General features: G+C 34.2%; 6 protein-coding genes across 8 annotated transcripts; 3 read left to right on the top strand and 3 right to left on the bottom strand.

Moving 5' to 3' along the window:
* The first annotated feature begins 4,653 nt into the window (after nucleotides 1-4,653).
* On the top strand, nucleotides 4,654-7,439 carry LOC112802913 (beta-carotene 3-hydroxylase 1, chloroplastic). The gene is made up of 7 exons (XM_025846336.3): nucleotides 4,654-5,221; nucleotides 5,480-5,539; nucleotides 5,644-5,715; nucleotides 6,149-6,283; nucleotides 6,591-6,716; nucleotides 7,088-7,144; nucleotides 7,250-7,439. Exons 1-7 carry the CDS (start codon nucleotides 4,829-4,831, stop codon nucleotides 7,343-7,345), a joined length of 939 nt encoding a protein of 312 aa, XP_025702121.1. The 5' UTR covers nucleotides 4,654-4,828; the 3' UTR covers nucleotides 7,346-7,439.
* A 6,237-nt stretch (nucleotides 7,440-13,676) lies between these two features.
* Nucleotides 13,677-15,373, bottom strand: LOC112802912 (septum site-determining protein minD homolog, chloroplastic). The gene is made up of 2 exons (XM_025846335.3): nucleotides 14,065-15,373; nucleotides 13,677-13,892 (listed from the first exon to the last, which is right to left on the bottom strand). The coding sequence occupies exon 1, from the start codon at nucleotides 15,269-15,271 to the stop codon at nucleotides 14,264-14,266; it is 1,008 nt and encodes a 335-aa protein (XP_025702120.1). The 5' UTR covers nucleotides 15,272-15,373; the 3' UTR covers nucleotides 13,677-13,892; nucleotides 14,065-14,263.
* Nucleotides 15,374-27,685: 12,312 nt separating this feature from the next.
* Nucleotides 27,686-30,235, top strand: LOC112802910 (uncharacterized). Its single transcript, XM_025846334.3, has 2 exons — nucleotides 27,686-28,011; nucleotides 29,005-30,235. The coding sequence occupies exon 2, from the start codon at nucleotides 29,434-29,436 to the stop codon at nucleotides 30,052-30,054; it is 621 nt and encodes a 206-aa protein (XP_025702119.1). The 5' UTR covers nucleotides 27,686-28,011; nucleotides 29,005-29,433; the 3' UTR covers nucleotides 30,055-30,235.
* Nucleotides 30,236-45,102: 14,867 nt separating this feature from the next.
* Nucleotides 45,103-47,461, top strand: LOC112802908 (pentatricopeptide repeat-containing protein At5g42450, mitochondrial). The gene has a single exon (XM_025846332.3). The coding sequence runs from the start codon at nucleotides 45,504-45,506 to the stop codon at nucleotides 47,112-47,114; it is 1,611 nt and encodes a 536-aa protein (XP_025702117.1). The 5' UTR covers nucleotides 45,103-45,503; the 3' UTR covers nucleotides 47,115-47,461.
* A 531-nt stretch (nucleotides 47,462-47,992) lies between these two features.
* Nucleotides 47,993-50,616, bottom strand: LOC112802909 (deSI-like protein At4g17486). Its single transcript, XM_025846333.3, has 4 exons — nucleotides 50,100-50,616; nucleotides 49,181-49,442; nucleotides 48,634-48,701; nucleotides 47,993-48,491 (listed from the first exon to the last, which is right to left on the bottom strand). Exons 1-4 carry the CDS (start codon nucleotides 50,232-50,234, stop codon nucleotides 48,195-48,197), a joined length of 762 nt encoding a protein of 253 aa, XP_025702118.1. The 5' UTR covers nucleotides 50,235-50,616; the 3' UTR covers nucleotides 47,993-48,194.
* Nucleotides 50,617-66,952: 16,336 nt separating this feature from the next.
* On the bottom strand, nucleotides 66,953-70,058 carry LOC112802907 (probable receptor-like protein kinase At5g24010). Of its 3 annotated transcripts, none has more exons than XM_025846331.3 (2): nucleotides 69,408-70,041; nucleotides 66,953-68,981 (listed from the first exon to the last, which is right to left on the bottom strand). In XM_025846331.3, the coding sequence occupies exons 1-2, from the start codon at nucleotides 69,726-69,728 to the stop codon at nucleotides 67,239-67,241; spliced, it is 2,064 nt and encodes a 687-aa protein (XP_025702116.1). In that variant the 5' UTR covers nucleotides 69,729-70,041; the 3' UTR covers nucleotides 66,953-67,238. The 3 variants fall into 3 exon arrangements, with proteins under 3 accessions (XP_025702116.1, XP_025702115.1, XP_025702113.1); XM_025846330.3 differs by having other exon boundaries at nucleotides 66,953-69,637; nucleotides 69,776-70,040; XM_025846328.3 differs by having other exon boundaries at nucleotides 66,953-70,058.
* Nucleotides 70,059-72,089: the final 2,031 nt, after the last annotated feature.

Below are 72,089 nucleotides of genomic sequence, written 5' to 3'. Positions count from 1 at the left end.
AATTTTCAACACTTATTTAGACAGATTAATAAATTCATTATTACTAAACTAATTCAAACTAATCAAAACATTAAATACAAAACTAAATGGAAGTTACTCAGATTAAGACGTTCAAAACGTCTTTTTTAAAGATATTTTCTGTAATTTTTTATATGGAAGAATTGCTACGCCGCAGAAAATCCTTTTTCTTTATACAAGTTCTCGGACGAGGTTTTTGAACACAACTTCGATAGGTGAGAGGTGTAAGCACCGCAAAGCGTGAAGTGATCTTGTACTAATTAAACTTTGTCTATTTCTTTCTGTCACTGGCCGAGCTCTAAATGAAATAGAAATTTTGTTCGTTCACCCTCAGACTTGAGACTAAGCTTTCTGCTTGCGACTAGCCTCTTTCACTTAAAGATAACATCGGGCGATCTCTTTTTGTCTCCTTCTCAATTAGGTCTAATAAGTTCCTTCTCTTTTTCCGATCAATAAACTTTCATCTTTTTTTTTTTTGTCTTTCGTCATCTCTAAACATATAGAAAAAAAGGGTTAAAATTTGGAATTCTCAAAATATATATATATATTATATATATATATATATATAATATGAATAATGTAATTATTTTTTATAATAAAGTATTGTAATTATTTTTTATAAAAAAAAATATTAATTTAGATCGATTTAATATTTAATTTATTAATTTTTTAAATAAATTAATTTGTTCGATCTAATTATAACAGAAAGTAATATAATTTAATTAATTATATATATAAAATTTTAATTATTAAAAAATATTTTTTAAAAAAATATTTTAGACATTTTATCTAAGTGAAATAATTTACTTGCTCCGGTCTATTAACAAAAATGAATTCGATTCTTAGTTATATATATTGGGTGGGGTTGGATTAGGTATAAGTAAGAATAAGAACAACTCAACAGTGGTGTGTCCCCCACAACTATATATCAAGCTGAATGATACTATTATATAATAAGACGAATGTTAATTAGAACACCACGCAGCATGTTTTTTGATAAAAATTCTTAAACTAAATCTTGAAATAATATCTCTTGGTAGAAATACATTGATGAAGTAACACTACTATACATACAGTATACTACGTACTTGACTTCTTTATCTTTATGAAAAATATAATTGTTGTGAAGCACCGGTTTATATTATTATTATTATGTTTATGTATATCTCAAAATGTTGGTTGGTTATTAATTAATTATTACACTTCAACCTATACAGTAGTATAACGTACACTTCCCTTAAATAGTTAAATTAAAATTGTATTTGGGTACATACGTTGTATGTATACTTGTATCGCAATCGGTATCGGAGTAAAGTGATCATGTGATGCTGATGTGGTTTGTTTATATAGAACCCAAAATCTCTGTCGTCATTGATGTCACAACTCACAATGTGAACCTCAAATAATTCCTCTCCTTAATTAATGTAACCGTCTCCAAAGCCTTACATTATTATTCCTCAGTCAAATCAAATTTCTGATAGCTAAATTATTCTCGGGCTACTCCAATAGAGATATCTTTGAATGAAATCAAATTCAAATAGTAAAACATGGTTTAATCTGGAGATACATTAATTTTTAAATTTAATTATGATCTACCGAAAAATAATAGAATTAAAAAAAAAAAGAAAAGCAGAGGAATATAATATATAACAACTATGTTAAATATATATATTAAAATCAATTATAGATATAAAATACACACTAAAATATAAAGGTGAAAACTCAAGTACAGTCGACTTCATGTGAAGTTGATAACTAAGAGCCATTAGATAATTTAACTGATTTGACTAAATTTTCATCTAACAACTCTTAGTTATTAACTTTACGTGAAGTCGACTGCATCTGAATTTTCACCAAATATAAAATATATATTAAAAATAAATTAAATTATATATATATTTATATACAAATATATAATAATTAATTTTAATAATTAATTTTGATGTACAAATAATATTTTTAAATATATAATAACTAGGTTTTTTCAATAAAAAGAACATAAACGTTGTTAACGAAATTGTATGGAAGTAATTAAATGCAGACTTTGTTGTATATATGTAGGCTTTGTAGCTTAGCTTGATGTTAAAAAGTGTCCTATGAAATCAATTACACGGCCGATTGAAGAGAGAAAAACTCATTAGTTATAAACCACTTAAATTATTAAAAAATAACGAATAATCAATAAACTAAAAAAATTACCGTTTGTACTAAAAAATGTACAAATAAACAGTACAAATTTTATTTATCGAAATGATATGGATTGGCTTAAAACACCGAAAGTAGTATTTGTTTGGAAAATATAGTATAATATAATAATAGAATTATTGGTTATAGAAAGGCCGCATCACCGTTTTCGGTCCTTGAATTGAATGTCATGACTTTAAAGCTTAAACACATTTCACACTTTCCATGGCCGGAGACAAATTGGTAGGAAAGCCTAATATACACATGATTCTATCGTTATCTCTAGTGATCTTTTACAATTTGCACTTTGGAACTACATGTCTATTGAGTTGTAGTAGATGTTGACATTTTTAATTAATTAGGTTATTTTCTATCCTACTCATAGGGATTATGATTTATGAACGTCAAATAAATAACGCGTTTCTTTTACCAAGTTTAATTTTGACACACCGATTAAAGTATTTTACATAATCATAAAATTGTATTCGTTTTTCAATATAAAATGTTATTATTTTATTAATGTGATATTATATAATTAGATATACATGTAAAATTATTTTATACAGATAGTATATTAAAATTAATAAATATAATTAGATCTAAATTTATTTTTATTAATTCTAACAATAATTAATAAATATTAAATAAAATAAATTTTAATTATTTTTTATTAATTTTTTTTGTTATAAGATATTTTTGAGATTTTAATACTTCTAAAAATATTTGTGAAACATTTTTCTTTTAAGGTTTTAATATAAAATAATCATGATATGTTTATGTTATAGTATATATGAACTTCAATCAAGATATTTTATTTTATCTTTTTTGTGTTAGGTAACTTTTGGATTGTCTTTAGTATAGCACGTGTGAATATATGTTAAAACACATTCCGACATTTAAATATGTATTTGTTCGAATAGGACTTGTTAAGAGTTCTATAAAAAAAAATTACATTTTTTAATGTTATCTTATAATATATACTTAGACAATGTATCTGTTTTATTATGTAATTATTACAACATAACTCAATCTTAAACAATATATATAATATAATAATACTTTGTCAAGTAACTATAATTTGAAGGATTAATTAATATGCTTACTATAGATTTTTTTCGAAGACATTTTGTATTGAATATTTGAATCTATCTAAAATTTCTCACACATTTCACTCTCGTATTTTGTTGAATAATCCTAAACTTTTACACTTAATTTAGAATTCTTTCAAGAACACTCTTACATATCGTTTATCCTGGATGACAATATTAAAGAAAATAAATTACAAATCAAAAGATACTTTTTCCCTTGGTTTTTTTTTTTTTTTTTAGTTGAACTTATACAATCAATCTAAAAACAGCTTGCCACCAAATTTCCAAAATGATTCTGAAGATTGGATCACAATCAAGGTATCAAGTTTTCTAACTAGATAATTATATAATTAAATTATATACAATAAAATAACACAAACAAAAATAATAAGAAGACATGTTACATGTATATACAAAATTAATTATTAAATTGGCTATTTGTTTATATAAAATAAATATTAAAAATAAATTAAATAATTAATTTAATGACTTAATTTTTTTTGTATAGATAGTATATATTTTCGAATAATAATAATAATAAGTACCGGAGCTAAGTACATGTACTTGAGTAAAAGTGCCTTTCATTTCCAATTTTAATGCACATGGATGGTTGGATACCCTTAAAGATTCTATTCAATACCTGTATATATATAAAAAATAATGTTAATTTTTTAACTAATAATTAAATTATAATTTTTCTAGAGAGTTATTAAATTTTATTATTTAAGACCGCACTTAATCAAGTAATAATATCTTTATATATATAAAGAAAACTTAAATACATTAGAATACACGTGTATAAGCTTTTCTTTTTCTATGAGGACTAAATATTGGCTAAAATAAATAAAAATATTGATTTTTAAATTTTTCTGTTTTTATATTTATCAAGTTATTAAAAATAGTTAACAAAAATATAACTTGAGGACATTTAAAAAGATTACCTATAAATAAAATAAAAATTTAACCATCATATATTTTTTAAAATATGTGTTAAAATTATTATTATTAAATTTTAAAATTGATTTAATAAATATATTAAAGTTTTAATTTTATATGTTTTCTATAAAAGCTTACTCCAAAAAGACACGGTAGGTAGACTAAAATAAAATAAAGGCAGTTTGGAAAAGAAGTAAGTTTGAATAATGTATAGCCAAGAATGAAGGGTTTTACTTATTCTTTTACTATAGAATGAAGGCCAGGGTTTAACTAGTATAAACAGAAAAATACTAGGAACTATATATCAAAATTTATTATTTTTTATATTTTTAAATATTAATAATTAAAATAATAGAAAAAATAAATTTTGATAGTAATCGAACAATTTTTCATAAATAAATACACAAAATACATAAACATATAGCATAGGGTCCACATTAGAAAGAGGTGGAAATTAAAGTTCAAAACAGAAATCAAAGTAGTGGTCTCTGTTGTTTCTCTCCCTTTAAAAACCCCCTCTCCTTCCTTCATTCTCTTCCCCTCTCACCATCACCACTCACTTCCTTCTTTCTCTTTTCAGAGCCTCACAACTTAAACCCACCATGGCGGCAGGACTCTCCGCCGCAATTGCCTGGAAGCCCCTCCTCCGTCCCCACCACCACCACCACAACAAACACCAATCCTTCAATCCTCACACTCCAACGCCTGCTTCCTTCTTCAGAACACACCAGAAGCTCGCAACTATAAAGTTCACTGCCTGTGTTCTCATGGAGGACCCCAAGAAAACCGCCAGTAGCCACGTGGCGGAAAGCGAAAAGGACGAAGAAGAAACCGTTGTGGTTTATCCTCAGCTGGTTCCGCCACGTGTCGCGGAGAGATTGGCCAGGAAGAAATCGGAGAGATTAACGTACCTTATTACCGCCATGATGTCTAGCTTTGGCATCACTTCCATGGCGGTCTTCGCTGTTTATTATAGATTCGCATGGCAATTTCAGGTAATTATGTAATTATGTGATTAACTGCTTTCACAATTTTCACACTATTTTATAATATTCCAGACTTACGTGCAGTTATCTTAAAAATGGTTATGTAATTTGACTAAATTGTTATCTAACAGTAATAATACGTGCATTCCGCGAATGGATTCTTACAGTGTCAGCATCAAAATTATTGAATTCCGTTTGATTAATTAAGAATAATTCAAGCATGTATGTGTTAGTCAATCTGAAATTGAGAGTTGGTGTTTGGTGTAGGGTGGAGAAATTCCATTGTCTGAAATGTTTGGCACATTTGCTCTCTCCGTTGGTGCTGCTGTAAGCCCCTTACATTACAAAATTTTACAAATTCAGAATTTGATTGCTTCCAATTCTATGTGAAATTTGGGTATAGCATATGATATGTGATGATATTGTTTCAGGTGGGTATGGAATTTTGGGCTAGGTGGGCACACAGAGCTCTCTGGCATGCTTCCTTGTGGCACATGCATGAGGTAATTTAATTTAATTTAATTTAATTTAATTTTTATTTATTTAATTATAACTTCCAAATGAAGCTTTCCGAAACACAGTAGAGAATCAAGATTCATAATCTCAATTTAGACTTTGTCGGTGCTTAGTCTTACTTTTAGACCTTTTGGTTAAACATGTATTATATTAATCCTGATTTCAAAGTCTTAAACTGTTATTTTCACTTGCGAAGACAATATCGTGTGAGTTTTCGTCATAATTTTTTTTATAGTTTTACAAATGCAAGGCCCAAACTCAAAGTAAAAGTATTGAAATTAGAATGATTGTGATTTTGGTTTATCCTTCGGAATCCGTGATCAACAAATCAGTGTAAAGTATGTGATATGATATCTATCTTAAAAAAGAATAAAGCAAAGGACAAAAAGAAGTGAAAATTTGGTTTGAATAAAATTGCAGTCCCACCATAGACCAAGAGATGGACCCTTCGAATTGAACGATGTGTTTGCAATAATAAACGCTGTTCCTGCCATTGCTCTTCTCTCCTTCGGTTTCTTCCACAAAGGACTAGTCCCTGGCCTCTGCTTTGGTGCTGTAAGTATATATATAATAATCTTTTACTTTTTTTTTTGTTTTATTAAGTGCTGTGACCATTCACGTGTTGCATTCTTGCGAAGTTGACAGTTGAGAATTCTTAGATGATAATTTACTTAAACATTCAAATCATTTAACAATATTTAGCTATTAACTTTACGTAAAGACAACTAACTGTATCTAAATTTTCACGATATAAATAACTGTTTTTTTTTTGTATCTATAGTGTGAATGATAATCTAAAAGAACTAACGCAGTCAGAATTGAATTTCTTGATTAATTAATTGATTTGAGTATAATGGTGCAGGGTCTTGGAATCACAGTGTTTGGAATGGCTTACATGTTTGTGCACGATGGCTTGGTTCATAGGAGATTCCCTGTAGGTCCCATTGCCAATGTTCCCTACTTCAGAAGAGTTGCTGCTGCTCACAAAGTAAACTAATTAATTCATCTATTACATCTTCAATTTCTTAATTCAATTCATGTTAATTTATGGAGAAATGATAATTATTCCTCTCCTATTTTTGATAATGTCACTCATTACATTTTTTTTATATCCATTGTATGTTTCTATGAATTTATAGAAAAAAATAGCAGCATTGAAGTAACATTATAATTTCCCTAATTTATGGATGCTATACTCTATATTAGGCTATGATTGGTTTCACTTAATTAATAGGAACATAGGGAGGAAACACATGTTGATGTTTGTTTATTTGTGAAAATGATCTGATACAGTACCGAGATCAAGATTTTGTTGTTTAATTTGTCTCTGTTATTTATTTATTTATTTATTTATTTCAGCTTCACCATTCGGACAAATTCAATGGGGTGCCATATGGCCTCTTTTTGGGACCAAAGGTTAGAGAGTTACATATATTCTTGTTTATTTCTCCCTTTATTATTATTTTTTTCATTTTAAATTATTATATTTTTGGATGCTTACATATGTTTCTTGTGGTGCAGGAAATTGAAGAAGTGGGAGGGTTAGAAGAGCTTGAGAAAGAGATTAGTAGGAGAACAAAATCTTATAATAATAATAATAATAAAAATAGTTCATGACAAATTCAAACGTTGACCAGAAAAGCTGTTTTAAAGAATTATATATATCATTGTAGAGAAAAATGAAATGAAATGAAATGAAAATTTGCTATCATTTGTACAGTTCTTTTTATTTATTTATTTATTTATTATTATTATAATTGTTATTATTATTATTATGTAGCAGCATATATAGTGTAAGGAAAAAAACGTATGAAAGAGGTCAAGAAAAGTAATAAAAAAAGGGTTATGCAAAAAATAATTGGTGCCTTCAATTTTGGCTCTTTAGTCTTTGCTAAGACAATGGAGGCATGAGAAATATACATGCAATAAACATGTTTTTCACTTTTTTGTGTGAAGCAATAATAACATTTGAACTCAATTTAAATGTAGATGACACTAATAATATAATAGAAAAGAGTGAATAAAACTACTAATAGCCTTCATTTTGTGTATATGATGAGAATTAGTAATAAATAATGATTAAAATAATTTCAAATAACATTATTTTGTATCCAAATAAATTAATAATAGAGGGTTTATTATTTATTTATTTATTTTGACGTTGGATTCAGGTAGCCCCAAGTGGGATGGGATGAGTGAGGAAACAGTTCATGGCATGTGTCCTTTTGTGGGGCACTCACTACTCACAAGGCACTAAAGCACAGCCAATTCTGCTATTGAGTCTTACTCTTAATTGAGGAAATATATTTTTTAAAATAAAAAAAAATGTAGAATGATTGAGAGGGAGATTCTGAGTAGGTTTTATTGTACTTTCATTGTTCACAATAAGAAATTTTGAAATTTTTCTTTACAAAAATCGTTTCTTTTGTGGTTGTTGATTGTTCTTTTACTTTATTTGAAGAGAATTGGTTTCAAATTTATTTTTGATGGTTTCTTTTCTCTGTGTAATGTAGGTATTCTTTCTTATATTTTCAATTTTTATTTTTTAAAATATCTTTTTAGATTTTTAAAAATTTGTTGCAATGGGTAGATTTTTTGGTTTTTGTATCCAACTTTTTTGTTGATAGTGTTTTCATAGAAGAATTTTATAAGCATCATAGAATCTGTAATTCTATTGAGGATGAAGTTAAATATGAAATAATTGCATATGGTCCTAAGAATCGGGTTTTTTGTGAGAGAGTGACCGAGTCGGAATTCCACTTTATTTTTATGTATGACTGTTTGTTTTATTTGTGCTTCTCGGACCTCTGGGAGTAGCTCAAACTCTTCTTTTTGGGCTTGAATGTTGTCGACTTCATCATAAAATCTTACCCTTAGACTTTGTGCACTGATTTCTACTGGGATCGTGACTTCTATTCCATATAGACAAGTCTGAATGGCGTTTCTCCAATCGTGGAGTGAGGTGTTGTTTTATAAGCCCATAGTACTTGAGGGAACTCTTCAGCCCAAACTCCCTTTGCATCCTACAGCCTCTTTTTTAATCCTGCCAATATAACTTTATTGGTGGCTTCAGCCTATCCGTTGGCTTGAGGATGCTCCACCGAGGCGAACTGATGTTTAATTTTCATACTAGATACCAGACTTCTGAATGTGAAATTTGTGAATTGGGTGCCATTATCTATGGTGATAGAATGGAAAATCCCGAACTGGGTGATTATGTTTCTGTAGAGAAATTTTCGACGTCTTTGTGCCGTGATAGTGGCCAGTGATTCTGCTTCTATCCATTTGGTGAAGTAATCTACTCCCACGATCAAGTATTTAACCTGTCTCCTGGAGCTTGGAAAAAAGGTCTGAGCAGGTCCAATCCCCATTTTTCAAAAGGTCAAGGAGAAGTCACGCTGATAAGCTCTTCGAGGGGAGCGACATGAAAGTTTGCGTGCATCTGACAAGGTTGGCACTTTTTAACGAAGTCGGTTGCATTCTTTTGTAAAGTCGGCCAGAAGAACCCGACTTGTATCACCTTTTTGGCTAGTGACCTTACTCCGAGATGATTCCCACAAATCCCGTTGTGTACTTCTTCCAAGACTTCTTCTGTCTTAGAGGTCATAACGCACTTCAACAATGGTGTAGATATCCCCTTTCTATAGAGGACACTTCGCACCAAAGTATAGTTCTGAGCTTCCCTTTTGAGTTTTTGGGCTTCCTTTTGTTCCTCGAAAATAATGTCGAATTTCAAATATTTGACTAGATGGGTCATCCATCCCAGGTTTAAGCCTGAGATAGGTAGGACGTCCAATTTGTTGTCTGTCTTCGTAACTGTGTGCTCCTGGAGAGTTCCTGTATCAAGCTTCTATTATTTCCTCCCGATTTGATACTTGTTAGCTTGGAGAAAGCATCAGTTCGGCTGTTGAGCTCTCGAGTTATGTGTTGAAGAGATGGGGGTGGTACCTGTAAGACACTACGATGCCTAAGTTAGCATAGGTTTAAAGCAGATTTGTAGTATATTGGAATTTAAATTTACCTGAGTGTGTCAGTGTATTTATAGGGGTTGAACCAATAACCACCGTTGAAGTAGTTCCACTTCTGATGGTGGATAATCATCCCTTTATCTTAGGTTTGTTGAGATCTCTCTTCTAGAAGTGAGTGAGAGGTTTGGGGGAGACAGTTACTCACTTGGATAAGTGTGAGCTGCCTGACTTCGTCAATCTAATCTCTTTGGGAAGGTCGGACAAGTAGTGGAAGCCAATCTTTTAGATTGAGCCTTTGAACTTAGTTGGGCCTGAATTAGACTTTGGTCAGGATATGAACAATAATAAAATTATTATCTTAATTTAAAAATAACTAATTTTTTATTTTATTATTTTCTCAACTTAAAATGTCCTTCCTATAAGGAGAGCGTTTATCTTTTCGTAACTTCAATATATTGAGCAAAAAAATAACGTTGATGACTTAGCTTGCGTACAATGAGTCAATGCTAATTTGTAAGTTGTAACCGGTTAATAGTATATACATGCTTAAATTAAATGAAAAACAAATTATCAATAAACATTAAATAATAATAAGAAATAGAATTTTAAATTGAATTTGAGTATTCAAATGCATATCTCACTAATCTAGATCAAATACTAAGCCAAAGGTTGGTAAATCTCAACTAGCTTCCCTTTGCATAAACTATTTTTTTTATATATAGAAAAACGTTTCGTTTCTCTAAGGACATGTACTTTGACTTCGAAAATAGTGAATATTTGACTTGCAATGAATTTGTTCAATGTAAGTGGGATATTAGATACACAGCTAGATTTGAGGAAGGAGGTAAGTAAAATAAAAAATCTATATATGAATGGAAGAACATCAAATTATAATAACGATGCTCCATGAACTAAGCACTTTGTTAAAATTGATCTCCATATAGTTGACGAACCCCAAGTTATTGAATGTTTCATGACATGAAAAATAATCACATTTTGTATGATTTCTAATTCAAATATTTTTCTTCTTGTTTCAGGTTACATATTCCCCTCCTAAATCCTAATACCAATACCAATAGTAAACTTTATTAGTATTAAATAAAAGTGTATTATAATCAACTTGGATTAGTTAAATTGTCAACTTATTCGTTCGTTCAATAAAGTATCGGATATTAAAATTTTATCTTGTGTATACGATTATTTATTGACCAATAACAAACTTTTAAATAGAATGTGTAAATTAAAATAAAGCGTACTACATTGATTCATTGAATAATGTACTTGTTTTAATAATTAATAAATGTATTAATCATCATCTTATATGGTTTATGACGATTGGTTCTTCTCATCATAGCTTTACCCTATAAAATATGTTAATTATTAACCCTATGAAATCAATCCACATGCAACCCATATTGCATATTTGCATGTCTAATCATGGGTGGGTAATTGTTGCTTGGACTAATCTTCACTTTCGTTAATATAATTTTATTTTTTTAATTTACTTTATCCTTTCACATGAACCTAACTCGTTTCCTTTTTGTGTGAGATACGTGTAAGCTAAATATAGCGCAAACATTTTCTCCAATTATTTCCCTTTTCTCTTTTGATTGGAGAAAAGCAACCCTAGTGATTCATGCATTTCACTTTTCTGAATAGTTCCAAATAATCCATTGGTGGGTGATTCCATTTTTAATGTATACCTGTCATATTTAGAGGAACATCCACCCATGGCCCTATCCATTATTGATTGCATTGCTTTATTTAGGGGAAAAAAAACTAAACATTATTAAGGTCAAAAGGGTTACATGTAACTTAAAGTCTTCTTACTCATGAGTTCATACAGAAATTTATTCTCAATCCATTAATCACCGTGGGTTTTTTTTATATATATATAAGTATGCATTTGTATATAGGTTTAATTATTATGTTAATTTTTATAGATTTATTAAATTTATAATTAAATTTTTATATTTTTTACTTAAATTTTTATATTATTTTTAATTTTATAATTAGGTATTTTTAAAATGTAAAAAAAATTAAAATTAATTGAATATTTTTTTGCAAATTAAATGTATCTAAAATTAAGAATCTAATTAAATCTTTAACCATATATTTTTAAAAAAATATTCTATTAATTTTAATTTTTTATATAAAAAAACGTAATTATAAAATAAAAAACAGTTTAAAGATTTAATTAAAAAAATAAAAATATAAAAACTTAATTAAAATTTTGATAAAATTATAAAAATCAACATAATAATTAAACCTTGTATATATGATAAATGTTTTTTACCATATAATAAACCTAATATAGTAGTCACGTTGTTGAATCCAAATTAGAGAATTAAATGAAAGGTTAGTTTATAAATATTGTTTATGTAAGAAATTATCGTAGGATTTTGATTAGACATAAATCATAATCAATTAATCATACATAAAGTATCACGTGTCAATTGACCAAGTGTAGGTTAGCTATTGAGCCTCGTCATATAATATGCTACAACTTTCACTAGAAACAGAAACCAACCGGCCAACAAACATAGGGTTGAATTTGGTAGTTAATTCTAGGTATCCAAAAAGATATATTATTGGAAATGACCTTACCTATATGAAATTGCTTTTGCTTTGTCAAAAATAGGAATTGATATTCTTTTTTCCCACCGGATTAGATATTTAGAATTAGACTTACAGACAAAAGGGTATCTAAAAATATTATTGGAAATGACCTTAGCTATATGAAGTTCTTTTGCTTTGTCAAAAATAGAAATTGATTTTCTTCTTCCCAATGGATTAGATATTTAGAATTAGACTTATAGACAAAATGGCATGTATACCGTATACGTATGTAAATGAAGTATAAAAGCTAGAAAATAGTTATTTCTATACATGTTGCTATGATGCAAAGATAATGATGTGACACAACACAAATCACAGGAATTTGATGCTGCTTTTTCTATCTAAAAGAGCACATCCATCATTCACTACTTGGTAATTAACATAGGTTCATTAATTGATCAAAATTGCGGTGGTAAATGGGAAAGAGAAAATGTTAGAAGTCACAAGTCATTAAAAAAAATTATACACCATGATTTTCTTCTTCTTATCAACCTTAATGTACACGCAAAAATATCCAATAGTTACCACAACGGTGCATGTATGTATGAAATAATGATATAGTTTTTTTTTATGATAAAAATAATGATATAGTTAAAACTTAAAAGAATAATCCTGAGTGGCCAATAGTTTTTGTTACAAACATGTAAAAAGTAATATCGCAACACATTTACTTTCGGAATGGACTTGCCTAACTCAAACCAAGTTAGTTTAGACCAAATAGTTTGTCATTAGTATTACCAAATACTTTTTAACATAAAAGAGGTGTCGCTTTATAACATTTAATTTCTTGCAATTCCAAATAAAGTTTTGTTTTATAAATGCTTACTAGATTAGGTTCAATAACACCAAGCTGAGCCCAACAGAAACCATCGAATCTTGACCAGTTAACTGGGCCAATGGACTTTTTGGCACAAATGCAAGACTCCGGAGTCAAAACAATAATACTACTACATATCATATAGGCATCTAGTCATGTACCATTAATTAACTAAACTTCGGCCCAAAATTATCCATTTACGTATGACGAATCAACTTGACCCCAAAAAACAATAAAACCTGCTAAAAACTGCTATGTTTACAATACAAGTTCCTTGGCAATGTGGCTGAGGATTATCCTAATGGCAAATACATTTGCCTCCTAAAAGTGCCACATAAGTTCGAATCTTTGTTGGTGAAAAATAGTGTGTTTAATACTTTAATGTGTGTGTGTGTGAGTAGAGTGTGTGTGTTGTATGCACCCAAAAAACAAAAAAGAGTTCCTTGGCAATAAACAGAATTTGATTCTAATTTAATATGTTATAGAAGAAAAAGGTGCCTCATGATTCATAATTCATATATGCAGTATTCTAGGATCGCAGAGATTGATAAATTGCTGAGAAGGACAAACCTTCCATAACATTATAAAATCATAGCAGGGATCAAGTTTCGCATCATATTAAGCAGATTTTTATCAGTGACACACTACTACATGCTGCATTAGAATTTAGAAACAAAAATGAACTTATCATGCATGGTGAAGTGTAAACTTACTCATCAAGGAGAGATTTTGTTCCATGTTCCAAGGCATAAACAACACCCTAGTATGTAGATAAAAAAGAGTAGAACAAAACAATATTATTGAATCACCATTAGGCAACCGATTAACAATGCAGAAATGAACTCAAAAAGTGACCCTAAACTAAATCATCCTGAATACTAACACAATTGAAATAAACCAAATGAAGAAAGAAAGATATAAGCTTTGCTAACCCCCAAAACTGTACTGTACACAGCTTCCTCCTTGCTCCTCTCCCACTACCACCTACACATGATAACAAATTTGCAATACTCCATCCTAAAATAAGAAGCAAACAAAATCACACTAACTTGAAAACAGAACCAAAAAACCAATCACAAGCAAAGTTGAAATTTGAAAAAACATTCCAAACTTGGATTCATTGTGTTCTAGTTAGCCACCAAAGAAGGAGAAAAAGCCACGCTTTGGCTCCTCCTCAACCATGACAGCTTGCATTGTATCTTGCTCCACAAGCCTCCAAGCTGCTTGCTCAAATGCCAACCCTGCCAATGTTGGAGGCTTATTCAGAACCAAAGGGTACCCTCTATTGGTACTCCTTATAACCTCCGAATCCTCCGGAATCGCTCCGAGCAGTGGCAACCCTAGCATTTCTTGTACATCAAGAACAGACATCATGTCCTCACCCTTAATCATATCTGTCCTAACTCTATTCACAATCATCTTTATGTCCCTAATTCCATCACATTCAAGCAAACCAGTAACCCTATCAGCATCTCTAAGGGCAGTTATATCTGGTGTGGTTATCAGAATTGCCTCGTTCGCCGGCGTTATGGCGGTGATGAATCCAGCGTCGATGCCGGCGGGGCAATCAATGAGGATGAAGTCAGGGCAACCTTCTGTGCGCGATTTGAGAGCATCGACGAGCCAAATTAGGGCTTTTCCTCCAAACCCTAGGGGCAATTTTGACCTAGGTTTTGAAATGCAGAGCAATTCAAAGTTGGACCAACGCTTGTCCCTGACAAGAGCCTGGTCGAGCCTGCAATCGCCGTTGAGAACCTCGAGGGCGGTGTAGTTCACGCGATTCTCGAGGCCTAAGAGGAGGTCGAGGTTGCGGAGGCCGACATCGGCGTCGATGGCGACGACGGAGAAGTCGAGTCTGGCGAGGGAGAGGCCGATGTTGGCGGTGGTTGTGGTCTTGCCGACGCCGCCTTTTCCGGAGGTGACGACGACTACGCGGGGGGTTTCGCCGGAGAGCTGGGGTTTGCGGTTCCACTGGAGGAGGGCGGTGGGGGATTTGTGGAATTTTGGGGGTTTTGGTAGGGTTTTGGATTGGGGGAAGAGGCATGTAGGTCGTCGTGGTGGGTGGGTGAAGGTTGAGGTGGACGGAAAAAGTGGTTGTTTGGCGGTGGGGACGCCGGGGAGACGGTGGAGAGAGAGCATCGCCGAGCTGAGAGGGTAGCTCAGTGACAGTGAGTAACCACTGACACAGTGATACGAAAGCAACAAATAAAAAATGCTTTCTTTTTAGATCACAATTTACATTGCTTGCTTCGAAATTGACACATAATTTGTTTTATTTTTTATTTTTTTGAGCTTTGAAGTTTTCTTAATTAATATAAATAAATCATTTTTCAATTGAAATAATTGTGCGTTTATATTTAATGATTTAATTAAATATATTAAATTATCTAATAAAATTTTAATGATTATTTTTATGTGAATAATTGTTTAATTAATTTAATATTTTTTTATACTAGTTGATAGGAAAGAGTTAATATAGTAAAATGGAAAAGAAAAATCTCATTTCTTGATAATAAAAAGAAAAATTTGTGTTGTAAAAATGCTTTTTTAGAGAAAAAAATAAATAAATATGGACAATTTTTTGGAGTTGTTTTTTAATATGGGTATGTAAAGTGTTAAATTTTATGGTGCTAGACTGCTGCTGGTACTTATTTTATTGTCATTAAAGAGATGACATAAAGAAAAAGCGAAAATTGCTCGTTAATTATGAGTAATATTTTTTTATTTTTTTTAATCTATCTTGTGGGGTTTGAGATTGGTTTATTTACTTAAAAAAATTGTATTTACAAAAAGTATTTGAAAAAAATAATATTTAAACTCAATAAATTTTGTATGATGGGACATTTTTACTAATTTGGAGATTGCGAAAAGCATAATAATTTAATATTATTTTAGATAAAATTAACTATTTTTTGAGAAAAAAAAATTGTTAAAAAATTAGTTTTCTTTTTCTATATAAGAGAGTTAGTGTTCCAGAAGCAACATTCATTTTGATTGAAAAGTTAAAGCTGTGAGTTTGTACAAGTCCTCGCCATGTGAGAGTTTTCTTGAGAAGTTTTTATTTTTTTAAGTCATGAAAACTAATGTGTGTTTATTAGTATATTTTGAAAGTGAGATTATGCCATATATAAATAAAGGTGTAAAATTTATTTGTGTAAGTTTAGAATTTTTGTTATTCTTTACATGATGTTATTTGTAAAGTTATAAAATAGATTATGCCAATATATATACGGTAATTTGTCAAAGAGAGTTAACAGTATTTTATATAAGCAGTTTGTGTTAGTTTTCAGTGATGTAATATAGTTTTAAGTAATGAATGTGACTGATGTCATCATGTTAGAAATGTTAATGATTTATCGACAGAATCAAGCTCATGTGTTGATTATCGAACTGTATGTTGAATTTAAGAAGTTGGCTATTAGTCACGAGGTTGATGAATCCTTCTTAAATAAAAGGGGCAACACAGATTGGGAAGGAAATGATAGTGACAGCAAAGAGGAGTTTTTATCTAACAATGGCATGTTGGGAGGAAATGAGACTACCGACATGAAAATTCAAGCTGCAACAAGCACGGTAAAAAGCCAACATTCATTTGGTATTCCATCTTCTATGTGTGCTTTGGATCTTGAAGCTATGATCGCACCTGAATTTCTTGAGTTGGCAAACTCAGGTATGTCAGCCTATCATTTTATTTTGTCAAGACAATTTTATTTTTATTTATCAAATTTCGGTTATACATTCTAATTTTATTTGTTGAATTATTTAAAATATATTTATTTTTAAGTTACCAATTAAAATATTTCAAAAATTGCTCACTATCTAAAAATGATAAATGTTGCTCAACTGGAGAGTACTTTTTCATAAGATTATTTTGTATGAGATAAAGAAAAAATCTAACTTACGTTATTTTGCTAGATATTGTGGCTACTTTGATGAAATATTGTACAAATCATTGAAAATTGAAAACCCTTAGATATACTTTTTTTTAGAATTTAGAAATTGTTAATCCACATACACAGGTATTTTTTTTGTGCAAGATGGTGAGTTTGCTGTTGGAATGGAGTTCAGTTCTAGAGAAGTTATAGTCATGGCAATTAGGAATTATATTACTTCCATGGGTATCGATTACAGGGTGTTTGAGTCTGAGTCTTTGACATTTTATACGAAATGCATACAGTATGGCAAAAGTTGTAATTGACTGATTTGCGTTAGTTTGATTCAGAAAAAATGTTGTTGGAAAATTAAACGATACAATGGAAGTCATACTTGCACTGTGGACATAATTTCTCAAGACCATTCGAAACTAAATTCCGACACAATTGTGGACGCTATAAGACCTCTAGTTGAAGCCGACCCATATCTGAAGATCCACGTTATGACCATAGATGTTCTGTCGAAATTCAACTATACGATAAGCTATCGTAAAACATAGTTGGCAAAGTAAAAGTCGATTACAAAAAACTTTGGTGATTGAGAAGTTTTTTATGAGTGTTTGCTCGCATGGTATGTGGCAATGTGTGCTTAGAACCCAGGATCTATGGTGCAAGTTGATACTATACTAGCATATTGTGGATCTAAGGTGGAGGAATGTGTAAAGATAATGCGTCGAGTTTTTTAAAGCTTCCATCTATGCATTAGAGCGTTCCGATACTGCAAACCACTCGTGTATGTTGATGGCATACATCTGTATGGGCGATATAAAGGAGCTCTTTTGGTTGGTGTGTCTCAAGATGGAAACCAAAATATTGTACGACTTGCTTTTGTCATCGTTGAATGAGAGACCGCTGACGCATGACATTTTTTTTGAATAATCTACGAAAAAATGTTGCCAGGAGGGACGGTGTCGGTATTATTTTTTATAGGCACGACTCTATCAATGCAGCAATGGCTAGATGTAATGATGCGTGGAGTCCTCCTAGAGCATTTCATATATTGTGTTAGGCATATTGCGTCAAACTTTCTATGAAAATTCAAGGTCCCTTACTTGTAAAAAATCATCATAAACATGGAAACATGTTCTTTATATTGAGTTGATCTTTGTTAAACTTAAAATTGCTATATACTATTTGAATTGCTGACGAGTGATATTATATTAAAACAAATTTTTCTCTAGGATATTGTAAGGCAGAACAATAATACAACGAGCAGTACCAACAGTTGCAGGATCGAGGAGAGGCATATATACTCAATGGTGTGATACTATTGATTGTCGGTAGTGGGCTATGGCTTTTGATAAAGGGCATCGTTAGGTCACATGACAACCAATCTGATAGAGTGCATAAATTCTATGTTGCTCGTAACCTCTCGGTCACATCATTGGTCAGGATAACCTTTTATCGCTTAAATGAGCTATTTACCCGAAAGAGCGTCAATGCTCAAGAGCGCATCAATGCTGGACATGTCTTCTCAAAATTTGCGACTGTGAAGTTGCAGGCAAATTTACAAGAATTAGGGAATATACAAGTGCATTGATTTGATAGATATACTGAAGTTTTTGAGATTCGTGAGATGTCTAGTAGGAGTGAATACACTGTCGATCTCAGACACATAGTATGCTATTTGTCTATTAATGCAGTTATTAGAGATAATTTACCGTTTACTCTTCCTATTTGAAAAACATGATAGAATTTGATCTTTCATAATGCTTTCGTCATTAATTGACTATACTATTTTGGGAGGACTAATTTTCTCCATCTTAAAACGAAGTATAAATAAAAATAAAAAAATAGACTAACGTATAAAAAAAAAATAAAAATTATACTCATAATTAAATTAATTAACAAATAAAATTTAGTTAACGTATCTATTTTCCATAAACATAACATATAATATATTTATGTATGTTGCGTACAGCAATATATTTAGAATAAATATTTTAATATAAATATATTTAGTAGCATTAATATATACCATACTAGTATGTAAATAAATATTCGTAATGAAATTCGGCATAAAAATTAATAAATAAAATCTAAATAACGTATATATTTATTTATAACATGATGTCATATATATTAACATACATATATTTTAACTCTAATGATATATATTATTATGTACTATATTTATTACTAATATATTTATATATTTTGCTTAATTTATTTATTTCTAATATATTTAAAATAAATATAACATAAATATATTTGACCAACATGAATATAAAAAATACTTTAACGATTACTATATTTATTACTAATATATTTATGTGTGTTGCGTAACTTATTTACAATAATATAATTAAAATAAATATATCAACATAAGTATATTTTACTAACATGAAGATAAAAAAATACATTAATGTTAATAATATACTATAATTTGAAATATGACTACTAATATATAACTTTAATTTAAAATCAACAATAACATATTATTTTCAGAGTATTACACATTATTAATATTTTAAAATTAATAATAAATAATTTTCATATTAATAGACATAATAATATTAATATATAACAATTACAAATACAAAAAAATCCTACGCAAAAAAAAATACATTTTTTATTAAGTATTTTATCTTCTAATACTAACATTCAAATATTTATTTAAATAAACATAATATTAACCTACGTAATTAATTTTATGAAATATTTAAAATGACAATAATATTAATATATTAAAAGAAAAACAACACTAATAATATAACATGTATATATTGATATAAACAATTTTGAAAAAATAATAACTTACATATCAAAGATTGTTTAGATGTGAAATAATATATTTTTTGGTAGAATTACATTTCGTATTATTTTAACTTAAATCACACATTTTTTCATTAATAATCACATTTTTATCATTATAAAGACAGACACATAAATTTTATTTTTTTATCTCTCCCTCGTACTTTTTTTTACAGTTTCACTTTAAGAATACTGTAACTTAAACTTTTCTTTTCAGATACAACGAAAAAAAAGACCCGAATTTATAGAAGCGGAAGAGGTGGGACTCGGGCCAGAGACAGCTACTTCCATGCATGTTTGACGGATGTTTTCTACTACCTTTTTCGCTGGTTACGAAAAACGTATCATGCAGATCAGAACCTGCAACTTCTGTGCATACGTGTCGCGCCTCCTGTTTCTTGCCAACCACGAGATGAAATTGGCGTCTTCTCGTCAACTGCGAACTGACAGTGTCAACTTCTCGCCACCTGCTAGATACACTCGTCACTATCCGTGTCCAATTTCTATTAACTATATTTATCTGCATAACATTGAGAAAGTTCTAGTATAAAAAAAATTTTTGATTTTTATATTGTATAGATAAATTACCATTTACTTTAATTCTCAAACTCTTTCTATCTAAAGTGATTAGTGGCTATCCCACCACAAACTAAACACCACCACCATCTTCGAACACCGCCATTATTCTAGAGAACATATTCGGCTCATGGTGTGTAAATTCGATTAGTCAAATGCACCACAACATATATAATTAACTTTTTTTATTTATTATTTGTATGTAAATAACTATTTAATTAATTTAATATTTTTTATACTCGTGATAGGAGAGAGTTAATACAGTGAAAAAAAAGAAAAATCTCATTTCTTGATAATAAAAAGAAAAATATATACTTTTGTGAAAAATAAATTGCGTCGTAAAGATGTTTTTTTATTGTATGGACAAACTATCATTTATTTTGACTTTCAAACTCTTTTAATCTAAAACGGCCACCCCACCACAAACTAAGTACCACCATCGCTATTTTCGATCACCACCATTATTCTAGAGAACATATTCAGCTCATGGTACAAACACGATTGGTCAAATGCACCACAACATTCGTTCCTAATATATTATAAATAAAACTTACCATAAAATCTTTATTTCCTAACACATCTGACATATTAGCTAACTAATTCATCAAACTTGGTACTACCCATTTCTTATGGTTTTTTTATATAAATAAATAATAGAAATGCTTTATTTTCCAAAATACGCATGAAGAGAAATGCTTCCGAAAATGCGCAAGGCCACTTCAAGCGGGGCATGCGAATTGGATTTACATTCCAATTCAGGTTTGGCGGCCACGAATTGGAACTGGCAGGGGCAGGAATTATTTCTGGGTCGGTGCCCACGAAATGGGTGGGGAGGCCATGTTGTGGCTGGTGCCAGCAAAATGGCCAATTCTAGTGGGGCATCCACGAATTGGATTCCAAGTCAATGGTACTACACGCGAAATGGTGCCCTTCAGGTGTATCACCTGCGAAGTTCGTTCCTAATTTGCCTATATAAACGCTTGTGCACCATTTACAGAAGGAGGCATTCTTTTGCACTTTCTTCCAACTTTAAAATTTCTCTCAACCTAGTTACTTTCTTTCTCTCTAAAATATTGTGGGTGTTGGTTCAGTTTTGCTGTGTGTATGGCTTCCGAAAATGTATATTTGATCATATACCCAAATGGAGAAATTTCTCATACGGCAGAAGGTATTACGTTTGTTTGTGACGATCCCCTTTGGATAATGATTCTGCCCCCGACATCGTTACAAGAGCTGAAGAATTTGATTCTCATGAATACCAAAATGGTGGGAAAAAAGGAAATCACGAAGCTTACACAGGATGCCAGTTGTAGTTGCTAACTCGTTTGCATATCAGAAAATGCAGATTAAATCTGATCAGCATATTTTGATGATGTTTTCTTATCATCGCAGCATTGGAAGCATCTATTCGTTGGAACTTTGTTTGAATCTTCATGATATAGGTGGAAGCTCATATAGTTCTAATAATGTGAAGGGTGTTAGGAATTTCGGATCGGTGGATTTCGTTCCGGGTCGGGATACTGGTAGGACCCATAGTCCAAGCTTTAACGCGTTTGTGACGCCGAAACAGAATACAGATATTCGTGAAGCACCCCCCTTCCAACCTTGTTGGATTCGATACATATCATCATGATGGCATGGTAGAAACTTCTGATGAAGATGAGATAGAAGCTGTTCCCGAAACCTAGTCGCTTCATCACGAGACAGTTCCTCCGATTCATGTTGAATTGGGGGGTGGGGTGGGGGTGGTGGTGTATCCAGCAGCACGCTAGCACACTACTTGTATTTAAATCTTGGAGCAATGCAGTTGACCATTGCAGAAGACAGACCGAGTAGCTATGCTTTGTCAGGTGAGAAGGAGCTCGAGATTGGGTTGAAGTTTCTCAATAGGGAGACAGTGATGCTTGCTGTTAAAAATTATAACATCCGCAGGAGTGCAGAATACAAGGTGGTAGAGTCAGACCAACATAGGTATGTATGTCGATGCATGCAGTTTGGGGATTAATGTCGTTGGATGGTACGGGTCGTAGAGTTCTTCCAGATTTTAGAAAATTCGAAAATACCAAGGGCCTCATAGTTGCTTGGCAAGTTCAATGTCTCAAGATCAAGCTCAACTTGATAGCAATGTCATCTGCCAGCATATATTCCCCATGATGCATGCTGACGCAACCATTTGAATAAAGGTGTTGCAAGGATCAGTCGAGTTTGCATACGGGTACATGGTTTCATACAAGAAGGTTTGGCATGCAAAGCAGAAGGCAATTGCCAAAATCTATGGTGATTGGGACAATTCGTATGACCAGCTGTGGAGATACTTCAACGCCCTGCAAGCTTTCGTCCCAGGTATAACTGGCATTGAACACTTATTGGGCTTGGTTATTCATTGTGGTTTTAGTGGTTTATATGTTTTACTAAGTAAGCATTTTCACAACAGGAACAATTGTTGACCTACAAACGAGGCTTACTATGTCGGGAACACTCTAGACCGTGAGAGTGTCATGTTTCATCAGGTTTTCTGGTCGTTCCCCTCATGTGCTGAGGCTTTCAAGCACTATAAGCCAGTGGTCCCAGTAGACAGAACACACCTGTATGGTAAGTATGTGGGCACCCTACTTATGGGCATAGCACAGGACGAAAATAACAACATTCTGCCAATCGCTTTCGCAATTGTGGAGAGAAAGAATACAGATTCATGGTACTTTTTCCTTACCAATCTAAAGAGGCATGTAGGGAGGCAACCAGGAATTCTGCTTATCTCTGATAGGCATGCAGCAATAAAGGCTGCTTTAGAGCGGGATGGGTGTGGATGGGAGCACAATGTTTACTGTGTACGACATATCGCCTCTAACTTCGCAACAAATTTCAACAATAAGGATTCCAAAAGACACTTGGTTAACGCCGCGTATTTAAAGACGCAAGAGCAAGTGCAGTACTACCTATAGTTAATCAGCGGCGAGGATCCTGTAACATCTCCGCATATTATGGCATGGATCTAGGGGTTAGAGCCACATAAATGGCTACAGCTCCACGATGACGGTCATCAATATGGTCACATGACGACCAATCTTTCTAAGTGTATCAACTCTGTCCTCAAGAGCACTAGAAATTTACCAGTCTGTGCAATTGTCAAGTCTACCTATCATTGTCTTAGTGAATTATTTGTGAACAAGGGTTGGCAGACACAAGCACATATCGCATGCGGCCAGGTGTTCTCGCAATTATAGCAAAAAGCGATCTTAACAAACCGTGAGGGAATTTCCTAGATGCTTGTGACGTCGTATGACAGAGCTACTTCAATCTTCACAGTTGATGAGATAGTAGCTGTAGGGGTGTAGTCTTGGTTTCGCATTTACCTTGAGCATCAGAGGTGTGCTGTGGTTACTTCCAAGTGTTGCACTACCCCTGTGCTCATGCTTTGGTCGCATGCACATTTGCAAGACTCGAATGGCAACAATATGTCGAGGCAGTTTTCGGGTTGAGAACGTGTTCTAGGTCTAAGAGATGGAATTCAAACCAATGTCAGACGAGGAGATGTGGCCCCCATACGAAGTACAACGTGTACGTCCCAACCCCCATCTACGATGTATAATGGAAGGACGTCCGATGTCTATAAGAATTCGTAATGAGATGGACGAGGTTGAGTCGGGCCCAGGTAAGCGTTACGGACTTTGCAGGACACCAGGGCATACTAGGCGTCACTGTCCGCATATTTTTGCCACTTAGTATACCACCATTTCTGTTTAATGTATCAGTTTAGTGCAATATTTGAGCATGTTTCTATTGAATTATGTAAAATCGTCATTGTTGCTTTATTTCATGTTATGTCGCACTGTTGTTTAATTTACCACATTGTTGTATTTATTGCATAGTTGGTAGTACATGGGGAACCATCGTTACTAAAACTATGTACATACATCACATGAAGATAGGAACATAACATAAAATTCAACAACAAACGGTGGAACCGACATATGGATAAAATGGAAAGAAATAGCATAACATCGAATGACTAACACAATAGGATGAAGTCGATACTCAAGCGAAGGAAAAGTAAATGAACTAAGTGTTACAACAGAATACTAAATATATAAGCCACACAACTAATGGTGGTCGTGTCCCAATCTGCCACTTGTCTCACAAGCAGGAGCTCGAATGTCCACGTTAGCATCAGCCCCGGCGTAAGAAAGACGTCGGCCTTGCATCTGCGTAGCATCGTACGGTCGGAGCACAGATTCGGCGGTGTCACCAATTGAGACGAACCTCCTCCCTGCCACAGTAGGCTGCGTGATGGTATCAGAGCGGTTGAGGGCAAGATCAAGATCTATTGGGGTATGTGGGAATGATTGCTGAGGGATGAAATGGTCCAACCCGTCGAATAACGAACAAAGAACGACGCTAAGCACATAGCTCGATATAACCAACAAAGAACGGTACTACCCCAACTGTAGGTACTGATGGCATCATAATCTACCAATAATGGAAGATATCAAACATGGACCATATTATTGGCCTTGTCCAGTAGTAGCACGCCTCCCAACAAGTAATTATGTAACAATGTGCATACTGCATGAGGGCATTGTCTCGTAAATCAAGCGGCATCTGCTGAAGACGATTCTTGAGCCACTTCAACTTTATGTTGAATTTTGTTGTCCTTACGTGGCCAGCTGGAACTTCATCAAGAAGTTTTTGACACTATTCCTAAAGATCTTTTTGGTGGAACTTGTTCTATGACCTCAAAGTACCACTGACAGGCTCGCCATCAACAGGTAGACCTAATTGCATTACAAAATTCTACAGGGTTATGGTACACTCACCCCAAAGGGGGTGAAATGTGTGAGTTTCGGGATGCCTTCGTTCGACAAAAGCACTTATAAGTGGATTGTTATACTTGAAGCGCTTTATTAAGAAAGCATGGTAAAATCATGTTCATCTTAAATAAGACTCAAACCTCTGCTGCCTAATTTCCATGCTTAGATCTGTAGAATCTGACATGAAAACGTCAACAAGTATGCCATGAGGAGTGAGAAAACGTGTGGGCTGCAAAAGAAGAAAAAAAAAGAATATAATAAAAAATACTTTAACCAATTTTATTTGTCTACAAAAACAAGAATATAATTAAAAAATTTTACTTAAACACTTAAACTAACCTTATGAAGCAAATGTGCCGCAATATGAAATTCGTCTAACCGATTAAGGTTCTCTTCCGCATTAACCCCACCCCCACTCATGTTAATTTTTTTCTTTTCAAACACAACACAAAAGATTAAAACCACAACACAATTTTTTTTACCACCACGACTTTTTTTTAAAATCCCTTTTCCCTTTAAACCGAATGCATAAGGTCCCCTCCCCTTCACCCTTTTATATGTGTCCCAGCTTCCTTCCCAAGTATCCTTTGTCACCCAACATAACCAATGCCTGTCTCGTACGGATGCTGGTGTTTGCTGAAAATTGGTAGCTTTGACCATCCACTTCGTGGCCTCCAAGAACGAAATACTCATTTCGTGGACGCCGTCAGTGCATTGGTTCCACTTTGTTGCCGCTGTCCCTGAGGTCGCCCAATTCGTGTGCGCTAGTGGTGATGTGAGCCATTTCGTGCATGCCAGCAACGTATTAGAGCAGCAGCTTTTCAACCTGACATGCCAATTCCAATTCGTGGTCGTCACACCTGAATTGGAGTGTAAATCCAATTCGCATGCGTTCCCCTAAAGTGATTCTACGCATTTTTGGAAGCATTTCTCTTCATGTATATTTTGAAAAATAAAATATTTCTGTTATTTATTTATATAAAAAAACCCATTTCTTATATTACATCGAAAAAATAATTGAACAATTGTTATAAGTGATGGAAAAAAATTAGTAGATATTGGAATACATTTTATCTATAGATGAATAAATTGTTGAAGTAGATAAACTTGCATATTTTTTTCCATTTAAGAAAAAAGGGATGTTACAAATTTACAATTATAGAATGTTCATATATAAAGAAGATATGAAAAATTAGATATATAGTCTTCTGAAAATATTTTTCATTATATATAATTAATAAAAAAATTAGATTTCTTTTCTTTAAAATTTAAATTGAAAACTCAATTAAGTTATAAAAAATTACAATTCTAGTAAACTTTAAATTTATTATTAATATCATAAAGAATTAATAAACAAATTAGTATTTATTAATGGATATTATTAATATGTATTTTAAAAATACATTTTAAGAATATTATAAGAAATATCTTATTAAAAATTAAAATTTACATAATATAATTAAATCCTCTATTATATTTTTTTTTGTTTTATATAACTCTACGATATCGATAAATTAATAATTAATTTATCGTGGATTTAAGCTCTATTTAAATATTTGTCAATGGTCAATAAATTTGCTGCATATAGGACTGAAAGTGAGCCGAGCACCAAAATTGAGCTTGGCTCACGGCTCGACTTATTAACAATCGAGCCTATTTTTTAAGTTCAGACTCGGCTCACCGAAAGCTCACGAGTTGGCTCAAATAATAGAAACATAAATACAAAATCTATAATTTTATATCAATAAATTGTAACTTATATATTTTAAAAAATATTTAAAAAAATAATTTTATATATTATTTATCTATCAATAAATATAATTTTTTTATTTATGTCTTACATCAAAATTATATGTAATAAATAAATATAAAATTTTAAATAATTAAGATCATTAATATATAATTATATATTACTATTTCATATGTATATATATAATATTAAAAGTATAGACTAAATGCATATAGGAATATATATATATATATATATATATATATATATATATATATATATATATATATATATATATATATATATTAAGCCAGCTTACGAGCTAATGAGCTGAGCTTATCCAAGCTCAAGCTCAACTCATTTAATTTATGAGTTCAATTTCAGGCTCAAATTTAGCTCACCAACTCACAAACTTAGTTTATCGAGCTATTAACAAATCGAGCTCGAACTGGTTCATGAGCTGACTTGACTCACTTCCAGCCCTAGCTGCGTATATAAGACGGGATCTAAATCCTAACGCTTGTCTAAGCATATGAATAAACTGTTCGACCAACTTAAATTAGTTAAATCTTCTATTAACTAATAGACTAATTTGCCAATAATGGTAGATGATTACGCCACGTGGTCCAAGTTGTCAGTGAGAGAGCATGGGCCCAGTAGGGTGGGGGTGTCCATTCCAAAGCCCAACAAACACGACGTGTCGTTCCAACAAAAGTCACATACTATAATACACTTGCCTCTCCTTTTTAACCCCGCCACGTGTCTACTTCCTATTGGCCCTTCACACGATTACCCTCTCCTTCTCCCGTCTCACCTCACGTTATCGCTAATTCATTCATATATCTCTCTCCTCAGACACCCACGCTTTCTCTCTCTTTCTTCGCTCTTTCTCTCTCTTTTCTCTTTCAAGCACATAACTTCTCACTTTCTTTTCCTACCCGTCTACGTTTTCTTCAGATCCAACCACAATTTAGATCACCATCACCACCACCACCACCACCAACAACATTTCTTCTTACTTCCGTCTTCAACCACTCTGATAGGTTCACCCCCCTTTTGCTCTCTATGCCATTCCCTCAGGTTTGATTTCTCTTTTTCTCATTCAAATTTGCCGTTTTTTGTTCTTTTTCTTCTGATTTTGATCTCATCGGTTGGTTTTTTTCCCCTTTCGGGCTGTGATACTTGAACATTTTTGGGTAATTTTGGATCTAGGTCTGTACTATTTGCTTGTGCTATTGATTTTGATGAAACAGGTGCCTTGAATTATGGGTTGTTTAGATCTTGTATTTTTTTAATATATGAGCTGTGTTTAAATTTTAGTAGAAAGTGAATTTCTTCATGTTTTGCTTCTTAATTGGGTGGATCTGATCTCCTTAGAGGTGTAAATGATTTATTCTGTTTTGGATTTGTGCTAAATCAGATTGGGGGAATTGTGGTGTTGGAGTTTTTTTTTGGGAAAATCATCAAATCAATCACAGAGAACATGAATAATTGGCCTGAGGTTTGGTCAGATTTTTGTTTTGGCCAATAATTCGTCATGCTTTTACATTATATATAAGTCATTAAAGGACACACTCACAATAAATAATGTTATTTTAAGTGATTCTTATTTTGTTCTTTGGGGACATAGGTTGTTAGGCCGACATGTTATTGGTGGCTTGTGACTTTAGAATGAATCGATAGAGGATTTAGGTAGTTGAAGCACTATGGACACCAGTTGTCTGTTTGACTTGTATTCATCTTTGCCTTTTGTTGTTTCATGTGAAAGGGAAAGATTGCTACCAGATTTGAATTATTTATTTATTTATTTAGGACTGATATAGAATGAAATTTGTGGTAGATATAGATCTAAACATTTAGATTACATTTTATGCCGCCTTTCTCCCAGTCCTCAACAAAGATTTGGCTTACGAATAAGAGCTTGATGTACTATTTGATGTTAGCCTTTTAAGTCTTTATCGATCTACTTGTCGTACTTGATCTGTGAATGAATGATGTTTCTCTATTTCTTAAAGCACTTCTATCATCATCTGATTTTGATGGATTGCATTATGTGTGTTTACTTAACTGCAGTCGGGAAGGGTGTACCTGAACCGGAGTGTCACAGCAGCGTGCAGATATTTCATTAGTCTTGTAGAGCTGTTGGCCTTTTCAGGATGGGCAAGTGCAAGGGCTGTGGGAAGTTAGGAAGAATGAGACCAAGGGATGGATCTATGAGTGCTTATGAATTTTCTCTTCTGTTGTCTCCTGTTGTTTCTGTTTGGGATTGCATTGTTCGCAAGATGAGGTACTCATATAGGCCTGAGTGGGTGTAGCTGTTTCGTTTGCATCAATTGTGTAGCATTAGTCTAAATACTTCAACTAATTAGAATATATTTAGCATTACAATTTAGGGAAAGAGGGAAAAAAGTTATAGAAATATGTATACAGCACTAAAGAATTTATCTTGAAGGAAAAGGAGTTCAGAAAAGTTAATTTAGTATTTAGACGCAGTTATATTCTATGGATACCATGGCATGTAATAAAGGGCAACATGTGAGGAAGGCCAAGAAGAAGCAGGTGAAAGACGAGTTGGATCGTCTCAAGCAGGCTGAGAAGAAAAAAAGGCGCTTGGAGAAAGCTCTCGCGACGTCTGCCGCCATCATTTCCGAATTGGAGAAGAAGAAACAGAAGAAGAAAGAGGAACAACAAAGACTAGATGAGGAGGGCGCTGCAATTGCCGAGGCCGTTGCTCTGCATGTTCTGCTCGGTGAAGACTCGGAGGATTCGTGCAAGGTTGTTATCAACGATGAAACATGCAAGACCTGGAACTGCGATCGTAATCTTGACATCTTCGTGGGTGGAGAGAGAGCTTGCTTCCCTCATCTATACGGCGGCACATGGTCTGTGGAAACAAGGGGTTGGGTCACTGATGCATACAGATATGGTTGCAAGTGGGGAGCTGCTGAAAATGGAGGGTGGACATTCTCATCAGAGCCTCTCGGGAGGAATGCACATGAAAAACCACTATATGAAGATGCAACAGGATGGGGGCGCGCCGGTTTCTCCGCTGATCTTATAGCCGCACAAGCAGTTTCGTCACTGCAGATTGCTGAGGCTGATGAGGAAAGGATTATCTTCTGAGGAAAGAAGGGAATGCTAAGACTGAGATGGTGATAATATTAACCGTGTTGTTGTGTTTTTGTGCTTTTTTTTATTTTGCTGGAGATGTGTGTATATATTATGACTATACTATGAGAGTCTTGTCAGAACATTTCTTGCTTCAGTTGTGTTTGAACGCTTAACATGTTGCTTTGCTTTGTCACCTTGTTTTTTGTTATTGATTGTTTATCTTTTAACTGTAATTCGATGCCTCCTAATTTACCGTGTGGAGTTACTTCTAAAATAGTGAAGCTATAGACACAAATGGACCCTCCAATTTATATTTGACAACTACTCCAATAAAGATGTTTTTATTTCAATGAAGATATCAAAAATATTTTTTTATCATGATTTTAGTTTAAAAAGTATGATTTATTTATTTTGTCATACTTTAAACAAAAATGACATTTTTATATAGTATACAAAAATCAAATTCTAAATCCTTATCTATCATTTAATAATTAAAATAAAATATTTTTATATAAGATAATTATAAAAACTTTATTGGAATATCCACCTTTATATTTACCCTCCTCGTCTCTTGGATTATGTTATCATTTGTGGATTTTGTTACTTGTTATGAAAGGTTTGTAATGATATATATAACGCTATAGCAATTGAATCTTTGTTTTATTTCTACAACTTATAAGTGTTGAATCGTAAGCACTTTCCATCTAGAACAATAAATGGTCACATTTTTCAAAAGAATCACTCAATTAAACTTCGATATTTGCCAACATAATTGAGTTAGAAGGAGTGTACTTACTTAGCCTCAATTTGGATAACTAGTTTAATTGAATTATTTTTGAAAAAATAGTTTAAACAATAAATATTTATATTAAGAGTAATTTATAAATAAGTTATTTTGTGTTTGAGTTTTTAGTTCTAAAAGTGTTTATTTTAAGAGAGAAATGATAAAAAAATTTATTTGAGAAAAGTAATTCTTTTAACTTTTTCATAAACACTAAAATAATTTTTTATAAAGCTGTAATTCGATTTTAAAAATCATATCAGACACTAACACTATATCTTTTCATAAATTAAAAATAAAAAATAACTTATAAACCTATTCAAACCAGTATTAATATTAGAATGCGATTTAGTGCTCCAAAAATAAATGGAAACTCCGTGAGTAAAAGAAAAAGAGTTTGTCTTTCAAGTTTTAACAACTCTTTTTTTTGAAGAATAGTTTTAAAAAACTCTTAAATGTGAGAAAGAGAAAAATTTTTTCTTTTATTGATTTTTGTTTTATGTTGAGCTAAATCCAATAGTGTTTTAACATTGAATCATCAAAATACTTTTTTTTTTTTGTCGCAAACCCATTTTAAGTTGGAATTATTTTTTTATTTAAAATTATAGTGGGATAAAATTAAAGACGGTAGTAGTAATAAATCAAAGAAAAAATAATTTTATAATTTTTTATTTAAAATTTGTTTGGATTAATTTTTTTTTTATTATTTTCGTTTTGGGCTATTTTATTTTAAAATTGATATTGAACTATTATAATAAAAACATAAAAAATAAAAAAACTAAAAAAATAAGAATATCTTTTTACTGTTAATTTTAAAAAAGTAAAATATCATTTAAAATTAAGATTATTTAATTTGAATTAAAAATATGATTTATTTTAATAAAGTAACGTATTTTTAGTTAATTTTTAAAATACATAAATGTCCTTTTAAAATTAAAGTTGTTTGATTGTTTTAAATATTAAAAATTTATATTTGAATTTAGAATAATAAAATTACCACTTTTGAGGAATAATTTTAAAATATATATTTAAAGATTAATTAAAGAGACATAGAAATTTTTTTAATATTAATGTGTTTAAAAGGCATTTAAAATATCCTATTTAGGATATATGTTGTTAAGACTCTTTTAGAACAAATATTATTTAATGGAATTAAAATGTTTAAAATTAAATTTTGATTTTAAATAACTAAAATATAATTTTAATAAGGATACTAAAATAAGCCGAAACAAATCACTAAAAGATGATGCTTGTTAAATTAAAAAAATTCAGCAAGCCACATCGTAAAACTTATAAAATTTTATCGAGATTGAATGGGACGAACCAAGCGTCAGATCAAAAATTTTTTTAATAAAACACTGGTGATATATACACACAAAAATAAAATTATGATATACAAACACACGCCTTTCTTTTTTTGTTTTATTTTTTTAAATATTTGTTTTATTTATTTTATTTTTATTTTTTATTAATTTTTTTAGCACTTCCACATATATGTGGTCTTGTTTCTTAAATAAATACTTTTTTTTATCACAAAACTATGTTTCTGTTTTTGTGTTATATTGAATAGTAAATGTTGTGATTGTTTTAAAGTTGTTAGTTGTGAAAAATTAATTTAAAATCAATAATTTTTTTTTATTTGTAGTAATTTGAGAATAGGTATTATGATAAACAATTTTATTAACGTTGAAAATTTAAAAGATTGTGAAAAATTTGTATTTAAATAATGATTGAATTTTTATTTTTTATAATTTTTATTACATTTTGCCCAGAGAGAAATAGACTAGCATGTTAGCTCGTCATAAAATAAGATAAATTAACATTTTAATTTTTAAGTTTGTTTGACTTTGACGGGTCGAATCAACCTGCTTTGTCTTTAAGTAAATATTAACGGAAAAAAATTGTTCCACGCTTCTTAATTTTTAGGTAACTATAAGATGAAAAAATATTCCATATACAATTAAGGTTATTGTGTTTTTTTTTTTCAAAAAGATAAATATTATTTTATTATAATAAAATAAAGTTGTTTTAAAAAAAATATAAAAGAAGTTGGGTATTTTCAATTATCATCAAATGTGATTAGAAGGCAAAAAAATTAAGAAAGAGTAAAGTAAGAATAAAGAGAAATTAGCAGCATCCATCAGTATGGCTATTGAGTTCACGCATTAGACTACTGGTTTCTTGCATTATCTCCGACGCTGAGCTTATTAGCTTCTCAAAAACACACCTATTCCTCGCTTTTCAAGTGCTCCAACACAGTACCGCGATGAAGAGGATCTTTTGTCTACCTTCGATTTGAGTCACTGCCCAAAATAAGGCTCGTTGCCACTAATTGATGAAAGTCTCCTCTTCTCTCTGCCATAAGTCAGGCATTATTAAGTTTAGACTCCAAAGTATTGAAAAGAGGGTATTAAAACAAAAAATGAAAAAATGATTCATCTTTTAGCATGCATTTTAGGCAAGTAACGAGAGTGAAATTATTAAAGTTGTTGTGTTATTAAATTAGAATAATTCGATTTACATAAAATTGTAAATAATATATATATATATATATAACCCAATTCAATTTAAGACATTGTTATAATTTTAAACTGAGTTTATTTTATATGTATGAATTACTATTTAATTTAATTTTAAAATTAGTTTAATTATAAAAAGACAAAATATACCATTTTAGGATTAGAGTTTAATTATTTTAAAGATTACACATTTATATTTGAATTTAAAAAGATAAATAATCTCTTTTAAAAATTAATTTTAAAATGCTAAAATATTTATTTAAAAATTAATAAAAAGGCAAAATCTCGTTTATATAATGTTGCTTACTGGATTGAATCCTAAATTTAATACCTCTTTGGATTAATGTCAAACTAACAAACTTCATCTTAAATTACTTGCTAATTAAGAAAAAAAAAATCAAAATTGTTAAGTTCTCTTAACCGTTTGATATCTTATAATATGTTAAATTAGTAAAGTTCACTTCAGATCAAAATTAATATGACGAATAGATAAAACAAAAAATGTTAACAATAATATATTGACAAAAATATAATTATTTATGTGATCAAATTTATTTATTATAATTTATGAAGTTAAGCAAAATATAATTTTAGTTATTATCGCTAATTTAACCTGTTTTATTGGTATATAATTTTAAAATCACAATGCTACAAATGAAAAAAATAGTATATAAGATAAGTTTTATGAGATAAATTATAATATCAAATAAATAATTAAAATAAATAAAATTTAAAATTATTAATTAATTAAAATTTATAAACGAATTTAATAATTTTAATAATTTATATACCAATAGAACATGTTAAATTTTGGGAATGGATCTTTTTAATTGCTAAAAAAAATTGAAAGTGTAAAGTGTGGTCTTTAACTTTTCGCTGCTCTCTCTTTTATATTTATTATTGGTTCTACTTATAAAATTAATGGTAAAAGATCACACTCTACTCTTTCAATTATTAAAAAAATTCAAAAAAATCTATCTCCTTAAATTTCCAACAGCAAATCATAAAAAAATCTCAATAATAATTATAATTGCCATTTTATTAAAAATATATTTTAAAAATTATAATTAACATCTATGTAATTTTACAAGAAAAATGTATTAATTACTTAATAATCTTATCAATATGCGTTAAAAGTTCTACTAATAAAATAATACCCTTTATAACAATGTGCTACTGTATGTTATAATATTAATAATGTAAAAAAAATTTAAAATTCTAAAGAATATAGGAGTATATAACATCCACCAAATTATATCAAATTGCAGGATAATACTATTAGTATAACTTTTCTAAATTTAAACAACTTAAATCAATAGTGCAAAATTCATACGTGTTAACATTCATGTAGAAGGTATATAAATTTTTAATCCGGAACATGCTCATTACAATAATCAAATGTGAGAAACTACTATTGATAACCTTAATTTATAATATACTATATAGATGTCTATTTTATACTATTTAATTTTTTTATAAGAGTACATAAGAGTACATAAAATTACATAGAAATAAGTTATATTTTTTTAAAAAAAAATATTTTTTTAGTTTGTAATTAAATATTAATAAAAAGATAAAATGTCCTTTATATAATGTTGCTTACTAAATTAAATCCTAAATTTAATACCTCTTTGAATTAATGTCAAACTAACAAACTTCGTCTAAAAAACAATAGTATATAAAGATCACACTTTCCTATTTCTTTTATTAAAAAAAATTAAAAAGATCTATTTTCTTAAATTTTCAATAATAAATCATAAAAAAATCTCAATAATAATTTTAATTACTATCTTATTAAAAATATATTTTAAAAATTATAATTAACGTGTTTGTAATTTTATAAAAAAATACATTAGTTACCTAATAATCTTATAATATAAATAATGTAAAAAAATTTTAAAACCCCAAATAATGTAAAAATATCGTAACATCCACCGGCTATCCATAGTAGTTTCTTACCTTTGATTACGGTGATATCTTCGTTGGCAAAGAAAGATGAGCATATTCTGTATTCAAAACTTATATGCTTTCATCAAGTATGTTAACACGTATGAATTTTGCACCGTTGATTTAAGTCGTTTAAATTTAGAAAAATTATTAACAGTATCATCCTATAATTTGATATGATTTTTAACTTGTAATATATTATATAGATGTCTATCTTATACTATTTAATTTTTTATATAGATATATAAGAGTACATAAGAGTACATAAAAATAAATTATTATTTTTTAGAAAACAATAATTTTTTAATTTATAATTAAATTTTTTTTGTTAAATATAATTTATTTGTATATATTTTGTATACTCCAATAAAAAATTAAGTAATATAAAATGGACATTTATATAATATATAACAAGTTAAGAATCATGTCAAATTGCGGAATGATACTATTAGTGTAACTTTTTCAAATTCAAGCAACTTAAATTTATACTGCAAAATTCATAGGTTAACATATCTGAAAAAGGTGTATACGTTTTGAATTCCTAAAAGAAACATGCTCATCTTTTTTTGTCAGAGCGGATATTACATTAATTAAAGATAAAAAACTACTATTATTTAAAAGATATTTTTCTATTTGTAAAATTTTTAATGCATATTGATAAGGTCGTTAAATAATTAATGTATTTTTTTAAATTAAAAATATATTAATTATAATCTCTAAAATATATTTTTAATAAAATAGCAATTATGATTATTATTATTGAGAATTTTTTATGATTTATTATTAAAAATTTAACTTGTTCTATTGGTATATAAGCTATTAAAATTATTAAATTTGTTTATAAATTTTAATTAATTAATAATTTTAAATTTTATTTATTTTAATTGTTTAGTTGATATTATAATTTATCTCATAAAACTTGTTTTATATACTACTTTTTTTTTCATTTATAGCATCATAATTTTAAAATTATATACTAATAGAACATGTTAAATTAGCGATAATAACTAAATTTATATTTTGGTTAATTTGATAAATTATAATAAATAAATTTAGTCACATAAATAGTTAATTTTTTGTCAATATATTATTGCTAACATTTTTTATTTTATCTATTCATCATATTAATTTTGATCCGAGGTACTCTTTACTGATTTAACATATTATGAGATATCAAATAGTTGAAAGAACTTAATAATTTTGATTTTTTTTTTATTTGAGATGAAGTTTGTTAGTTTGACATTAATCCAATGAGCTATTAAATTTAGCATTCAATCCAATAAACAACATTATATAAATTATAAAGGATATTTTGCCTTTTTATTAATATTTAAATGAATATTTTAGTATTTTAAAATTAAATTTTAAAAGAGAGCATTTATTTTTTAAATTCAAATATAAACGTGTAGTCTTTAAAATAATTAAATTCTAATCTTAAAATAGTATATTTTGTCTTTTTATAATTAAACTAATTTTAAAATTAAATTAAAGAGTAATTCACACATATAAAATAAATCCAACTCAAAATTATAACAATGTCCTAAAGTGAATTGGGTTATATGCATATCTTGTTTACAATTTTATATAAATCGAATTATTCTAATTTAATAACACAACAATCTTAATTGTATATCGAATATTTTTTATCTTATATGTAAACTCTGTAAAATTAGCGAATAATTAGTCAATAAATTGAACTTTAATTAGAAAAATTAAAAATGTAAATCTAATATCAAAATAAGATAGAGCTCTTCAAAACGAGAATTTTGACACCAATTTCAAAAAATTCGACCACAAATTTGACTGGATGGGCTGAATTGATTGAATCGAACCCAAACCGAACCTGTGGGTCCAACCGGCCCATAACTTAAGTGGGCAGAAGCATCTCCTTCCCCCATTCAGCAACAAAACACGCTAAAGGCAGCAAGGGGGAGAGGAGAACTCCAAACCCTCACCATTGCTACAATCCACGTAACTTCTCCGTTTGAGCTCCGATCGCCGTACTGTTTGCGGCCACGCGTCCAGCGCGTCGAGCTCTACGTTTCTATCAGATTAATTTCACGGGTAAGCCTCAATTTCATTTCAGATTCTCCACCCCCTTTCTATTTGTGAAATTGAGCCCTTGTGATGAGATTTTGCCCGATTTAGTGTTTAGGTTCGAATTAGCTTGAGGAATGTAACACCCTAATTAGCCTAAGCCTTACCTCGTGTCGTAAAGTAAAGGTTAATAAGAGATTACAACAGTTCTAATCTCATACATTATATATATATATATATAGAAAGAAAGAATAATATAATCTAGAAGCCCGATGAAGGATATATCTCAAGTTCAGGATTTTAAAAGCGCAAAGCGTACTAACGAAGCTACTAGCTTAAGGCACAAGAAATATATAAGATATAACAAAAGATAAGTATATAATATCATAGGAAACTAGTCACGACTCGCGGAGTTTAAGCCGGCTAGCCATATACAGGTAAACAGAACCATACAGTTAAAACAGCTTATACAAGTTTTGTTCTCTCAAATACATGCCTCTAGGCAAAATAGAATACAAAAGGAGAGATGTATAAATAAAATAAACCAAAAAGACTCCAAAAGAATTCAAGATCCTCCGCTTCTGTCACCATCCAAAGCAACTCACCGAGGTGGGTTGCGACCTGTATCTGAAAAATACAACAGAAATATGGTATGAAAATCGGAGGTTCTCAGTATGGTAACAGTGTCCAGTGATGTAGGATATAAGAACCCGGGACGCCGAAGGCAATCCTAGACTTCATATCCATCACAAGATTCAAATGTAAGGCATATTAAAATAGATAAGCATGATTATATAATCCTTAACATAAATAAACCAGGTAATCTATCTTAGGTGATTTCTACCCTAACCAAACGCCGCTGTCCCACAGCCTTCACCAACCTATCCTCCATGCGATCCCATCGCCACTGCCTTCCGAACCTTCTCAATCCCAATAGAAAACACAAGTATATACAATGCAAGTAAAACACAAGTAGAGGCATATACATCAGTTAATACAAGTAGCAATTAGACATGTTAAACAGATAGGAAAAACAATATCAAGTCGGCAAAGCATACAAACAGGTAGAAAATGCATATGATGAATGCTTGCACTACTGGCTGTGATATCACATTGTCGGTTCAACTGCCAACCCGACACATCTCCATGGGGATGTTGCCCTTCGGATTCATGGTGTGGGAACCTCCGAGATACAGTGCTCGGATCACTATCCAGGGTTTTGCGCCTGTACGCTCTGATGATTCAAAGGGATGTGAGCGGGATCTATTGCCACCGACCTCACATCTAAGCACAAGCGGGATGAACCACCGCCCTTACGCCGCCGCTACCTCGACAGGCGGGATTAACCACCGTCCCTGCCAGGCGCATAGTGTCTCATAATCTCAGTAAAAACAATATATCAGTGGTTTTTAGAAAACATTTTTAATATACATGGATCCATCATCTCAATCCGAGTCCCCGACTCATCTCAACCACTGTCTATCCACAATTCAGTTTCCGAACATCAACAATTCATAATTCTCATCTCATACCTCAATCACCCTTCATATGACATCAAAGCATCCTCAGTCCACCAGAAACCTAGGGCTCCGTTTTCTAAGTTTTCCAACTAATATCATCTAGCATCCCTATATTCTTCCCCAATGTTTTAAGAGTCTAAAACTAGGCCTAAGAGTCTAAGAATAGTGTTAGAGAAGCTTACACCTTGTTGGGAAGGTGGAATAATTGAAAAACAAGTAAAATTTGAGAAACAGGGCATGTGCAGCCGCACAGGGGTGTGCGCGCGCACGCTCCTGAGAGTTTTAAAATATATGCGTACGCACAGGGGTGTGCGTACGCATAGGTGTCAAATTTTACAAAATCTTTTCACTCGAACAACCTGTGCCAGTGCCCCCAACAGACTGGCCTTCCCAACGTATGCGTCCGCACAAGTTGAAATTCTTCCTCTGATGTGCGCGCGCACCAGCTGTGCTAGCGCTGCAACCAATAGGCACTTCCCTGCCTGTGTGTGCGCACAGGTGTGTATGTCCGCACATATCAAAATTTTTGCAGAGTTGTACGCGCGCACAAGGCTATGCGTGCGCACACATCAGAAATCATAAAATTCTGCAACTTTGCAGAATTTCAGATTTTTAACACCAACTTTGAATGATCATAACTTCCTCTACAAAATTTTAAGTTTCATAAACTTTATATCAATTTAAAGGATTTTCAAAGATCTTTAATACTAGATGAGTTTCATCAATTTTTGAAAACCGAGACAAAAGTTATGATCGAACAAAGTTCACCAAAAACCAAATTTACCAAACCTCACCATGCACACAATTTCTTACCATACACATTCCAAATCATACCAAACCATTCAAAAACTTCATCTTTCATCAAAATTAACCTGTTGTGCCATAATACACCAATATTTCCACATTTCCCTTCACATTTCATCATCTTCAACATCAACACCAATATATCACACTTTTACAACCATAATGCCAAATCATCCAATTCAATCATCACTTATATCATCATTATGCCTTCTCAATGTTACACAATCAATCATCATTATCATATTACCATCATTCATCATACTCAAACCCAATAATCATTAATTCATCATAAATCACCACATATCATCATCTAACAACTCAACAACCATTTAAATTCAAACCTATCCTATGGGTCACTAGTCTAAGTGTCCATGAATATTATATACTACATAGAAAAAATCAAAACCATACCTTGGCCGATTCCCTATATGCACCAAAACCCCAATATGTTTTGTAGAGCTTTTCACAAAGAACGCATAGCCATAAACGGTGCGACAATCGGAGCTCTGTAGCTCAAGATATGAGCTTGAGAAGAAGATGGTGAATAGTAACAATTGTGGAAAGCTCTCACCTCTCTCCTCTCTCCTCACTTCAGCTGCTGTTGTGTTTATGTTATGAGGGTGAATATGGTTGAAATGGGTTCATTTAAGTGTATTTATATGTTGGACTTGGGCCTGGTTCAACCCGTTAGCGTTTTTAGTTCGTTTGGCCCAACTTCGGGCCAAACCTTTAAAATTAACACCCGGTTTTCCATTTCTAATGCTTTTCTAAGATTTTTTACTGTTTCCACTTTTTCTCGCGCAGCACCGGGCAAACTTGAACCGGTTCAATTGTCGGTTCGCGGTTTTTCACGGTTTTTTATAGAAACACATTTTCTGACTCGAAAAGACCCACTGAGTCCAAAAATGATATGTAAAATCTCAAATTCTCACTCTAACTTTTCGAAATCAAATTTAGACAATATAATCGCTTAATTAACCGGTTCAATTAATTGCGGCTCTTAAAATAAACACGTTCACTCTTGCTTATGCAAAACTCGAATAAGGTAAGGAAACCATAGCCCTATCTAAATTCTGAATTTGGGTAATAGATATTGAGTTGGGTATATATATGTGTTATATATTTGTATTAGGTGGTGTGTTTGTAAGTGGAACTTGATATTGTGGACATTGGATGCCTTGGATTGGTGTCAAGTCTTGGTGATCTTATGAATTGAGGAGATGTGTGTGTGGCTTAAGTGTTGCTTTGGACAATAAATAAAAGCGGCCAAGGTATGATTTAGGTTTCGCATAACTAATATGTAAGGCTCTGTGAAAACTTAGGCTAGAAAACTATAGGATAAGTTGAAATGGTTGAATGTGTTAAATGATTAGCTTTTGTGATATTGATGGATAAATAGGTGTTGGGTTTGTGTTGAGCAATTGACAATGTCAGCTGATTTTGTGTGTGTATATATATATGCTAGTATAATGATGATGGTTGAAAGACTTATGATTATGGCATTGTAATGATATGATTGAGGTTGAGTGGTGTTTATTTGGATTTGTTGGTATTGACATAATGAATAATGTTGTGATGATGGTTGAAGAGTTTCATGATGGTGACAATATGTGTATGTAGAGTAATATGCTAGGTTGTGACTAAAACTTGTGAAGTTGGGTTGAAATGTAATGTTATTGAGCTAAGGTTACAAGAATTGTTGTGCTATGATTAAGGACAAGTTATATTGATGGTTATGGTATGTCGGATTGAGTGAGAATGGATTTTGAAAAGAAAATGAGGTTTGAAGTCTTTTTGAAAAATTTGGTTTTCGGCCGAACTTCGGCAGCTCATAATTGGAGCTTCAAATTTTGGTTGGAGGTGGAATTTCTTTCAACTTAAAGATGATTTTACAAGCTTTTGGACGGTATAAATTTTGTGAAAAACGGAATTTTGAAGCAAAATTTATGAGCATCGGAAGTTAGGGTGTGGAATATGTGTTATGCAGGTGGGTAAAGCAAATTTCTGGGCATTATGCAGCTTTTTGGGTGAACTATGTTTTTTTTAACAACGTATGCCCACGCGTACGCGTGGCATGGTATTTTAAACTGCGCGTGCGCGAGAAACCTATGCATGCGCGTGATGAGTCAACATGCATGACCATGCGTACGCGTGACATGATGTTCTCACCTACGCGTACGCGTGGCCCACGTGCTTGCGTGGCCCCTGTTTTCTGCAAAACTAGTTTATATATTTTAAAGTCAATTTCAGACTTCTAAATCTCTATTTTCACTCTCTTAGTTATAAAAAGTGATATTTATCCTAGTAATTGGCTGAAGCTAGGAAATAGAAGTAATTTGGGAGTGAAGTCAATATTAAAAATGATGGATTGTATAAGAGAGAGGTGTATATATGAATGAATTATGATGTTAAGGTTTGAATGATTGATTTTTTACATTATGAAATGTATGAGGCAAGTAAGACAGTAATGTGAAGAATTGAGAATTGATGATGTTAATTAATCAAGAATAATTAAATGTATGAGCAATGGGTTAAGTAAAATTGAGAATGATGAGATGAGATATGAATTAGTATCGAAAATGAAACTGACAATTATGAGAAATAATTGAATATATTGAGCTTGAGGGTGTTCTCTCCCTCATGATTAAATATATTGAGCTTGAGGTTGTTATCTCTCTTATGTCAGCTTGGGGTGTTGTCTCTTCTCCCCATGTCATTTTGGGATTCGTCCCATGGATATTATTGAGCTTGGGGCATTTTTTTCCCATGTCAGCTTGGGGATTTTCCCCATGGTGTATTTTTGAGCTTGAGAATATATCGGGATGGCTACGTAACCGACATCGATATCAACAGCCATAAGACAGGCATGCATCATATGCATTTGTATGTATTGCTTGTTTGTGCATTAATTAGGATTGCCTAATTGATTATATTATGCTAATTGTCATAATTGATATCTGTATTATCGATATTCTACCTGTGCTTGCTTTGTCTGCTTGTTTGTCTTTGTAATTACCGAAAATAGAGAAAAGACGGAGAGATTAGGGATTCTAGTTAAGTTTTAGTTAGATTTAAGTTTTAGAAAGCCTTAGAGAACCACCCTGATTTATGGTTTCTGCTTAGTTCTTTAAGTTTTATAATCTGAGTGTCGGCATTCTAGGATTGCCTCTGGCATTCCCAGGACCTTATATATTATATGTGTGGCACATTTACCATGCTGAGAACCTCCAGTTCTCACCCCATACTGTTGTTGTTTTCAGATGCAGGTCAAGAGGCTCCTCGCTAGACGTCTGGGTCCCTGAAGCGGAGCGATTCCTGGGTTTTTGTGTTTATCAGCTTATGTATATATGTACTTAGCTTTCTCTCCAAGAAACTTGTTTATTTTGTTCCTCTTAGAGGTTTAAGGAGAGTTAGGGTTTTCTATATATTTTGGGGTTTTTGGGATATGTATATATGTATGTAAATACTCTCCGGCCAGCCTTGGCTTCGCAGGCTGAGTTAGGAGCTTGTTACTTTGTATTTTTGATCCTCTATTCCCAGTTTCGTTATCTTTCACTTGTTAACTACAGCTTTCTTGGCACGCAAGTTATCTCGTTTCTTGAACATTATGCTTTTATTTTGCGATTTTGTTTTACCCGTTTTTCAAGACTCGTAGTTAAACATCTCTTTTCTTATATATATATATATATATATATATATATATATATATATATATATATATATATATACTTTTAGAGGTCGTAATATCTTACTATCTCAATCTTATGACTTAAGCATAAGATTAAATATGGTAGGGTGTTACACTATAGTTACCTAAAAATTAGAAATGGCGAAACAGATTTCTTCCTGTTAATGTTTACCTAAAGATAAAGCAGGTTGATTCGACCCATCAAAGTAAAACGAACTTAAAATGTTAATTTGTCTCGTTTTATAACGAGCCAACATGCTAGTCTATTTAACTCTCTTTTTAAAGTAAAATATAATTAAAATTAATCTAATAAAAATTATAAGAAATAAAAATTCAATCATTATTCAAACACAATTTTTTCATAATTTTTTAAATTTTTGACGTCAATAAAATTATTTATCATAATATCTATTCTCGAATTACTACAAATAATAAAATATTTATTTTAAATTAATTGTCCACAACTAACAACTTTAAAACAATCACAACATTTACTATACAATATAAGACAAAAACATAGTTTTGTGATAAAAAAATATTTATTTAAGAAACAAGGCCACATATATGTGAAAATGCTAAAAAAACTAATAAAAAATAAAAAATAAAATAAATGAAACAAATAATCGAAAAAAAAAAGATAAAGGCGCGTGTTTGTAAATCATAATTTTATTTGTGTGTGTATATATCACCAGTGTTTTATTAAAAAATTTTAATTTAATAGTTGGTTCGTCTCGTTCAATTTCGATAAAATTTTACAAGTTTGACAATGTAATTTGTTGAAATTTTTTTAGTTTTGCAAGCATCATTTTTTAGCAATTCATTTCGACTTGTTTTAACATTCTTATTAAAATTATATTTTATTTATTTAAAATCAAAATTTAATTTTGAACATCCTAATTCCATTAAATAATACTTTTTCTAAAAGAGTCTCTTTAACATATATCTTAAATAGGATATTTTAAATACCTTTTAAACACATTATATTAAAGAGATTTCTTTGTATTTTTAATTAATTTTTAAATATATATTTTAAAATTATTCCTCAAAAATGATAATTTTATTATTCTAAATTTAAATTTAAATTTTTAATATTTAAAACAATCAAATAACTTTAATTTTAAAAGGATTTTTGTGTATTTTAAAAATTAACTAAAAATATGTATTTCTTTATTAAAATTAAATCATATTCTTAATTCAAATTAAACAATCTTAATTTTAAATGATATTTTAGTCTTTTAAAATTAACTGTAAAAAGATATTTTTATTTTATTATTTTATTATTTTTTTATGTTTTTATTATAATAGTTCAATATCAATTTTAAAATAAAATAATCCAAAACGAAAATAATAAAACAAACCATTCACGATCCAAACAAATTTTAAATAAAAAATCATAAAATTATTTTTTTTCTTTGATTTATTACTATTTTTTTTGTTTATTCAAATGGTATCCCCCAACCCAACAGATTAAGGACTAATCCGTCGCAGATCTGAGCTCTATTTAAGGGTCAGTGAGCTGACCACTCGACCAACTCAAGATGGTTGATTTATTACTAATTTTAATTCACTACAATTTTAAATAAAAAATTATTCCAACTTAAAATGGGTTTGCGACAAAAAAAAAAGTGTTTTGATGACCCAATATTGAAATACTACTGGATTTAGCCCAAAGTAAAACAAAAATCAATAAAAAAAAATTTTTTCTCTTTCTTCACATATGAGAGCATTCTAAAATTGTGGTGAGGCATGTGATGTAGTGACAAAGATAGATATTTGCCCCAAATGAAGCCACACTAGGATCGAATCACATTTGAGAGCATTCTAAACTTGTGGTGAGGTATGTGATGTAGTGGCAAAGATGTTTGTCCCAAATGAAGCCACACTAGGATCGAATCCCAGTGGAGCTGCCAGGTTGGTGTGTGTGTGAATGTGTTGTATGACCAAAAATAAAAAAGAGCTTTTAAAAGTTAAAACTTCAAAGACAATCTTTTTACTCCATTTATTTTTGGAGCACTAAATGGCGTCCCCCCTCCTTTTTACAACAGAACATGTATTATAATTGACAAAAAGACAGTTAACAGAGCGAGCATCCAACCAAATTCATTTGATTTGAGGGAAACAAAACATAATTTGTGGTTACTAACAAACCTTAACTTCCACATTGGATGAAGACTAATATGAAAACCATAGTTTCTAGATTATCTATTGCTCCTCCTACATGGATCACACCCCATGTTGTTTCATATGGCTATCTGACTGGAACCCACCAAAAACATGCCATCAAGCATGGAACGTCACCTGTAGAAAGAGTGATTCCTCTGTATGGCTCAGGTTTAATCACTTTCCAAGTTGCCTGTCACATGTTTGAGGAAATGTCTGACTTAACTGTTACATCAGCCACTGCCATAATTGGTGGCTTCGCTAAACGGCACTGCCATGAAGAAGCTGTCTATCTTTTCTCAAGAATGCTTGCCTCGACAATTAGGCCAAACGAGTTCACTTTTGGAACTGTGGTTCACTCCTCCACTGTACTTGGAAATGTTCATCTTGGCAGGCAGCTGCATGCCTGTGCAGCAAAGATTGGCCTTGGTTCTCATGTATTTGTTGGTAGTGCTCTTCTTGATTTGTATGTGAAATTGAGTACTATGGAAGAAGCACTGAAGGCTTTCAGAGATACCCAACATCCCAATGTGGTGTCTTATACAACTATGATCTCTGGATATTTGAAGAGACGCATGTTCGAAGATGCCTTACGCATTTTCTCCGAGATGCCTGAGAGGAATGTTGTCTCTTGGAATGCAATGGTTGGTGGCTGCAGTCAAACAGGCCATAATGAAGAGGCTGTGAATTTTTTCATTGACATGCTTAAAGAAGGATATATACCTAATGAATCTACATTTCCCTGTGTAATTTGTGCAGCTGCAAATATCGCGGCCCTTGGAATTGGGAAAAGTTTCCATGCTTGTGCAATCAAGTTTCTGGGTAAGCTTGATGGGTTTGTTGGTAATTCACTTATCAGCTTTTACGCAAAGTGTGGAAGCATCGAAGAAAGCCTCCTAGTATTCAACAAACTTCTTAAAAGGAACATAGTTTCTTGGAATGCTTTAATATGTGGTTATGCACAGAATGGAAGAGGTGTTGAAGCAATAAGATTCTTCGAAAGAATGCGTTATACAGGTCCTAAACCCAATGAGGTTACTCTTCTTGGACTACTCTTGGCTTGTAATCATGCTGGTCTTGTTGATGAAGGTTACTCATATTTCAATCAAGCTAGGCTTGAGAGCCCGAATTTGCTAAAACCTGAGCATTATGCTTGCATGGTTGACTTGCTTGCTCGCTCTGGACGCTTCACAGAAGCCAAACATTTCCTTCAGAGTTTGCATTTCGACCCGGGAATCGGATTTTGGAAGGCATTACTTGGGGGATGTCAAATCCACTCAAACATGGAGTTAGGGGAGCTTGCAGCAAGAAAGATATTGGCTTTGGATCCTGATGATGTGTCTTCATATGTGATGTTGTCAAATGCACATTCTGCAGCGGCTAGGTGGTCAGATGTGTCGATGCTAAGGACAGAGATGAAGGAGAAAGGGTTGAAGAGGATTCCGGGTTGCAGTTGGATTGAAGTCACAGGCAAAGTTCATGTCTTTCTTACTGCAGATCATAGTCATACTGAAAATGAGGAAATTTATGTTCTTCTTGGAATTTTCTATGAGCACTACAGGGAAAATGAGGCTTCCGATTTGCTCAACATTCATTGCAATTTCAGTTCAGAATAATAAACAATGGAAACAATTGAGTCTGATATAGGATTTTGTATGCTACAAAGGGTTTAATGTTAATTTCTTTTAGCTTGTAACTTAAGTATTCTTTCATTTGTTGAACAATAATGAAGTGCGGAAAAGTCTAGCAGGGAAATTCAGTGGTTAGTGAGAATAACAATAACCAAAGTTAAGTGGTGGGAGAGATTCATTATCATTTTCTTGATGGAAATCATTTTGAATTTCTCAAGCTAGCTTTCATGATTTAAGGCCATGCTTTCTAGATACTTCTCAGATTTAAGCTACAATATTTACTGTAACATTCACAATTGGCAAATTTCTTTGTATTTTACCAAATTATTTAATTTCATATGCATGTACCCCTTCCCCCTTGAAGCTTTAGAAGCATTAGAACTAAAAGAATAAATCTTTCATATGAATAAAATCTTTTAGATCATAGTTAAGTCTTTAGTATGCATTTGTCTTAAGATACTGTGCTACAGAACAGTTAAGCTGTATTGTTGTCCTTTTATCAATTTAGATATACTAATTAATTAATAATATCTTGTTCAATAACTTTTTGTAACAGGATTTGAATACTAGGCGTGCAACTTTCTCTCATAATGTTGACCGAAATGATGTGGTAATAGATTCTTGCTAAAAAAGAGAGATTATTTATTATAATTTTTTATTAATAATACAAGTTCGTAGATAATAACTTTTGTTTCGGGCAAATTCATCTTAATGAAAATATTACTCACCAGTTTTCACCTTTTTCCTGTTAAGTTTCTAGAGAGCCCCCCAATCAAGGTGAAAACATACTGAGTGTCCACGTGGAATGATAGTAAGATAACAAAAAGTACTGATTAAGAACATTGCATCTATCTAAGTGAGACTTGAGAAGGAAGAAAATATCATAACCCCCTTTAGATGAACAGTGTCTTAAGAGGGCACCAATAGAAGATTTGAGTTGAACAAGAAACCGAAAATTTTACATTTGATACACAATGAATAACATGTAATATGTTGTTTCCCTTTTCTGACTTACAGTTACAATTCACAGCTATTGCTTTGAGCCTTTCACACACACACACACACTCAAGAATCATGTGAAGATGAACTCCGTAGCAGTGCCTTGTCATCTTCATGCGTCGGTGGTCGTCGAGGCTCAACCCCGTTCTCATTCTCAGCTTCTGAACTAGTAGATGGTTTTGCACCAGTGGTAATCATATTTTTCAACCAAGAAGCTTGAAATCTAGGTGATGCTGATGCTCCTCCTCTGTTTGAATTAGGGGACTCTGGTGGAGCACCATTTCTGACATTATTGGTAAGACCTACAAGGAACCGTAATGCTACTTTGCTTGCCGATACAACCTCTGTCTTGGCTTGCCTCAACTGCACTAACCGAAAATTGTTCTCAGTATATTTTTCTCAAACCATGGCAAAATAACAAACATGTTTTGATGATACAATTCCCAGAAATATTATCTTTGACAAAACACCATGTTATGAGTGGATTTTGAAATTTGTTTCTTACACGTATTGCTGTATTTCCAGCCACTTCCATAGCAGTGTCACCAGCATTCGCAAACCTATTAACCCAACCTGTCATGAAAAGTGAAAACCATTAAAAAAAAAAAAAAACATGTTGAAGCAATATTCCACAACATGGATCTAAAACCTCCACCTCTCAGCGTATCAATCCACAACGGGAAGTGGCACATTATCTAGCCAATCAATCCAAAGCCACCTAAGTACCTCCTCACACCCTTCCCTATAATATGAATGATTTTTAACTAGATATTTCCCAACTTGCTGTCCCTATATTCAGAAGATAAAAGCAGATGCAACCCAAGCCAACAGCATTTCTGTTGTTCAAGAGAAACAACAGAAATGCAAACTAATATTTAAGTTTGGCACACAATTCTATCATGTTAAACTAATAAGAAAGGTAATGAATAGTCCTAAATATTTCTAAGGCATCTTTACTTCTAATACTTTTCATGCATATTACCGAGTCATCTTTTAGCAACCAAAAAAGCCAAATACATATCATATAAGTAGCATTACTGTTACATGTTTACCTGGAAGTTTTGGAACACCAAGCCTCTCACAGAATTCATCGCAGAAGTGGTTGCAGTTCTTGGCCAATAGATCGTACGAACACCCAGGCCACTCTCTACTGAGTTCTCTTAATATTTGATTTACCTTGAAAATGGAACAGCTTGTTTTCCCTAGAACAATAAATTCTCGGTATGTGTACATTGGATTTTTTCCAGAAGGGCAACTAAAAACTCCAGTACCTTGCTCACAGAATCCAAATGACCATTCATCTTCACCATAAACCTGTGTCAGCAGAACACACAATTCTAATAAGTCAGCATGTGACAAAATAAAACACAGGTTTCCATTACAATTTTCCAAGAAAATATGTATGTGCAGCATTGAATTTTCTGACAGTTTGCAAAAATGTAACCATTTTCCAGGATGTATGGGACACAGGTATGGCAACTTGGAGTCATAGCTTAGCTTTAAAGCATGCATGTATCAGTTATGGTAATCAATGTCCATAATCCATATCTCAATTTATTCTCCATGCTTTTACATCCATGCACTCTACAGAGCTAAAGACAACCCATAAACACTTCACTCCCAAAATAATCTAATATGAAACGTCTAGAATTAACACCTAGTATTTCTCTAACAACCAAATTAATCCATAGAATTAAGAGCTATATAGTTATACTACAAACAAGCCAATCACAACTGTTTCTCAATCAGATAAGAATTACTAAGTAAAGATTAAATCTAATTACAAAACAGTAGTGTGAGTCACATATTGAGCCAATTACAATTCGGTATTAACAGTCTCTAATGAACAATTCAATTACTACACATGAATCAAGAACAAACAGAGAAAGACACGAGAAAAAAAAAAAGAGAAAAAACCAGATCCAATCTACAGTGACAAAAAGCCACCGACAAAAAGAAGAAAGAATTAACCTGAACGGCGCTGTGGAAGATGCCACCGAGACCAATCCCGTCCTTGAAGATCTTGTTGATCTGAACAATGGTGCTGTTCGTCTTCTCCGATCCACTATTCGTCACATCGTATATATGCAGTATCACATCCGTCATCTTCTTCTTCTTCTTCTTCTTCTTTTCTTTCTTCACAACAAACCCCAACAAAAACTCTAACTTTACACAACCTCACTTCCCCTTTCTCTCTCTATACTCTCAGGTTCTCTCTCAGAAACGATTCGATTCAAGAATCATCCACAACAAAACACATCAACTACAACAAGTATTGTTCTTTCTCTTTCTCTCAGATTTGAATCGAAGCAAGATTCCTCCTCGGGATTCTGGAAAACCCCTTTCAATCTTTTCACACACGAACTGCAATTTTAGAAAATTTTTCGCTCTGAATTTTTATATTTTTTAGAGGGAGGGAACATATAGAGAGAAAGAGAGAGTGTGTGTGTAAAATAGAACAAGGCTAAGATATCTAAATTGAAAAAAAAATTAAAAAAAAATGAATGGTTGAAAATACATTTTTACCCCTAATGGGAAGGTGAAATTACGAATTATACCCTTTCTTTACAGCTGGCGGCTACAGTGGGGACGTGTTTGGCTAATGATAAGTTGGAGTGGGAGAGAAAATGTGGGGTCCCACTTGGTCATGCAGGCCATTATTAATGGTCACACAAACAGTGCGGCTAGTGTTCAATGAAATGACGGTAATACCCTTTGTTTTTTTCTATTTGTTGACCGTTGTGGAGGCAAATGTATTGGTTAGTTGATGGACAATTCGGTCAGATAAAGAGGGAAAATGTGGTGTGGTTAATTCATTAATTAATGATTTTTAATGTTATTAAAATAAATGTTTATATTATAACTAACAATGATAGTGTTTAAGAATATGTATGGTGTGTATTAGTCAATTATTTTGGTGATCAATGGCATTGTCATGTCAACATTCATTTGATTAATTACAATTTCTTCAGTGTTAAAAAGGAGGTCATATTTGTGCATTGGGAAAACATATACAGTACCACTTAAGACTTGAGAGAAACTATTGCATGTTCTAAAACATTTAGATTTGTTTTATACTTTAATCTAATAAGTAATACGACAAAATATATTTTGTTTTTGATATTTTCTAAAATTAAATTGAAATTATGTCTAAAGTCTTATTATTATAAATTGGGTATAATTAATATTTAATATTTAATATTTTAATAATTAAATATCTAAAATAAGTTAATTAAATAATAATTAATACCTAAAATATCATATATATATATATATTTATTTTTGATATTGTCTAAAATTAAATTTTAATACTGTAATTGGAATATAATTAATACTTAAAATTTTAATAATTAAATATCTAAAATAAGTTAATTAAATAACAATAATTAATACTTAAAATATTGAAAAGAAATTTTTAATAAATGTGAGAAATAAAAAATAATAAATAATAATAAATATATCTGATAATGCTGAAAAAAATCTCATGACTTAAACTGTTCAAGCTGTGAAGTTAATGGTTTGATGAACTAAACGGGATTAAGAACTCGGTGGAAACATTAGCAAGAAAAGGACCCGGTGACAGAACTTTTGTAAGAAAATCAGCAAGTTAATCTTTCCACTTCAATGTGTTTGGTTCTTTCATGAAAAAATGGGATTATTGGCAATGTGAATGGCTGACTGGTTGTCACATAATAGAGTGATAGACTTTTGAAGCGGCAAACCAATGAAATTCATTAAGAGACATATATTCAACTTCTGCAGAGGACTAGGCAATTGTAGTTTACTTCTTACTCTTCCAGAGAGAATTTCCAAGTATGAAGCAATAATCGGAAATAGAACGACGAGTATCGACACAGTTAGCCCAGTCAGCGTCGGCAAATCCAGTGAGATGCAGATTAGAAGTAGAGGAGAAGAAGAGACCAGTTGCAGGTCACCCTTTTAAATATCAGAGTACGCGAAAAGCAGTCTGTAGGTGAGAAGTGGTTGCACAGTCCAAAAATTGGCTCAAACGTCCCAGCATAAGAGATATCGGGTCTAGTATATGTGAGGTAAAGGAGTCCGCCGATGAGCTGTCTGTAAACAGTGTTGTCTATTAAAATGGTACCTGATTCCTTTGAGAGTTTCTGACTATAATCAAATGGGGTAAAGAGAGGCTTGCAATCTAAATAACCAAAATCCCTGAGAAGGTCTATGGTGTACTTCCGCTGATAAATGTGAATTCCAGATTTAGAGCGTGCTACTTACATTCCCAAGAAGTATTTGAGATCACCAAGATCTTTTATTTTGAATTTGTCATCCAAATTTTGCTTGATGGAATTGATTTCGCCAATGTCATTTCCGGTTAGAACCAAGTCATCAACATATACTAGAATGGCAATGAAGCTTTTAGATTGTTTCTTGATAAAGAGTGAATGATCATAAAAAAACTGCTTATAACCAGCATCCACAAGAGTATGAGTAAGCTTAATATTCCATTGCCTGCTTGCTTGCTTAAGCCCATATAGAGACTTTTGCATTTTACAAACCAAACCTGGTTGTGACATAGTCAAACGAGGTGGTATTTTCATATAAACTTCCTTGTCCAAATCTTCATGAAGGAAGGCAGTGTTGACATAAAGAGTACATAGTATATAAGGTGTAATAACTCAACAAATATTTTGTAAGAAATTATTCATTCTCTTCAACAATGAGAAAAACTTATTTTTTTTCCCTCTCTTAATCCCTTTTAGTTCATCAAACCATCAACATCACAGCTTGAACAGCTTAGGGTATGAGATTTTGTTTATGGTGCGGTGAGCGTGGAGAGCAACCAGAACCAAATTTAAAAAAAAAAGTTGTGAATTGAAATTCAATCCAATTTTGTCATTTTTTTTCTATCCCTAATTTTCTTTCGACATTTTCTTTCCCCCATTCTTACCTCTTCTTTCAAACTCATCCAATAGAGTTTGATGAGAGGCTATTTCGCAAGATTATTTCTTGGTGAATATAGATGTTCCGATCAATGAATTGGAAGGAAGAAGACCTGAATCCTTATTATTTTATGATTCATTGATTTCTCAAAATGGCGAACATGGTAAATAAATCCTCCCATTATAGAGGTCATGGAGCTACATTGGCTTGCTCTGATTATAACAAGCAAGGCCACATAGAATATGTATGCTATAAGAAGCATGGGCACTCCTCCCATTTCTATCAACAGCGGCAACATAACATCACCATCAATCATGTGATCACTGAAGGGTATGATGATATACTCAGTGACAAACAATCACAGCTCAATTGTCTCCAAGAGAACACTAGAATATCAAGATCTGGATTCACTCCAAAGTAAAGATTTGCCTTGTTAGAGTTGATCAAAGACAAAAGTGTGTAACAACAACCTCATAATGCAAATCAAATTTTGACTAATTTCATTCAGACTTTCACTCCAGATAGAACCATTGCATTACATTTTAATGCGAGAATTATGAGTATTATCACTCCAAAATCTACACTATGGGTCATTGATTCCGGTGCAACAGATCATGTGACTTTTGACTTAAAATATTTTGCAAGCTTTTAAAATATTGCTCCAATCAATGTGATATTGCCAAATGGGACCAAAACTGTTAGCACCATCATTGGCACAATCAGATTCTCTAAAACTTTTTTTCTCAAAAATATTTTATACATTCCTTCTTTTGATTTTAAACTGATCTCTGTGTTAAAGTTAACCTCAAACTTACATTGTCAACTGTTAATCAATGATAAGTGTTGTGAGATATAAGATCGATCCACATCAAAGATGATTGGCATTGCTGAGTGTATAGAAGGGTTATATACAATGAGCAGAGAACCATAATTCTCTCACTTTTTTTCTCTTCCAACAAAGCAAGCTTCATTGGTGGTAATGGGCTAGAATTCACTCTAAAATTCTTTTTTGCATCAACTGAAATTTTACACCAAAGTTCTTGTGTAGAAACACTAGAGCAAAATGAGATTGTAGAGAAAAAACACGAGCATATTTTAGGTGCTGCTAGAGCACTGCTATTTCAATCAGGAATTTCACATTGTTTTTGGCAATACGCAGTTGCTCACGCCATTCACCTAATTAATAGGCTGTCCAGTACTAATATGGATAATGCTAGTCCTTAAAAGCTTTTGTATGGTAACTTATCTGACCTTTCATATTTAAGAGTATTTGGTTCTCTTGTATATGCCTCCACATTAACAAATTTAAGAACAAAATTAGACCCAAGAGCCAGAAAAACAGCTTTTCTCGATTTTAAATTAGGAACAAAGGGTTTTTGACTTATTGATTTAAAATCAAAGGAAATTTTCATATCTAAAAATGTAATTTTTTATGTACTCTCACTAAAAAATAATTACAATGATAAACATATTATTGATAAAGAAATAATATAGGTAACACTGATGGTATTAGGTCTGGCCAACTTAATACTGATGACTTGTGTATACGGAAACACTAATGGATTATCATAGACAATATAGAAATAATAGGTTATACGAGTCACACTGGGAATGTTAGAAGTTGCATTTTAAGGATTCATTTCGACGTATTCTCTTTATTCGTGCTACACGAACTCGTGCCATCTCTTTTTTCATTATCTTCCTTGGAATTATTTTTTCAAAATGTGATCTGGTTATTTCCCGACCAAACCTTATTGTTTCCATGTATCTTTGTTTGCCTGTAAACCTAATTGCCTATCTAACCTTTTTCAAACATTATTTTTGATATCCTTGTATTTTTTTTCGTGGATCTTATTTTCTTTAGTTTGAATTTAATCTTGTTTCAATATAACAAATTTTGAAAGCAAAAATTTTTGTTAGATGAGTAAGACATAACAACATAAGTTTTTGAAAATTAAATAATACATTATTTATAATTTATTATATTTGTTGAGAATTTTATTTTAAAAAAATTATTTTTTTAAAAGTAATTAAATTAAATTTTATGATATTTTAAATTAAATATACATACCAATTTTATGATATTGTTGAGTTTTTAAATTAATTTTATGATATTTTAAATTAATTTTATGATATTTTATTTATTAAAATGACGGTAATACCCTTTGTTTTTTTCTATTTGGTGACCGTTGTGGAGGCAAATGTATTGGTTAGTTGATGGACAATTCGGTCAGATAAAGAGGGAAAATGTGGTGTGGTTAATTCATTAATTAATGATTTTTAATGTTATTAAAATAAATGTTTATATTATAACTGTTACGGCCCGGCCCAGAATCAACTTTGGGCCGACCCGACCCAAGCAATACCCGACCCGGACACGCGCCCTCCAACCGACCCGGACACGCGTCCTGCGTGGCTCACGCACGGCTGCAGGACAGCGCCCTTGGAAATATGGGCCTGTCCCATAAGGGGCCCACTACTGACATGTATATAAGGGGAAGATTGGCTCTTCCCCCGAGGTACGTCACATATTTCGACCTTATTCTCTGCTCGCCTGCACATTGCTGACTTGAGCGTCGGAGTGTCTTTGCAGGTGGCACCCCCTCCCTCTTCTTCACTTCTCCACAACAAGTGCTCGGCTACCCGACTACTCGCAAGCAGCGCGGCCCAAGCTAAGACGTCCTCCCCTCTACATCTCTCCACTCGACCTGTTCGGAACCCGATCAACGAACATTGGCACCGTCTGTGGGGACCTCTTTGCCTGAATGGAAGTCGCGCCGGGTCCCGGCGACCGAGCTCGAGCAGCAGGAGCGGAGGGGGCAGCCTCCGTCGCCTCACAAAGGGGAGGCCGGAGATCCCCCCAACAACACGCGAGAACCCGACCATTCGGGGGAACGGGCGGCGATAGCGCCATAATAATGCAGGAGCTACGCCACAGAGTCCAGAACCTTGAACGACAGCTAGCCGACCGGGAGAGGGATGGATGGTCTACCGATCCAAGCTACACCCCGTCTCCCGGGGGCGAGGAGGAAGAGAGCTCTCACCGAAGCCACTCACGGCGTATATCTGCATCCCGGACGGAAGCAGAGGAATCGCCTATTCCAAGAAGACGGAACGACACGGTCATCTACTCTCGCGGCAGACGATCTCGCCGAACGACAAGAGGTCGCGAGGACGGAGAAGGGAAAACCGAGAGAACACGACAACCTGTGATAATGGGTGCCACGCCGTTCCACCGATCTATCCTCGAGGTCCGGTTGCCGAAACACTTCGACAAACCGACGGACATGAGGTATGACGGAACTCAAGATCCTCTAGAACATCTCACGGCCTTTGAGGCTAGGATGAACCTAGAGGGAGTAGGCGACGAGGTAAGGTGCCGCGCCTTCCCGGTAACCTTGGCAGGACCAGCGATCAGGTGGTTTAATGGCCTCCCTCAAGGTTCCATTTACAGTTTCTCAGACATCAGCCGCGCCTTCCTGGCCCAATTCACAACGCGAATAGCAAAGGCCAAGCATCCTATCAACCTTCTCGGGGTAACCCAGAGACAGGGAGAGCCGACCAAAAGGTACTTGGATCGGTTCAACGACGAATGCTTGGAAATCGACGGCTTAACCGACTCGGTGGCCAGTCTCTGCCTGACGAACGGCCTCCTCAACGAGAACTTTCGAAAACACCTCACCACGAAGCCGGTTTGGACAATGCATGAAATCCAAACGGTGGCGAAGGAGTACATAAACGACGAGGAGGTCAGCCGAGTCGTGGCAGCCAATAAGCGGCAGCCCGGTTACGGCCAGGCTCGGCAGTCCGGTGGAGACGGTGAAAGAACAAAAGAAAAGGCTAGAGAGGAGGCATCGAACAAGGCACCTAGGCCGTTCCCTCGAGTTGGGAAATTTACTAACTACACTCCACTCGCCCTCCCCATAGTGGAAGTTTACCAACAAATAGCTGAGAAGGGAATTCTTCCGAAACCCCGACCACTCAAGGACCGCACGGGTGGAAACAAGAACCTTTATTGTGATTACCATAAGGGATATGGCCATCAAACACAGGACTGTTTCGACCTGAAGGATGCATTAGAACAGGCGATAAGGGAAGGAAAACTAGCAGCGTTCTCCCACCTCATCAGGGAGCCGAGAAGGCGTTATCGCGACCAGGACGAGGAAGGCAAGACACGCTCGGCCAAGCGGCGACAGGAGCCCGAAGATAGAGACCATGGCCTCACTGTGATAAACGTGGTAACGGCAAAAAACACTGCACCAAAGTCCCGGTCGGCACACAAGAAAGACGCCAAGGTTCTGGCGATCTCATCTCAACCAGTGCAGAGCACCAAAAAACCTCCATCCATTTCTTTCGGCCCAAAAGACCAATGGTTCAGCGACGCCCCGGAAAACCCTCCCATGGTCATAACGGCCAGGGTGGGAACCGGCCTCGTCAAATGGATCCTTGTCGACACTGGAGCTGATTCAAACATCATGTTCCGCAACGTGTTCGACGCACTGGGGCTGAAGGACACCGACCTGACGACTCACCAGCACGGGGTTATCGGGTTAGGCGACCAATTTATCAAACCAGATGGAGTCATTTCCCTACCGATCTCGGTGGGACAGGTGCAAGGTCGCAGATCGGCGATGGCCGAGTTCGTAATCCTCCGAGACTCTACAGCCTACAACATCATCTTGGGGAGAAAAACAATCAATGATTTTGAGGCCATAATCAACACCAAGCTGCTAGTTATGAAGTTTGTCACCGATGATGGATCCATAGGGACCATAAGAGGAGACCTCGAGACGGCGGTCGCCTGTGACAACGCCAGTCTTTCCCTCAGAAAGAAGTCCAAGGAAGCATCTGGTGTATTCCTAGCCGACCTTGATGCCAGAGTAGAGGACAAGCCGAGGCCGGAGCCAGAAGGGGACCTGGAGAAATTTAGCATCGGTGAAGAAGGAGAAAAGTTCACATTCGTTAACAAGAACCTCCCACGTGAGCTGAAGAAGCCGTTGATTGAAATGATAAGGGCCAACAGGGACCTGTTCGCATGGACACCAGCCGACATGCCGGGCATAGATCCACAAATCATCTCACATCACCTAGCCGTCAAACCGGAAGCACGGCCAGTGGCCCAACGGAGGAGAAAGATGTCGGCAGAAAGAGCAGAGGAGGTAGCCAAGCAAACGGCTGGCCTCCTAGAAGCAGGCTTCATACGAGAAGTGGACTACTCGACGTGGCTCTCAAATGTGGTATTGGTGAAGAAACACAATGGCAAATGGAGAATGTGTGTGGACTACTCTGACCTTAACAAAGCATGCCCCAAAGATTGCTTCCCCCTCCCCAACATAGATGCACTCGTCGACGCCGCGGCGGGGTACCGGTATCTGAGTTTCATGGACGCCTACTCCGGTTACAATCAGATACCGATGCACCGACCAGACGAAGACAAAACGGCGTTCATAACGCCAGGAGGAACTTTCTGCTACAAGGTAATGCCGTTTGGCTTGAAAAATGCAGGGGCGACATATCAAAGGCTGATGAACAGGATATTCCACGACCTCATAGGGAAAACGGTTGAAGTTTACGTGGACGACATCCTGGCAAAAACAACACGACCTGACGACCTCATAAACGACCTGGCAAGTGTATTTGCGTCCCTCCGTCAACATGGCATGAGGCTGAACCCCCTCAAGTGCGCCTTCGCCATGGAAGCCGGCAAGTTCCTAGGATTCATGATAACTCAAAGAGGGGTAGAAGCAAACCCGGAGAAGTGCCAGGCAATACTTCAGATGAAGAGCCCGGGATGTATCAAGGACGTCCAGAGGTTGGCAGGAAGATTGACATCACTTTCTCGGTTTCTCGGAGCCTCGGCAACAAAGGCCCTGCCATTTTTCAATCTCATGAAGAAAGGGATGGCGTTTGAATGGACACCAGCGTGCGAAGAGGCCTTTCAACACTTCAAGGAAATCCTGGCGGCACCCCCCGTTCTCGGGAAGCCAAGGGACAGGGAGCCACTATACCTATATCTCGCTATAACAAGCGAAGCCCTAGCCGCGGTACTAGTACGGGAGGACGGAAAAACCCAACAGCCGGTATACTTCATAAGCAGGGCCCTGCAAGGAGCAGAACTAAGATATAGCAAGCTTGAAAAGCTAGCCTTAGCACTCCTAACTTCCTCAAGAAGGCTAAAACAATACTTCCAGAGTCACCAGGTGGTCGTCAGAACGGACCAAGGGATCCGGCAAGTTCTCCAAAAACCCGACCTGGCGGGAAGAATGATGACTTGGTCCATAGAACTCTCCCAATATGACATACGGTACGAGCCCCGGCAAACCATCAAGGCACAGGCCATGGCAGATTTTTTGGTTGAAGTAACAGGAGATCCAGGCGAAGACATGGGTACACGGTGGAAGCTCCATGTGGACGGAGCCTCCAACCAGACCTTCGGAGGTGCCGGGATCATCCTGGAAAGTCCGAATGGGGTCGTATACGAACAATCGGTTAGATTCGAGTTCCCCATCTCGAACAACCAAGCAGAATACGAAGCCCTCATAGGAGGCTTGACCCTAGCAACAGAGGTCGGTGCGAGAAGGCTGGAAGTGTGCAGCGACTCCCAAGTTGTCACTTCCCAAGTAAACGGCAGCTACCAAGCCAAGGACCCCTTGTTGCAGAAGTACTTGGAAAAGGTCAAAAGTTTGAGCCAAAAGTTCGAAGAGGTCACGGTCCAGCACGTACCCAGAGAAAGGAACACACGAGCAGACCTCCTATCGAAACTAGCTAGCACGAAGCCAGGGGAGGGAAACCGGTCTCTCATCCAAGGCATGGCAAAGGAACCAGCAATTGCACTACACATAACAACCCTAAGTTCTTCATGGCTAGACCCCATCACCAACTACTTAGAACATGGCCAAGTCCCTGGCGATGAAAAGGATGCGGCGAAATTAAGGAGAGAAGCAGCCAAATACGCCGTCATCCAAGGACAGCTGTTCAGAAAAGGGCTTAGTCAACCCCTACTGAAGTGCCTACACCCCGACCAGACGGACTATGTCCTCAGGGAAGTCCACGCGGGCTGCTGTGGGCACCACATCGGAGGCAGAGCCCTAGCAAGGAAGTTAATCCGAGCTGGGTACTACTGGCCGTCGATGATGGCAGATTCCAAAGAGTTCGTCAAAAAGTGCATCAAGTGCCAGCAAAACGCCAACTTCGCCAAGGCGCCGGCCTCTGAGTTAAGCTTGCTAACGACCTCCCGGCCATTCGCTCAATGGGGAGTCGACCTCTTAGGACCCTTCCCGGTTGGCCCTGGGCAGGTCAAATATCTCATAGTGGCAATTGATTATTATACCAAATGGATAGAAGCTGAACCACTGGCTAGCATATCCTCAGCCAATTGCAGAAAATTCATCTGGAGGCAGGTGATAACACGATTCGGGATACCGGAAGTTGTCATCTCGGACAACGGCACACAATTTACTGACAGGAAGTTCACAGAATTTCTCAACGGCCTGGGTATAAGACAAAGGTTCTCGTCGGTAGAACACCCTCAGACGAACGGACAGGTGGAGTCCGCCAACAAGGTTATCCTTTCAGGGCTAAAAAAGAGGTTGGACAGTAAAAAGGGTGCTTGGGCCGACGAGCTGGCATCGGTACTCTGGTCTTACCGGACAACCGAGCAGTCCTCCACCAAGGAAACTCCTTTCCGACTCACATACGGGGTGGATGCAGTAATACCCGTAGAGATCGGTGAACCAAGTCCACGATTGCTTTTGAAAGGAGTAGAAGAAACTATAGAAAAGGACCTCATAGATGAAGCCCGGGAAATGGCCCATTTGAAGGAAACAGCGCTAAAACAAAGGATAGCTCTGCGCTACAACACCAAAGTGCTCAGGAGGGACTTTGAGCCTAACGACCTCGTCCTGAGAAGAAACGATATCGGCCTGCCGACCCCCGGAGAGGGCAAGCTAGCGGCAAACTGGGAAGGCCCCTTCAGAGTCAGAAAGGTGATGGGAAAAGGAGCCTTCAAGTTAGAAAGGCTCGATGGCAAAGAAGTCCCGAGAACATGGAACGCGGACAACCTTAGAAGATTTTACTCCTAGAAGACGGAACGACGGGCCGGCTAATCTAGCTAAGTAGTCAATTTGTCGTTCATAGTAACTTTCAAGTCTTTTATGTGGTTACCGAATAAGATATACTTGTGCAAATTCTCCACCATGTTTTGTCTAAGTTTTTCAGATAAACCATCCCGTCGTGACTAACAACGACGAGCGACCCGGGACTGATCACCCCGGGAAGTCGTCAACCACCGCTATAACAAACAACTACACGAAAGGCCACGGGCCGCCGGTCTAAGCGACCTCAAACCAAAAACGGTTAATGGGAACGATAACACGAGCAAGCGAGTAAACGACAAATATAAACCAAAACGGTTAAGAAATGACAACGCACATAGATAAATAAAAGGTTTGTCGCGACAACACGAGCAAGCGACCAAAAAGGCCATTGTTCACGAAGCCAAAAGAAAAACGGCTAACATCAAATAATCCACAAAGCCAAAAACGGCAAAAACTAAAATAGTTTACAAGTCAAAATAAAGCGGCTAAACAAGAACTATAAACAGAAGGATCATTTCGTGGAGGCATCGACAACCTTGCCATCATGGATAACCTTGCGAACGCCAATTGCCGATGTGTCGAACTCAGGGGCAATAATTTTAACTTGAGCTTTAAGGGCTTCCTCGGTGGCCAGGATCGCACCCCTGCCCTGTTTGACGACGTCCTTGTACTTTGCCTTCCATGTTGACAGCTCGGCCTCCACGGCACGCTTCTCCTCCTCAACTTCAGCCACCCGCTTTTGCGCCGCACCGACCTGTCCTTCCAGAGTCATCTCACGCTCGACCAAACGTTCAATCGTCGCGTCCGACTCTTTCTGTTTCTTCTCGGCAGCGGTTAACTTTTGTTCGGCGGCGGCAGCTTTCTGCTCAGCGGTAGTGGCCTTCTTCTCGGCGGCGTCCAACTTTCCCGAGGATTGAGTCAGCTGCTCCCGGAGAGTTTCCACTTCACTTTTCAATTCATTGTTGGCCTTCCCACTAGCCTCCAGCCTCCTCCGAAGGGACTCCATCCCGGACAGCTCAAACTCAGCCTTCCGAGCTATCACGGCGCCGCGCAGGAGTGTTCGGTACATCCACCTCGCTTGCCCGGCAAGGGAAGACTCGTGGAAATACTCCTCGGTGCCGGGGATCAATTGGGTATCTATAAAATTGCTCGCGTCAAAATTCCTCTCCATGACGGTAAGGACCCCCTCGGGACTAGAGGACGCCTTCCTTTTTCTTTTAGGAGTGGGGATGACCACCTCCACATCATCGTCAGGGGCAGACGTAGAACCCCCTTGTCCCACCACTTCACGAGGAGGAGAGGAATGAACCGGTTTCTCGACCTCGACCTGGGCGGCTTGGGTCGAGATCCCGGTTCCCCCAACCGCGCCCTCCGGCCCTGAAGCATTTTTGTCCTCCGGAGGAGCTGTAGACGTCTCAGCGGCAGACTGCTCATTATCCTCCTCCTCATCGCCGCCGCCAAGGAAAGTATGAAACAAGTCGGGAAGACCCGTCACGGACGCAGACATATCCACTGCAGGAAAACAAGGAAGGTCGGTTAGTCGTCACACAATATCAACAAAAAGGAAAAATGCAAAGGGAAAAGTAAAAGGCTTCTCACAAATATAGTTACGGCCGGACTCCCGGTCACCCATAAGTAGATGGGGATTTACCGGGTTCTTCCCAAAAACTGCATTTAGTACCTCGGCAATCTGCTGATCTACTGCCGACATGTTTTTATAAACTACCTTAATGAAACTATTGGCTCCTGCCCCGAAGCTCCAATAAGTCGGGATGAGCCGTACCCCCTCCAGAGACAACCAAAAGGGATGACGATCTTTGGCCGGGCGGACCTTAAAATACTTGTCCTTAAACCCGTGGTAAGAATCTTCGAACAAACCAAAAATCTTCCGACCCTGGGCAGCTCGGAAGGACATGAACCCTTTCCTATGTTTCCCCTCCTTGGAAGGGTTTGTGAGGGTGAAGAAAAAGAGAAAAACATCCACGGACACCGGCAGGTCGAGATATTCACAGACCATCTCGAAACAGCGGATCGAAGCCCAACTGTTCGGATGCAACTGCGACGGTGACACGGAAATTCGGTTTAAGAGCGCCATTTGAAAGGCCGAGAACGGGATACGAACTCCGACTTGGGTGAACATGGCTTTGTAGAACCAAATCCAGTCGGCGACCTGGCGGGGTTGGAAGTTGATTTCATACAACCGCTCGTGAGCAGCCGGGACGAAGGCGTCGTAATTGGCCTCCTCGTCGGTCCCGCCACACAGGTACCCGGCTCGTCGGAACTCGGTGAGCTCCTCTTCGCCCATTTGATTGGGTGACTCCCTTATATCAGAGACGACCCAAGCATATTGGTCGTACGCCGCGGGGTTAACGGATTCCCGGGAGACCGTGCGAGCCATACCTACATGGGGGTACCATCCAGTTAGTCTAAGAGATCGGTTGCTCAAGCCGAACACACACACCACCCTCACGACTTCCCGACTAAGGCCAAAACAAGACTAAACGGCTAATAGAGCGAGAGAAAACCTACCCTGGAATGGTACTTTTCCCCCTAACACGTCTACTCGTGACTAAAAAGCTACACAGTAACATCAAAAGAACCAAGGCAACAAACATACCAAAAATAATGCACAAAGAGAGGAATGATTCGAGATTTACCTAAATTGATGGAAAAAGGATGATTGCGAATCTGGAGAAAGTGCAAGAAACGCGAACGGAGGCACCACAGCAACACCTTGAAATCTTGTAAGCGAGGAGGAGGAAAGGAAGAGCAGGGAGTGTGAAAAAGTGTAGAAATGTCAAAATCTATCGTTTAAAAACGGCCCCCAAAGCGCGAAACCGCTGAGGGCAAAATAGTCTTTTCAAACGGGGTTTTTACCCCATTATGAGCATTCAATGCTCGGCGCAGGAAACGATGCGATGAAACGGTTGTTTGAGCAGCCAAGAGACGCGCGTTGGGGGCACACCCTCCCCGCGAGCGGCCGACCAGACGAGATGCGAGACGACACGCCATTGGTAGCTCCCACGACTACCATTGGCGCGTGGGGGGCACTGTTACGGCCCGGCTCAGAATCAACTTTGGGCCGACCCGACCCAAGCAATACCCGACCCGGACACGCGCCCTCCAACCGACCCGGACACGCGTCCTGCGTGGCTCACGCACGGCTGCAGGACAACGCCCTTGGAAATATGGGTCTGTCCCATAAGGGGCCCACTACTGACATGTATATAAGGGGAAGATTGGCTCTTCCCCCGAGGTACGTCACATATTTCGACCTTATTCTCTGCTCGCCTGCACATTGCTGACTTGAGCGTCGGAGTGTCTTTGCAGGTGGCATCCCCTCCCTCTTCTTCACTTCTCCACAACAAGTGCTCGGCTACCCGACTACTCGCAAGCAGCGCGGCCCAAGCTAAGACGTCCTCCCCTCTACATCTCTCCACTCGACCTGTTCGGAACCCGATCAACGAACAATAACTAACAATAATAGTGTTTAAGGATATGTATGGTGAGTATTAGTCAATTATTTTGGTGATCAATGTCGTTGTCATGTCAACATTCATTTGATCAATTGCAATTTCTTCAGTGTTAAAAGGAGGTCATATTTGTGCATTTGTGTAGTGATATGCAATGACACCAAAGATAATAATATCGATAATGTTTGGAAAATAAAAAAAATAATCGTAACTTATTTTATTTAATATTTACTAATTATTGATAAATACTAAATTTTGACATTTTTTATAATTTATTTCGATTACTAAATATTTTCGAAACTATATATAATACTACTTAAGAAAAAACTATTGCATGTTCTAAAACATTTAGATTTGTTTAATACTTTAATCTATTAGTAAGAATGACATGTTAGGTAAAAATGAGTTTTGTCATAAAAAAAATTACTGATATGTCATATTATTAATGAATAATATATAATTCATACAATAATATCTTATATTAAATATTTAAATATTAGTATATATACTTTTGGTAAACCATAAACAATGAAATTTAAAGTAAGACTTTCATGTACATTACCTAAATGGCCAAATTTCTCACTACTAAACAAACATTATCGATCACTTAATACAATACTTAAATATTTATTGTTGCTAACATATATAATATATTGAATAGTAATTACAATCATCTAAGAGTAACACATGCTTAGTCTCTATAATATGTAAATAAGGTGTTATTATTAGTTTATAGTTGCACTGCCAAAAAGATAGAGACGACCCTACTTCTTTTTATTGAAAACATGTTGAAGTGAAAAGAGAATGACCTCACCATATATATAGAAGCTTAATAGCTATACATACAACACCTCATTATATGGAATGTGACACCTCTTCAACTTGTCACAATTATTCAATGCACAAATGTCCCATTTACACATGCTCAGCAATTTAATATATATATCAACATGTCACATCTTTCCCATTTATTTTTGTTCTCTTTTTTTCTTCTTCTTATTTTTAGCTAATTTTGTTCTTCATATGTGAACTTATCTTGTTTTGTTCTTTTTGGAAGTTGCTTACTTCTTGAAAAAACTAATGTAAATCAACATAAGAAGATTTGATTGAACAGGTTATAGAATCTAATTAATTATTGCAGCTGTCATGCTTTGGTTATTGAGCTGCTTGCCGTGACTTGAGCCTTTAGCAACTCCAAAAGTTAATGCTAGATCTTGATTAGCCTAATACTAAATTTTTTATTTTGTGACACTTAAATTAATTGGTCTCATATAATAATAATAATAATAATAATAATAATAATAATAATAATAATAATAATAGAGGCAGTGTAAAAAAGAATAAAATCCAAGCCCATGTAACCGAAGAAGGATTTGATTTAACTAGATTTAGTTCAGTTTCTCCTGATCCTATTTCTCACATGTATTATGTATTGTATATATAAACATGGACATGTGACCAATATATTATACTATTATAGATAAATATTTTACATATTCACTGCTTCTTCCATTTGTTTTTGTTTGATAGTGATTACTGATTAGTGAAGCTTACATAAAAGGAGTGGAGTAAATGACTCTATTAAATATTAATGATCCACCCCACTTGCAAAATTAGCAGCATTTCACACAGTTTATTAGCTTTATTGACTTGAGTACTTGACTGCACTGAAATAGAAGGGGAAAAAAAGTTGTTTGTTAAGTTATTAGTAATTTAATCTTTAAATGTTGACAAATGCAAAAAAAAAAAAAGGTGTGGTACCAACTAGCCTTAGGCTTAGCTAAGCAGTAAGCACCCTTAAGTGGTTCAATTTGGAGACGGATAATGTTTTTTAGTTGTGTTTATATACTAGAGAATATTGTGCCAACTCAAATTTTATTTATTGTTTGATGGAATATGAATTAAATTTAAATAAAATTTATATTATATTTAATAGCAGATAAAATATCATAGAATAAAGAAATAACATTATTGCATAACTATAATTCTACGCAGTTTCCACAATTTGTTTGTAGGTGGTTCCACTTGAGCTTTTATTTAATAGATTTTGTTAACATGTTTTTTATCTTTCTAATTAACTTTCTTTTTTTTCCTATTAGACCCAAATAGAAGAACCTTTCTATCAAATACTATTAGGCAGTGTTTGAAAAGCTGATCTCTTAAAGTAATGTAAAGAAATAAAGTTGGGCAGAAACAGGTCAATGATTTAGCAATTGATGGAAATGCTTCTTTGAAAAATTTAAAGGAGAACAAATCACTAATAATAATAAGGTTGCTATCTTTTGATAGAGCGGAAATTGCTCCTTCATTCATGGCCTCATGTGTGATAACATTATTCTTAATATTTGTACAAGAGAAAGTAACTAAAGTAATTATCAGAAATTAGATTCATGATTTTATGACAACTGTTCATCTTTCAACTGAAGCAGAAGAAGGTTATACTTATATCATAGACAAGGTTGCAATATTAGGAAGCTTAAAACATGATGAAAACAAAGATTACTCTTAACATATGTATCACAAACTATAAGTAAATGCAGCTAACTGTGATTATCTCTTTATAAATCTGATACTTTCTTAGTACATCAGCAAGAATTTTCAACATTTGTAGCATGTTTGATCCTATCTCTCTATCTGCCTTCATTGGTCATTAGTTGAGAAAAAACCTGGCTAGAACTTATGTCAGAATAGCCTTTATCAGAATCATCTTCAGTTCTTGTGCTGCTAGAAGCATTCCCGGGAACAATCGTCGCAGTCGCCTTATCCGGTTCACCTTGTTGTCCATTTTCTTGGAGCTGAAGCAAGTACTCCAAATTCCACAACACATCACCCATGCTTGGCCTATCAACACCATACTCAGCCAAACATTTCTCTGCTGTTTCCCCGAATTTCTTCAATGAACTCTCCTTGATTTGTCCAACAAGACATGGATCAATGATTTGTTCAAGCATTCCCTTCTTCTGACATTCAAGTGCCCATTCTGCTAAATTCACCTGTTCCCTATCAAGTTGTGGATCAACAGCAGGTCTAGCACACAGCACCTCGAAAAGCACAACGCCGAATGAGTACACATCTGACTTATCCGTGAGTTGCTGCCTCCGGAAATACTCTGGATCAAGATAACCAAAACTACCCTTGACATTAGTACTCACATGAGTTTCATTGATACATGGCCCTGATCTTGATAGACCAAAATCAGCAACCTTGGCCACATAATTCTCATCAAGCAAGATATTGGTTGATTTGATGTCCCGGTGAATGATTCCTTGCGCGAAACCAGTGTGAAGATAATGCAGACCTCTAGCCGCGCCAATGCATATCTCGAGTCGCTGCTTCCAGGACAAAGGTGGATGTGCTGAAGAGCCATACAGATGCTTCTTAAGTGGTCCTTTCTCCACATACTCATAAACAAGAATCATTTCTGAATGTTCTTCACAGTATCCAACCAGCGAAACAAGATGGCGATGGCGAATCTTGGACAAAATAGTGATTTCAGTCTGGAATTCCGGAAGGCCCTGCCTTGATCCTGGCATTCCTCTCTTGACAGCAACCTTTAAATTGTCCCTGAGAACTCCTTTATAAACCATGCCAAAACCTCCAGACCCTATAATCAAAGTTCTATCGAAATTGTTTGTTGCTAATTGAATCTCAGCAAAAGGGATCTTCAAACCAAGATATCCATAAGAACCAGGAGATGGAAAAGCTACAGCTTCAGACATTCTACTTTGTGAACTCCCTCCAAACATGCGCAACGGAGTCCACACTACACTTTCTACTGATCTTTCTCTTGGTTTCTTCCTCTTGCATTTGACAATAAGCAAAATAGCAGCTACAACTAGAACCAAAACAATAGTCCCTCCAACAATTGAGCCTACCAAAACCCAAATCCTCTTCTTCCTCGGCGAAACATGCGAATCCATGACATTAACCATCTTCAATATCTCTGCTCCATTCAGTATGGCATTCTTCCTCATTGAACTGCTAAGATCAGAAGGACCAACACTTATCTGAATAACACCCGAATCATCAGAATCTGCAATGAAATCCACATAGACTGGAGATGCAAGTGCGTGGAATGTAAGGGATGACAGATCAACATCCTTATATGCAGAGTAGTTGTTTATATACACATCAAAGTAAAGCAAATTAAGAGCAGGACTAACAATATCACAGAAATGCAACCGAATCAAGTGTCGAACGCCACCGGAAGCCACCGGAAAATTCCATGTTATGTTGAACTGTGAAGCTAAGGTGGACTGATTCATATTCATCTCCTGAGCAGTCATATAAACATTATCCGGTGCAATCTCTCGGGTTGCACCTCCCTTCTGATAATTGGGGGTGTGAGTGGTAACTGCAGCCTTAGCTGCTTCCTTTAAGACAAGAAAATCCTCATCAGGGATCCAAGTCCTCCAAAGGGTATCATTAAAAGGGGTTAATTTCGAACCCCCAACATTGATCCTATGAACAGTTTCAAAAACCTGATTTGAGAAGTTCTTGTACTCCTCAACACCAGAGGCACTAACAAACCTAGCTCCAAAATCTAAAAGAAAATCATCAGGGGCAGAAAAAACTTCCACAGCATTGACAAATCCAAAACCAGAATTCCTCAAAGGCCTAAACATAATTTCAAGAAAATCAGACTCTGATTTCAAAATGAACTCTTTAATCATTGCATCATCATTATTTGGCTTGAAATTGAACCTACTGAGAACCAAATTCCCATCAACCAAGACACTAAAGTTTGCAGATTTAAGATCATGACCTTGTGCCTTAAAAGGTGAGAAATGAAAACGAACCAAGTGAGTGCCGTTTTTCCTCATGCTGAACCTGTAGCCACCATTGTTGGTGAAAACTCTTGCAGTGTGATACAAAGATGGCAACTTTGGATTTGGGTTTTGGTTTCTGAGAGAAAAGGATTTGCCAGAAGAGAGAAAGTTTGAGCCTTGGTTGGTACCATCATCACCAATGAAAATCCTGTTGAAGAATGAAGCATTGTTCTGTGACCCACAGCTTAGGAGGTAGTTGTCTATAGGAGTAAAAGAAGAAGAGAATGGGATCATGAAAAGAAGAAGAATGAAAGGTATGATAATAATGATAACAAGCTTTTGAGTTTCCATGGAAATTGAATTTAATTTTAAGGCCTTTTGTTGTGTATGGAACTCACATGGAAGAAGAAGCAGCCATGAAGATCATTTTTTTGGAGTGAAAGGAAACATGGAGATAAAGACAAACAACAGTGACAGATAGGTATCTGAAGATTTTGCAGTGGATGGATTTATTAAGAGAGAAGAAACAGTGTCACCATGAATTTTCGGTTGCTCTAAGTCAAAGATGTTGTCCCTACTCCCTACCTTCATTTTAAGAAATTAAAAAAAAAATCATTTTTGTTGAATGTTTCATACGAATTATGTCTTTCCAATACAAACTGAAGTAACTGTACTAGATTCAGATTGGTTTTGTTTTTCTGTTTCTTAGATCTTGTAGGTCCTTACTGAAGTATTAGAATATAAAAAAGGTTTATATAGTTTATTTGTTAATGAATATCTATCATCTACTTGGTGCAATTTGTTATTCAGTTATAGTGGTCATTCGGAAAGATGGTTTAATATTATTAATGAAATTGTTTCACATCAACTAAGTGTAAATTATCTTTATAAATGTAAGAATCCATCAGAAAAACAAAAGTGGTGTATGTGAAAATTATTTATAGGATAAATTATTTTTTTTAAATTTACTAAAAATTTTAAAAATATTCTTAAGTTTTATTTTGTTTTAATTTTATTCTAAAATTTTTTAATTTGCATCAAATATATTTGTGATAGTTAATTTTTAAAAAAATTTAAGACCAATTCAATAATAATTTTACAAGAACAATCAATCAATACAAGAAAACTAAAGATAGTTATTATGTACTATTCTTAGATTAATTTTAAATTTTTTGAAAATATAGCTGTCAAAAGGTATATTTGATACAAACAAAATTTAGGAATAAAATTAAAATAAAATAAAATTTAAAATTATTTTTAAAATTTTTAATAAATTTAAAAAAAAAGATACTTTACATATTTAATGTTAACTTGGTATTAAAAAATAATGTTGCGTGATACTAATGCCTAGTTTGGACTTTGGATAAATAGCTTGATTAAACTTTTTTTGAAAAAATAGTTTAAATAATAAATGACTATAAAATAAATGTGATAAAAAATAGTAGTATTATGAGAGAAGTCCTTTTTTTAACTTTTTTATAAACTTTTAAATAACTTCTTAAAAAGGTGTAATTTGATTTTGAAAATTACACTAAATATAAATATTATTATTTTTCATAAGTTAAAAATTTAAAAAAATTATTTTTAAAGCTTTTTAAACAGATCTAAGTATAAAGCACTTTCAAGGGAATATAATAAATTTTTTAAACATTTAAAACAATTTAAATGCCAAAATTGTGTGTAGGTATTCAAAATTTCAATTATCGCTAAATATTGCTGTAATGTAGTTTCAAAGCGGAGGGTGAATAAGAAAGGTCAACAATGTATAGTATTAGTGCATTGCATTGTAACATGGATGATAGGATCACATGCTGGTCTATATACATGAACATTTATTAATTAATTACTTCATATTAAAGTCTTATATAAATATATTAGTATAGTATATGCTGGTCTATGTATAGAATTAGTGGAAGACTGGAAGTGGTGGAGATTTAGGTATGAGTCTAGTTAGCAATCATAGTTTGGTTGGCTGCTTCTCTATGAAGTGGTTGTAATTAGGGTTAATTCATGAGCCAGTTCAAATTCGACTCGTTAATAGTTTGATAAACTGAGTTTGTAAACTAATGAGCCGAATTTGAGTCTGGAATTGAGTTTATAAATTAAATGAGCCAAATTTAAACTTGGATAAGCTTAACTCATTAGTTCGTAAATTAACTCGATTATATATATATATATATATATATATATATATATATATATATATATATATATATATATATATATATATATACATGTCCTATACTGTAGTTTATACTTTTAATATTATATAAATACATATAAAATATAAAATAGTAATATATAATTTTATATATATTAATATTCTTATTTAAAATTTTATAATTATTTTTTATATAATTTTGATATAGAAAATAAATAAAAAATTTATAATTAATACATAAACAATATATAAAATTAATGTTTTTTTAATATATATATATATATATATATATATATATAATTTATAATTTATTGATATAGAATTATAGATTATGTTTGTGTTATTTAAGCCAATTCGTGAACTCAAGTCGGCTCATGAACTTTCGGTGAGCCAAACTTAAACATAAGAAATAAGCTCGATTATTAATGAGTTGAGTTGTGAGCCAAGCTCAATTTTTGTGGGCAGAACTTGAGTTTGGTCTAACTCGACTCACTTCCACCCCTATTTGTAATCACAATTTTTAGAAATTTTGATTATTAAGTATAACTTTT

This window comes from Arachis hypogaea, chromosome 5 (genome assembly GCF_003086295.3).
Source record: "Arachis hypogaea cultivar Tifrunner chromosome 5, arahy.Tifrunner.gnm2.J5K5, whole genome shotgun sequence".
Lineage (NCBI taxonomy): Eukaryota > Viridiplantae > Streptophyta > Magnoliopsida > Fabales > Fabaceae > Arachis > Arachis hypogaea.
The sequence above is the reverse complement of the archived record's forward strand: the minus strand, read 5'-3'. Positions and strand labels throughout refer to the sequence as shown.

What these genes read in the sequence shown, in the direction of transcription:
- LOC112802913 (XM_025846336.3), top strand. Translation starts at nt 4,829, where the DNA reads ATGGCGGCAGGACTCTCCGCCGCAATTGCCTGGAAGCCCCTCCTCCGT. An exon ending in CCTTGTGGCACATGCATGAG is followed by an intron (nt 5,716 to 6,148) that starts GTAATTTAATTT and finishes ATAAAATTGCAG; the next exon opens with TCCCACCATAGACCAAGAGA. An exon ending in GCCTCTTTTTGGGACCAAAG is followed by an intron (nt 7,145 to 7,249) that starts GTTAGAGAGTTA and finishes CTTGTGGTGCAG; the next exon opens with GAAATTGAAGAAGTGGGAGG.
- LOC112802912 (XM_025846335.3), bottom strand. Translation starts at nt 15,271, where the DNA reads ATGCTCTCTCTCCACCGTCTCCCCGGCGTCCCCACCGCCAAACAACCA.
- LOC112802910 (XM_025846334.3), top strand. Translation starts at nt 29,434, where the DNA reads ATGGATACCATGGCATGTAATAAAGGGCAACATGTGAGGAAGGCCAAG.
- LOC112802908 (XM_025846332.3), top strand. Translation starts at nt 45,504, where the DNA reads ATGAAGACTAATATGAAAACCATAGTTTCTAGATTATCTATTGCTCCT.
- LOC112802909 (XM_025846333.3), bottom strand. Translation starts at nt 50,234, where the DNA reads ATGACGGATGTGATACTGCATATATACGATGTGACGAATAGTGGATCG. An exon ending in TCTTCCACAGCGCCGTTCAG is followed by an intron (nt 49,443 to 50,099) that starts GTTAATTCTTTC and finishes CTGCTGACACAG; the next exon opens with GTTTATGGTGAAGATGAATG. An exon ending in CTGGAAATACAGCAATACGT is followed by an intron (nt 48,492 to 48,633) that starts GTAAGAAACAAA and finishes CGGTTAGTGCAG; the next exon opens with TTGAGGCAAGCCAAGACAGA.
- LOC112802907 (XM_025846328.3), bottom strand. Translation starts at nt 69,728, where the DNA reads ATGGAAACTCAAAAGCTTGTTATCATTATTATCATACCTTTCATTCTT.